This window comes from Corylus avellana, chromosome 7 (genome assembly GCF_965113065.1).
Source record: "Corylus avellana chromosome 7, dhCorAvel1.hap1.2, whole genome shotgun sequence".
Lineage (NCBI taxonomy): Eukaryota > Viridiplantae > Streptophyta > Magnoliopsida > Fagales > Betulaceae > Corylus > Corylus avellana.
Genome location: NC_142496.1, coordinates 27,446,704 through 27,516,601, shown reverse-complemented (window position 1 = coordinate 27,516,601; position 69,898 = coordinate 27,446,704). Strand labels below are relative to the sequence as shown.

The following is a 69,898-nucleotide window of genomic DNA, read 5'->3' as shown; positions in this document are numbered from 1 at the left end:
AGTCTTCGATACACAATTTCAACCGTAATTCCAGTCCGAGATATTCCAGGTTGGTTATTGTGTTTCATAAAATTCAAAAGTACTTTCGATTGCATAAAATTCACACTACTTTGATTGTTTGCAGTTTTCTTCGGGGCTTTCCAAGATTTTGGCAAAATTTTCGATGCCGCCATTCATTTCGACCACCTCGAAGGCGGTACGGTCCGTAACATCTCGTAAAAACGGCACCATAGATTTGATTAGGTCCGTCAAGAACACCAGGCAGATGCAGAAACTTGATCCCATTCGTTGCTTTAGCGGTATTGTCCCGTCGGCCCAATATTCGGACAAGGATCCTAAGCTTTGGTCCCGGAGGTTGTTTGATAATGGTCATACTGTTCAAACGAGGCGGTTTCTCGGTTGCGGAGATGGTGACGAGGGTGGAGTCCTGTCCAAGCTTTATGAGGAGAAGCGTGTGTTGGGGTAATTTCGTTGAATGCCTTTCTGTTTTGTTGGTTTTGTGCCAATATGATGCAATTTTAAGGATTTAAGCATCTTAGTAGCATCACATTTTGAATGGACGAGGTGGTCCATATTTTGTTTTGTTACACCCAACTTTGTGCATGATTGCTAGTTATTTTGTTTTATTGCAACATATACACCATTAGACCTATGAAATCTAATATGAATAATCATAAAATGTTCATCTACTTGAAATGTAGAGGATGGTGATTGGATGAGCTGTGCTGTTAGTTGCTAGTAAAAAGAAGCAAGTTCGATTGGCAAAAAATTTTAAGAGGGTGGTTTTTTTTTTTTTGTTTTGGATATGATATAAAGGTGAAATTTGTTTTGAGTATTTTGTGATTTGAGTTGTTTGTTAATGCTTTAGCTTTTTGGTCTAAAGCAAAAGGCGTTGCTAAACAAACTCGTAGTTTCTTGGTTAATCATAACTGCCATTCTTAGTTTACTATGTTACTAATTTTTTTGTTAGTTGAGATATGTTGGAGAATACATGTGTGAGTGTTAGATTTGAAGTTTCACATTGGATAATAGTCAAATAGCGTAAGTGATTAATAAAATATCACTAGACCCAAATTTCATATGCTTAAGCTTTTAGGTTAAGTGGTGATCAGCCTGTAATGTTAAGGTCTTAAGGGAAGGCTTCCCAGGTATTAATTTCCCCAACGAGATGCATAGTCACTCATGACATATTAACCCTTGATCCTTGGTCACATGAGCTCACTTCATTTGCAAGTTTCAGTGTTTCATAATGAATATTAGATTTTGGCTGGCTTATTATTTGAATTTCATCCTTGGTCATGGAGAAACATATTAATTGAATATGATGTCTCATGGTTGCATTAAATTGTTATTTGGACCCTTTTGATTTCTAGTGATGGAGACTTCAGCTGATTGAAATATTGTTCATTTAGGTATTCGCCAGAGCAATTGTTTGATGTAGTTGCAGCTGTTGACTTGTATCATGGTTTTGTCCCATGGTGTCAGCGATCTGAGATACTTAAACACTATCCAGATGGATCTTTTGATGCTGAACTGGAGATTGGTTTCAAATTTCTTGTTGAAAGTTACATTTCCCATGTAGAATTGAACAGGCCAAAGTTTCTAAAGGTAACCGACTTCCTTTCTGTTTTTGTGGTGGTTATAAAAATAGTCTTTGCCCTTTTCTTTCGATGGAAAATATATTGTATAACAAGTAGTATTATAGCTTTTTTATGATCCAAGAGTTTGTAAGAAAGAATATCTTTGGGACTTATAAGACTTTTATACTGTTGACTAATGTGATGGACACGATTGGGGGTAGACAAAATGGCTCTAAATGAGTATAAGAATTAGTCTTAGGTTGACTTGAGGCAGATTTGGATGAACTCTTGGTGTTGTGTAGAGAATCATACTAATCACAAATTAGAAAATGCTAGTAGAGCTCTATTTGTTTCGATTAAGTCATGACTTTTTGGCTTTTGGAGTCTATGAGCCAAAAGAAAAGCACCATATTTCTAGTTGACACAAATTAATTCAAGCAGCGACATGCAAATTTATGTGCTCACGCATCAACATCTTATGCGTTCTGTGCTTTGGGTTTACACTTCTAGTTGTTATGACCTGCTGACTACCTTAATACTTATTAGAGCTTTTGTTTACCCTTTGTATCAGTTATAAAAGGAGTAGTTGTTGGCTGCCATGCATGTCTGTGAGCCTTTAGGAGGTGTACTGGAGTGTTAAAAATGCATTGGTTAGTTCTTTTATATTTGCATCTGTTTAATTGGATGCTTATCATGATTTGGTTTCTTTACATCCTTGGTCGTCAAAATGGTTTTTATTTTCATATGGTGTTTTTCTTTTCTAGTGGGCCTGTTGATGAAATTTTCATTTATTTTATGTTTTTTCAGACTACTGCAAAGGATAGTACCCTGTTTGACCACCTGATAAACATATGGGAGTTCAATCCAGGACCAGTTCCTGGAACTTGCAACCTTCATTTTCTGGTGGATTTTAAGTTCCAGTCACCACTTTACCGACAGGTGATTTTCCTCTAGTCCATTCTTGAATATATCATCTTCCTAATTTTGTCAACATTAATATCATGTTTATTGAGGACTTTAGTTGTCGTTATATTTTTATGTACTCTTTGGAAATTGACATCTTCAGGGAGGAAATAACATTGAGATGATAGTTGTAGCTAACAACCTTCTCTTTTTCTTTTCCTTTTTTTATTGGGTGGGGGCTGGTTGTAGTTCAAAGATCCCCACACCCACTCGATCTGCTGATCTGACCATCAAATACCCATACCTCCAATCGCTCACCTGTCATAACCCACAACCTGACAACCAGAGTATCACCTCCTGTACTCAGCCTAAACTTTAAGTCCCTTTAGAATTCCCAATGACAATCTCACTTTTCATTCTCAATTGCCTCTTCTGGCCATGTATTTATCCAAAATGGCGTGTGCAGACTGTCACCTGTTGGACTGTCTCAGCCATACTAAAGAACGGCAACAGCAACAACTGTGAGTAGAGCTTTAATAATTCTTGAAGATGAACTTAACATGTGTGTTTGGTCTGTCTCCACCCACAACTTGGCCCAAGGTTTGGGTTCTTTTTTGTTTGTTTTTTTGGGTTTTTTTTCCCAATGTTCATGGGTTTAATTGATAACGATTTAGTGGATGTTTGTCAAAAGCTTCTATGGTTTGAGGAAGATGAGACCTAATATCAAGTTAGCAAAGGAAGTGTGGCCAGAGAGATTACTGAAAAACCCCATAACTACCTTTCTCCTCGATGGGGCAGGGAAAATCCATCTCATTTGGGGCAGATCAAGGCCGGAGGGGTGGGGAAAATTGCCACTTCCCTTTATTTGAGCCAAAAAAAAAGGGAAAAAGAAGCCCTACCTTTGCTGAAATTTCTTGAACTAACCTCTTTCTTACCATTACCTCTGTGGTCACCCTGCAGCAATGGGCAGCTTGGCATGCTCCACCAATGTGTGCTGCCACCGCTGTCTAAAGAAGATAAAATGAAAAAGAAAATATTACAATTGTTGGCGTCTCTCCAGTTCCATTTGAGCACCAAAATCTGTACCAAGTTCAATGGCCAACCTCTATATTATCATCTCATCCATCTTCAGTTGCCTTCGCTCTCTTCTTATGACCAATATTTGTGCAATAACCTTGAGGTGAATTCTACAATTTCCCTTCCTCCTCCCCCACCCCCAGCCCCCTCCCCCATTTCTTGGTCCTACCTGTCTGGCTTGACATGTGAGGATCTGTTTCTGATTGGCTATATGTCTAGGAAATTCTGATTCAGACACGGTCAAACAGCCATTTCTGAAATTCCATAACCTATACTCTTTATCTGGACATAGCACTCCCCTGCTCCAAAACTTAGAAAAGTTTTAGACATGATCCTGACATTGAAACCTGGGTTTGTCTGTTCCAAGGCTAGGTTCTTTCCAAGTCTGTTACTTACGTTCCAGTTGCTTGTACCAATTAGTTTCCTCTATCAACTATGAACTTCAACTATGGCTACTTCTTGCTCTTTCTTTCCTTTTTTTTTTTTTTTTTTTTTTGTGTGTTATTTGGCCATACTCTTTGTATGACTTGTTGCATGGTGGGTGCTATATTCATCTAAAAAGCTTCCCCTTTTAATTTTTTAGGTTTATATTTGGCCTGGAAAAATAGGAAAGCGGGAGTCCTCAGCTTTGCACTCTGTGACACAAGGTAGAATAGAGCACTAGGGCCGGGGTTTGTTTGTTGTGGGACAAGAAAAAAAAAAACAGGGAGGTAGGCGGTTATTTTTGGTGTGTGGAAGAGTGTCGTGTATGTGTTGTGCCACATGGGTAGTGTAGTGCCGTGTGGTGTGAAAACTTGTAATGGCTAGAGTGGGTTTAATGGGTGTTTGAGTGAGTAGGATGCTTTGGTTGTCTTGCATGTGGTGAGCTTGTTGGTTAGTGGGAAGTTTTTGTGGTTAGGAAACTAAGTCGTGGGGTGTAATGATTGTCTTTAAAAATAATGAGAGTTGGTCAGTGTGGGTGGAAGAAAATCAGTTCTCTTTGTACTGTGGTTCTGCTCTCCATCCTATGAGTTATTTTTCAATTTCAAATCAATCAAGAGTTTTTCATTTCTTTGTGGGCTCATCAGAATGCACCAATTGTATAATGTTTTAAATGCAATTCTCCACTTTATCTAGCATACTCAAATTCTTTTAGTTGTATTATTTCTGATGTATTCCTCCGTAACAAATAAGCCTATTCTTTGGAGTTGCTTTTTGGTATCTCTTGGTTGACATTTTTAACTGCTGATTTCTTACCTTAAACTTGCATAGGTGAGGCATCTTTTCATTAGTTTAACACTCTATTCTGTTAGTTCACATTTATCCCTTTTTATTTTTCTCTTTTTTTGGATAAGTCTACATTTAACCTAATAGTTATGAAAATGAAACACACGTGAAAACTCAGTTGAGTTGCATCATCTGATGGACCTAATGACAGTATAGGTGTTCCATTGCGTCCAAATATGCAGCTAAGAGTTTTTTGGAATTGTTATCATAATGGTCACAGAGAGCGAAAATTAGTTGTTTGTATTCTCTTATTGATACATTATGCGGTTTCTTTTGTTGCTTGCATTTACAATTTTGATTAGCAACTTCTGTATTTTAGATTCTGAACTAGGAATAGTTTACTGGAATCATGTGAAGTAGATTAATGCTAGAGAGAGGGAGAGTCTTTACATGTTTTGACATTACTTACCTGAAGTACATAATCATTATTCCCAACCAGTTTCTGAATCCTACTGTTTAAGTAATAACTGTACGTCTTGATTACGTTTTATTTCTTCTTATGTTTGCTACATAAAAATTGAAAGATTGTAACTCTCATCTTGGGCCTTATCTACATGGCTGTCAGTTGCGGTGATGCTGGATCAATACGGACCTCATTTCAATTGCAAACTTATGGTTCAGAATGGTCATATATATTATTTGTTTGTTTTTTTTTTTCTTGGACAGACTTTGAACAGGACTTCTGTATTGTGATGAAGACCATCTAGAAGCATTCTAATTCTGACAGACTTTCTGGTTGTTAGGTTGCATCCATGTTCTTCAAGGAGGTGGTCTCTCGCCTGGTGGGTTCGTTCAGTGAGCGCTGCCGTTTGATATATGGACCGGGGGTCCCAATTCTTGAAAATTCATTTGGTCAGAAGGCATAAGAGGTCAGTTTGCATTTAACCGGGTGTAGTGCCTAATGAAACATCCAAGGAGTGCAGTCAGTTAGAACACATTTAGAGATTTAAACTTACTGTTCCGCCAGCCACTGGGTGGTATTTTGTTCTGCCTGCTGCCTGGTGGGCTCTCATTGATCTTTGTTGATTACAATTCAACTCAAGCCGTATCTCAAATTAAATATCATTTAATTATATAAATATTCTTTTTTGTATTTCATTATGTCACTTAGATTTGCCTCTGATGACAGTTTAGATGTGGAAATTGAAAGACTGTTATTAGTATTACATGTCTTTTACAAATTAAGGTCACGGTTCATATGTCATTTGTCACATTATACTTCAGTCACTTAACAGTTAAATTTATTTATAAAATTTTGTTGCGTGATTTTTTCACTCATGTTGTCCCAAGTGTCATTTATGTGAAGTGTCACGTAAGTTTGTTGGAGATTGTATCAAATCACGATTATTATTATTATTATTATGTTCTTTGAGAATTGATGTACATTTACAACTTGCTGCTATCATTTGCCACCTAGTAATGAACCGAGCCTTGTGCTTCAAGGGACGGATCCACATCGCTTGTGTTGACGCTGATTGATTGTATATGGGCTTATGCTTGGATCCAAAAGCCCATGTTGTGTTTGTGTGGGTAACAGCGGTTTTTTTTTTTTTTTTTTTTTTTTTCTAGCAATTTTTTGTCAAATGTTTTGGCTCTTTCGGATGTAATTTCTGGGCCAAGTTTATCATTACGACAGGAATCCGGCTTAACAGCATGTATGATGTAGTTTAATTAATAGTTAAGATTGAATCTCTTAAATTTTTTTTTTATTTTCTCTTATTAAAAGTTTTTAAAATTAAGTCAACTTTGAGGTTCAACCTTGATCATTGATTAAACTAATGCCGTTATTAAGCTAGATCTTATGTACAGTTGTTGCTAATCATCACATATTAACTTTTAACACAAATACAAATAAAATAAAGTGACTTAATTAGTCATGCTTTAAATGCAAATAATTTTTTAGAGTCACGCCTGTGGGTCCAACTTGAGATCCAGAACTATTACTCATCATTTGGGCGCCCATACGCTAGCAGACAAGTTAAAGACACCAGCAAGGACAAGATTTCAAATGATTAAAACCCACCAAACAATGTCCGCGGGTTCCTGGGCTGAAGAGCTCTTCGGCTATGGACCCACATAACAACCTGGACCCATAACCAAAAAATAGAGGTCGAGGGAAAAGCTAGATCTACTCAATAAAAGGATGACAAGGTGTTACAATGTCTTTACCTGAAGTCACTCATGGGAATTGGAGGGCAATTGGAGTGCCTAGTTATCGAAGGGCCTAGTCAACGGTAAAGCCATTCCTTCAATTATCATCTGTTGACCCAAAGCCCATCGGGCTACAAAAGTTGACGGGGTTCGACGCATAATTAGCCCTGTCACGATGGGCTACACGTCCCCCACTAGGAACAGCCATTTGAAATCCCCTTCACACGATTCAATTGCTTTATATGGACTATGTTATATATTATCTTCTGATACCAGGGGGAGAAACCGCCCACATTTAAAACCAATAAGCGGGAAGATGGACCATACTTAGTGGAGCCTCATGGCCTTAAAAAAATTAAATTAAAAAAAAAAAAAAAAAAAGCACTTACTACCAAGGTGTGGTCTTTCAGCCATTTTTCTTTTATTATCTCACCGACTTAAGTATCGGAGATGGTTGTCGGTAGTTCTTCAGCGATTCTCTCTGACTTTTTTTTTTTATTCTTTTCTACGGTTCTTTTTAAATCGAACATTTAGCGTGCAGCCAATGAATGTATCAAGATTAATTATCGGTAGATTTTGACCGCCTACTATATAATCTATCCACCCATTGATGGGAATATAATGGTGGATGCAAGTAATGTGTCACCGTCTTGGCTTTTGTCTGTTTGTTAAATTAGATTCCAAAATACTTGAACACTAACCAATAATTCACACACTTTCGGAGATCCTCCAGCTGGAACGGTGAAATAGCAGATTGATCACTTGCATCGGTTCCTTTGAAGATCACCTCATTGGTTGATTGATACGGATATCACACTCTTTCTGCGCTCACAGCCACAATTTTTTGGCTACTAATGTGAAACAGCTATACCAACATCTTTTTCTCTTTATTGATTGGTCGAATTTAATGTCCTCTGAGCCTCACTTTCTGCTGCCGTATGTTACAAAATAATAAAAAATAAAGTAATCTTTCTTTTCTTATCCCTTCTTTTTCCCCTCCTTTTTCACCTCCTTTTCATAGTCAAATATCTTTCTTGATGTGAGAAATTTGGCTGTAAAACATGTGTTGTACATGAACTTTGATGTAATTAAATAAATAAATCAATTTAATGACTTAATTATTATTTATGGCTTAAAGTTTTGGATTAAGATATATATATATATCAACATCATGCACATTGAAGATTCCAAAGTATTTATTTCCCAGATATTTTTGGTATGCTTTTTAAAAAGCTTTGTTGAAAGAAAGAAAGTAAACCAAGTTGCAATGCAGCTGCAGCTGCTGCTGGGAAGCTGTGGGAGCTTTTATCATGAATAATGAGCATTCAATGGTGGCATGCTGATTGCTGCATGCCTGCACTGCATGTGCCATGTGTTGTTTAAAGCTACAGAAGATGAGGAGATTTTGGATAAAAGTTGTTAAGGCGATAAGCATATTGGAACATAAAGTAAGCATCAAATCATATGCATTACCAAAAACGTCAAAAAATCAAAGCTTTAATATTATTTATATTCGATTCTACTTTATTTTTGTTTCGTTTCGCTCCTCCTTACCGTGGTACGGCATCCATCGGCTACTCATACATACCCGTCTCTCTCTCTCTATTTCTCTATATGAGAATATGAGATGTGTTTGACATCATTTTTCGACATATTTCTTTTACTAAAATTAAGCAAGCAAGATTTTCTGCTTTAAAGATATTTTGCCTCATCTTCATGGCCATATAAGCAAGTTGGTCAATATTACAATTTTATTTTAGGAACACACCAAAATAGGAAAAAGCTCATGCGACTAGGAATGTTGTTCATGTCCATGTCTTTATATGCTCTTGTAATATGATGATGATTGATGGGCTCTGATCAAATTTGTTGGGCCTCAGGCCCAGCTAGGCTTCTCGACCCACTCCAATGGTTGCACCTAACAAGGACGATAGTTATGTAACACACGATTCCCCCCATTATCAAGTAAGGAAAAAAGCAACTATCACATCAGCATGATCTATAGAAGTTCATCACATTAATGTCATTCTTCATTATTCCCACTATCAATACAACATATTAAATATCTCCCTAATCATCTCTCCCGTCGAAGAAGTATGTTGAGACATTTAAGGCGTAAGAGCAAGGACACCCCTTAGTCGAGTACTCGGTAAGCAACCCCGCAAAATGACTGTTTCAAGATTGAGATATAACAAAAATTAAAGGTAAAACCCCTACCAATACACAACACATATATCTACAAAGTACTAACGACTCTGACTAAAAGAGCCTATCATATCTTAAGATTAATCTTACTAACGTAGGCATCAAAGATTTTTGGCCGGCTTACTCAGCAAAAACTCTTAGCCTTTTTCCTTTGAACTTGTTCACGAAGAAGCAGTTAATTAATTATGAATTTCCGCTTTATCAAAGATGATAAGAGTACTTTGTCTTAACCATGCACTCAGCCAAACTTACGACGGGATGTAGACGTTTTTGAAGTTTTGTGGTTACATGAAATATCCCTCCCCCAAGAATCCTATATACAATTTTTTGAGGCTTTGCATTGGTTTGTCGGTGTTTTAGTGTTTATATGGATGAAGTCATCATCTTTGTCGATCAAAGACGTAGTGTGTGACGATTATATTATATTAATAAAATCCAAAAAAAGAAAAAAGAAAGAGAAAATTCATGAGGGCGTCCTTGTTATATATCTTCTTTGCTGCATGCTGACTGGATCGATGTTGCAAACTATATATGCACCATGTGAGACACGATTTTTCTTTTTTTTGCCCTTTAGGTAATTATTAATAAGCAGTGCAAGTGCCACGTACATGTGTGCATGCATGGTCCTAGCTAGCTAGGGCTTCCAATTACACCACCACCACCATAGCGACGTCCTACCTAGCTCAGCCCTCTCTTTCTCTCGCTTTCTTCTCGTTTATGCATTTCATATATATATATATGTCGACATTTCTACACAAGGGAAGGGAGATGGGGATTCGAACTAGTGATCTCCGTTCCATGAAGCGTAGTTTACTGTTGATTAAGTTACCTCTTGGAGACTATATATATATATATAGATCTTGAACTTTGTTTCTTTTCTTTGGCGCCGTACAATATTATTGCAAATTTATAGCTTCAACTTTGCCCATAGACCATGCATAATTCTTGCTGTGAATTTCAAAAATAATATCGGTTGACGTGTTTGCTAATCCACTTTCTTTATTTTATTTTATTTTATTAAATAATAACATGTTAAATTCCTCTTATCAATTTAATCATTTAATCATTATTTTAACACTCCTCCTCACGTAAGGGCTCAAACTTTCAACTCTCTTTTAATAGGTGAGTCCCAGCATGTGAAATATTTAATTTAAATATGGGGTGATTTGACGGAGTCAATGTTTGATCTCACGACCTTTGACTTTGATACTATATTAAATTACTAGTTGAGAGTAATAATCACACGTTACTTGTGGACAAAACCTTGGGCATATTAATATATTGCAAATCTATATATAGCCTCAACTTTGCTCTTAGACCATGCATAATTCCTGATATTTGTTTCTTTTCTCTGTACAATATTGCAAATCTATAGCCTCAACTTTGCTCGTAGACCATGCATAATTCCTGTCATGAATTTCAGAAATAATATCGGTGACGTGTTTGCTAATCCACTTCTTTTTTTCTTTTCTTTTTTTAATATATAAAACAATAACAAACAATATTTAACATAAAAAAAATAAAAAAATAAAAAAATAAAAGGACTCAAAATATCTTTTATCTTTGTGTCACGTTAAAATACTTTTTCAACCAAAGAAAACACCTCTTAAAAAAAGTTATCATACAGACAAACACGCACCCATCGATGATCTTGTATATGTTTTCTATCTAGGCTTAAGTCCTAGTGGCCTACTCCGACCGACACATGATTGCCTAATTTTCTGGAAATTGGGAATGGGTGATGCATTTCTTTTCATTGTATGTAGTCCTTCTTGAAGACATGTTCGTAGAGCCGTGCATGAATATAGATTTCTGTGTGCCATTGCCGTTCGAGGAAGGTTTTTTACTCACGTCTATATATAGTGACTTATGAGCACTGTCCACCGACAATTATTATAATATATTTTTTATTTTGCCCAAATTGTCGGCATATGTGATCGAGAGAGCTTATAGAAAACTCTCATGCTTGAATAAGTGGCTGAGTAATTTAAAATTGATTTGGACAAGTGTGTTTCATATGGACTCTCTCACAATGTACTATATATCCAAATTACTAACGATTTGAAAAGCAAATAGCTGGAGATCAAAATTCAGTGTTTCGGGTAATTAATCAATAAATGGGCATTTCATTGTGCCTCTTGGCAAAATGTTTGAATCTAAAATATGTTACACATTATTAATTAACCACTATCTGACTGGCCTTTTTTATTGCACAAAATCAAGCATGCTTGATCCCATGATCGATCCAGTTTCCAATTTCTTCCTCTGATGAGAAAGATCAGATGAGTTTTATTCATACAATTTACTTGGATTCTATGGTTCAAAACTTTGTCACAGTCTTACAATTAATGTCCAAACATTAATACGTATGAATAAAGTTTTTCTTTAAATTAATCTGGAATAATTTCCTTAAGTTCAATCTATTGAACTAACATGTACATACATGTCAATTTCTCCAACTTAATATATATATATTCACTTCAAGAAAAGATAAAGTGAAGATAAGATTCTAATTCATATGATCGATGCAATGCATGTCATGATCATAATTAATAAATAATATAATTAGAATAAATTAATATATAATATAATATATTGAAAGGATCGATACATTATAAAATTGATGATTAACTTCATCGTACCCAAGAGCATGTAGGCAGCGACACCTGCCCCAAATAATTGAAAATCAGAGTATCTTTCAGAAGATCTCCTAGTGATAGATTGACACCTCCGAAGGAACTGATATGAGGGATGAGTCGAACATTGTGCGAGGAGGAACGTTGAATACTCGACACGTTGGCGTGGTCGCAGTACGTACTTTGCATTCCTCCCATGCATGATTTTGGACGTTGAAAGGATGCCATTTCCCAAAAATAAAGAGCAAAACAAAATCATACAAGTACGCTAAAAAGCCTCGTAGCGAGCAAGCTTTCTGGGATGGTAGCTACAGCATGCGATGGAGGAAAGTGGAAAAATGATGATGCAGACAATGACCAATTAAAACGTGTGGGATTCTCCTTCTTGGCCCTTGCAAATTCAGGACAGCTAATCTTGTCATTTTGACACAGACCTTTTGGCCTGTATTCATGTGCTTCTTCTGGGACCGGATTTTCATCATGTTTTCTCGTCCGGGTAAATGCTTCCTGGACGTGTAACACATGCTTGGGTTTATAACGTACATATACAACATGTTATGAGAGAACATTCCAAAGCATTGAAATATATATACACAAGAGAGAGATCTATGGAGAGTCTTTTGTTTAAATAACGTTAAATATTTAATTGAAATGGTAAGATATAGCGCATGAGTTTCATTGTTTTTTCTTTTTTGAACTCTCCAATTTCTTTGATTAACATTACTTTCATGCATGGCCACGGAAATCACAAAAATTAATAGGGGAAAATGATGTTATAATATTTCCTTGGTTTTTAATTATAGCATGAATCTTATATTTGATGTTTCATTTCATTCACTTAATTGGTTGATTAATTAATAAAAGGGTGGTGAATATATATATATATAAGTGATCGAATGGAATTCGCGGGGCTCCGAGAAGAGTCTGGAAATGAATGGGTTAACAGGATATTAATTGACAAGTAAAAAAAATCCAGCCAGCCTTAAAGGCTGAGGTGGACCATCAGGATCTTGACAAGTTTTAAATCCAGCGAACCTGAATGGTGACAGTCTGTCTCTGAGGTGGGGTCCCCAGGCTCGGGAAAGTTCCGAGTGTGCCTTGATTCTTCCGTACGTATCAGAGACAGATGGGACCTGCAAAGAATCGAGCCCTAATTCGATCCGGAATATTGGTCACAGATCTTAAAAAGAATATCCACCACTGAGCTGGACGCCACTGCCCGCTCCTACCCTACCGTCCCCCCAGCCAAGGGCCCCAACCCTAGATTCCTCATTTTCTTTTTTTTCTTTTTTCTAATAATAATAATAATAAAAAATTTATTTAATACAGAAAAAAGAAATGCAAGAATAGGGGGTTGTGGCCCTCCTTGTGGGTGCATATATAAATAAAGCTAAAAAATCGATAACGAACATATGACCGGACCCAATACCTGAATTGACAGTTTCTGAGACACAACCATGAATGAAAGACACCTATTGTAATTGCAGGAAGAGAGAGAATAGCACTATAGATGGTCGGACCAAAGCCACCGAAGAAGATCACCGCCACCATGATATTTGTCGTATCTGCATGTGCCCAGTGGTGGACGCATATATATATATAGTGGACATTGAATTTGAAAATCTTCATGTTAAATCATCAGTTGTCCTAAAAGTTTAAACTGATAGGAAGAGGTAAATTTAATCACTTAATCATTAATTAGATTAACATTTTTTCTCACATGTGGGCTCAAACTCCCCTTTAATAGGTGAGGTCTAACACGTGGAATATTTAATTTAAATGGAGGGTGAATTGACAGAGTTAAGGTTCGATTTCAGGACCTTTGACTCTGATACCATGTTAAAATATTGATGATGCAGAAATGATAGCGGAAGCAATATAGAAAAATGAACATAAAGAACTTTATGGGTGGTTCGGTGTTAAACACCTACGTCCACCACTCAGAATACCCCTAAAGATTACATTGTACTCATTGACTTGATTTGTCTACAATACAAAAGTGATCCCTATTTATAGGGTAGTGTGTACCATATATTCTAACACCCCATAAGTCAACAGGGACACCTGTTCTAGAGATTCAGTATTAGAGCAAGGGAAGAACAAATCTACCGATGAAGACCAAAAGAGGCGACGACGCGTGTAGCCTATATCATTATTTTGCAATAAAGTCAAAAACTTTAGAGTTCTATTTCTACACCCAAATCATACCGAAACATAACAAATTTTATATATATATATATATATATATATATATATATATATATTGTTAATTATAGTCATTCGTAACAATTAGTGTAAAAATTGCATAGTTTCACACAAAAAATGAGCCATTTGAGTTGAGGAAAAGTAAAGGTTCTGAATTATTTTTGTTAAGAACTTGCTTCAACCACGCTTTGATCTATACGTCTAGTTTTTGGACTTAAAAAAGTTGTTTTAGTAATTAAGCCCAAATCATTTTGAAGAAAATGAGTTTAACCAAACCGTTTTCATGCATGCATGGTTAAGGATTTTAATTTCTTCCTAAATAAGCATTTCCGCACACCCCTTTTTGTTTCATTTTCAGGTTATGAGTACTGTGAAGTCATAGAAAGTTGGGATGGGACATAAGAGTTTAGCAGAGTTCAACATTAGACTCTTATGAATCTTTAATATATATTGTCAAACGATTTAGAACTATTTTTGACTAAGTGTTTCCGCACGTATTCAATGACATTTCTCAATTAATGTTATTTTCTTATCATCCTTTTATTTTTGAATTTAGTTAATTGCTTTGATAGACCTCTTGCAATAATGCTTTACTTCTCTGAAAAACTAAGATGATGAACCGTGTCATATAATCGGCGCCGATTATATGAATCAACATCCATGAGCGAAAATATTTCAATTGCTTCGACAATTTTTGCATAAAATGATGAGATTAATTCCCCATACCCTGCGGGGAATATAAATATACCAATGAAACTCTATTCATTTTAAGGATCAAGAGAAACCGAAACAAATTATTTAAAAAAAAAATAAAAAACAAACATATGCATGAGACAGGCGCGCCCGGCTTGGCCAGATGCTAATTATGCATAAAATCACTCTATCCAAACTATGCAATTAATATCTTCCTTCGTTGCATTTGAAACTCTTGCCTTTTTTTTTTTTTTTCAAAGACGATGTTGTGTTTGTGGAGTTTGGCAATTGTTTAATAGTTTTCGAACTAGAGTACCACTAGTGGTGCTACAATTTTTACTATAAGTTTCTTACAAACTAACATGTCAGTTCAAGTAACTCTTATTACACTAGTCATTAAAATGTAAAATGCCATGCAATATTTTACATGAGTCTTATCTAATTTAGAAATTGATGGGACAATTCACATGACACTTAATTATTACGTCAAGTCGCCAATTACTAAAATATGAACAATCATATACAAAAATTTATAAGAGATATGTAGACTGTTGTACCCTAAATATTTTCCATCAGAGTGAGAGGCTCAAAGGCCGGCCATAGGCCCTAGAGGAGGAAAGGAGACTGTTTTCTTTTGTGTTAATGCTACGTGTGTGATTGAGAAAGGATTCAAATGGAGATATCTGCTTTCAATGAAATTGCTTCTACAGGTAATTTTTAGCTCTAAAAGCTTCACGTTTGTCCCACGCCTCTCAAAGGCCGGCCATAGGCCCTAGAGGAGGAAAGGAGACTGTTTTCTTTTGTGTTAATGCTACGTGTGTGATTGAGAAAGGATTTTCTCTTACAGATGAAGATATCTGCTTTCAATGAAATTGCTTCTACAGGTAATTTTTAGCTCTAAAAGCTTCTCGTTTGTCCCATCCCCACCCCCACCACCACCCCCCCCCCCCCCCCCCCCCCTCCCCAAATCGTTTTCTTGCATTAAATTTTGTCAAACATAAGCCACAATGACTAAATCTAGAAGCAATCTTATGATGTAACATAAACAAAAACAAAAAAAATGTGGAGCATTTAGCAGTCAACGACAATTAATGATGCATGCCGACTTCATTGATCTTCGTTCTCGATCTTTCTAGCCTCGTACGTGTTTTATGCTAATTAAGTTACTATTAATATGCATGTCAAAGTCAATAGAAATCACTAGTTATATTTGAAAGACATTTTTATCCTCTTAAAAAGTGAAAAAATAAAAATATTCATCAAATATAACTAACTTAATATTCTCTAGTTTCATTGAACCGGAGAAGATTCTAGCTAATTCCTAGTTGTTTCTTGGTAATAAATTAATTAAGGATGCCCGTGTTGTCTTTTCAGTTACTTGTCCCAATTACAACAACAAATATCATTTTCACTCCTAGCTAGAAATGTCCATCTTTTTGAGGCAGGAAATTTCTAGTTCCTTTAACAATATGCAGTGTACAGATTTGTCCCTTTTCATCTCTCGTAAAATCAAGATCATGCACAAAGTTTATTTCACTTCGAAGAGATTCTCATTAAGGACATAAACCCCATATTAAGCATGCAAATGCACCAAACCATTGTAGGACCTCTTAAATGTACACCACCTAAATATACTCAACAACAAATAATTAGTCCACGTGTCGTGACAAATGCATATATATATATATATATATATATATATATATATATAAGATTTTGCTTAGTTACATTTAATAGTATACATGATATTATATCATTTAAATTTTTAAATAGCATAACAACATATACATCATGTCATCATGTGGTAATGTATACATCATCATTAAATGGATCCTCTAGAAAATCCTGCTCCAACTAAAAATGTTTAAATATGTTGGGGACTAGCTAGGACATAAAATTAGGTTAAATGGTATGCTATACTATGTTTTAGATGCAACATACGTATATTTTTGCGTGGAATACAATGAGACATGCCACTTGGCAAGGTAGATTAAACCCTAATTACTTGTACTCATGCCTATTGTACGAGGTTCTTTTATTTTATTTTAACCAAAATTGTAGGAGGTTTATTAATGCTTTTTAGACTGTATATAATGTTTTATTTTATTTTTTTATTTGAAAAGTGTTTTAATATGATATAAATGTGAAAGTGATTTTCAATATTTTTTGTTAATATTTTTGTTTTGAAAAGATAAAACCAAAGAAAAAAAAAAAGAAAAAGTGTTATCAGACAACTGAATTTCCAAAACACAAGAGTGAGCTATGAATGAATTAAAAATGTTCTTGCATATCCCATGAAGATAATTTTGGATCAGAATGTTTTAGATTTTTTAAGATAATTTCATAAATTATAATAATATATATTTTTTGGTTGGAAATTATAATAAATTTTATTAGCTTATCATTAATCTGAAATAATAATTTTATGAAAAATCTAGAGTCTGATAGTCCACATACAAATTGATGTGCTTGGCATCCCAATAATTTTTCCTTTTCCTTTCCCAATTTGAAACGAAAAAAAAAAATGTAATTATTATGCATAGGATCGACATAATAGGAAAGTCAATCTGCCATTAATCTGGACTAGACTAGGGTGTTTGTGTGTCATTGGACATGTGTGGTACTCATTAATGGAAAATCTTGAACAAATATGTGAGGAAATAAAAAGGACACCTGCTAGGCCACTCTTCTTCCATCTGTCATCCATATCTCATCTATTTCTTTTTCGAATCTACCCTTGAAGTTGAAGATCTAATGGTGAATTAGAACGAAAAAAAAAATGATGAAGATGAATTCAATAAAAAGAGATCAATACTAAAAAAAAAAAAAAAAATGATACAAATGATGATGTTGTTGTCCATCCAATGTACAATTATTAAATTTATAAGACGAGTAATGATATAAAGAGGACTAGAGTCTTCTCAGAATCATCTCAAATGCGATGTGGCATTTAAAATTATCATTTAATTTAAGATGATCATTATTGAATTTTAATCTATTGGTGATTTTAAATGCCATGTCATATTTATGATACTCTATGAGGACTTTAATCCTTCTTATATCATTACTTTTGTAAGACTCATCTATTATACATTTTCTTACCATAAATTTGCAGAAGTGTTAGATAAGTATAACTCAAAAATTCCTAGTAACTATATATATTTGTGAAAGCTAAATATTTCAGGTTTTGCCATCTTAATATATACTTAAATGAAATATAATGAATGAAGAAAAAAAAATTAAAAATTAAAATGGGATAAATATTGAGATGACAAAATATAATTTATTCACTTCAAAAATAACTTTTAGGATTCCCTTAAAAAACCTATAAATATCTTACTCCAAAATTACTTCCTTAGAGGATGAAAATTTGTCAGCATATATATATATTACATAGACAATCATCATGGTGCTACAAAATAAGGAGCATAATGGGAGTAGGTATGATCAACTAATAGAGGATGCAAAATTGATTTTGAATTCTCTATCTAATTGGAAACCTAACCATGTACGATGGAATATAAATGATGTAACACATCTATTAGCAAGGTTAGCTACTAGAAGTGTCATAAATCAAATTTGGAGGGATAAGATACCCGATTGTATCTGTGATATTGTTCAAGCAGAGCAAATTGCTTTAGCTTGATTTTGATTAATGAAGAAGTGAATTTTATTCCAAAAAAAAAAAATTGTCATGCAACATATATATATTACACCCCATCCCACTCGGTTGAATTGGCATTGTCTATCAATTTTGTTTTTTTTTTAGACATGTCTACACAATGAGTGAGGAGGGGATGTCTATCGGTTCTTAAATCAACCATTGTTAAATATATATATTCAAAGATTGATGGGTACTATCACGTTAACTCAATGTAACAGGAATGATATTTATATATCATTACTCATACCATTATCAATCCATTACTCTTAGATAAGCTCTCGTGGAAAAAAAAGAAAAAGAAAAAAAGATTAATAATGTCACGTACGTTAGCATATTAGAATAGTGTGAGATTTAATTATGGCATATACTATATAGTATTGCTCTAAGGATAAATATGTCTCATGGTCTCTTGTGGCTAACCGCTAATAGAATGAGTATGAGTTTTGTAGAGTAAGAATCGAACATTACAATTAGTTGTTTATGTAATTAATTAGTGTGAAAAGGTAAATAGGTTTTTTTGTGCGGACATGTTAAAAAAAAAAAAAAAGTTTTCATTTGCTCATAAAGGTGTTCACCTAGCCAGAGTAGGTGGAGGGCCCACCTCCCAATCCAATTTCACCATACATACGTAGGACAAATCTTGGGGGTATTTGGCCATGTCTGTCTCTTACCTTCTATATAAACGTCCTCGTTCTCCCTCTCCGAGTGACTCAAAGATAACCAGATCATCATCATATTCTGCACTTAGTGAGACGAGTTAACTCATCTGGCTTATTGCTCATATAGAGAGAGAGAGAGATGGGTGGAGTTTTTCTCTATGTTTTCATCTTTCTCCTTACTCTAATACTCACATATACTTTTCTAGGAAGGGGCAAGAAAGAACCCCAGAAAAGAGCTACCCTTCCACCTGGTTCAATGGGTTGGCCTTACGTAGGAGAGACTCTTCAACTCTACTCCCAAGACCCAAGTGTTTTCTTTGCAGCCAAACAGAAAAGGTCTCTTTTTTTTTTTTATTATTATTATTTTATAAAAAATATAGATATATTTTTTTAAACAAAAGTCTGAGTTTAAACGTGGTGGAGATGATGGTGTTTCAGGTATGGAGAAATTTTCAAGACCCATATTCTTGGCTGCCCGTGTGTCATGCTGGCTAGCCCCGAGGCGTCACGGTTTGTGTTGGTGACACAGGCTCACTTGTTCAAACCCACCTACCCGAAAAGCAAAGAGCGCCTGATTGGACCGTCAGCGCTGTTTTTTCACCAAGGGGAATACCATACTCGTCTCAGAAAACTTGTTCAAGGATCCTTGTCCCTTGAGGCTCTCCGTAACTTGGTGAAGGGAATCGACGCCATTGCAGCATCTACCTTTGACTCATGGGGAGGCGGCCATGTCGTCAACACTTTCCACGAACTGAAAAAGGTTATTAATTAAGTCCATTAATTAACTTCAATGTTTTGTATATATAATTTAATAATTTTTAATTTATATTTTAACCGTTTGAAACCCATTGCAGCTTTCTTTTGAGGTTGGTATACTTGCAATTTTTGGCCATTTGGACGCCCGCTACAGCGAGGAGCTAAAGAAAAATTACTCTTTAGTCGACAATGGCTACAATTCCTTTCCCACGAACATTCCAGGAACTCCCTACAAAATGGCGCTACTGGTAAGAAAAATGGTAAAAATATTCGGGTCCCCTGTTATTAGGCCGTCAGAGAAAATTCCGACAGTTTTAAGAGACAGGGAGGTTGTTGGGTCCTGACAAGTGGGTCAATTGTATTTTTTAAATTGCTTGAGACAGGTGGACTCAGCTGCCCTCTCTCTCTCTCTCTATCTCTCTCTTAAGCTTCTAAAATTTCACATGAAAAAATTCAGACAGCCGTATAACAGAGAGAATCCTTTACCCAGCATTTGCAAGGTGACATTCCAATTGAGTACTGTCTTCTGATCTCATATATTCTCTGTTTTGTTGGGTACTCTGCAGGCAAGAAAAAGGCTCACTATGATTCTGAGTGCTATTATTTGTGAGAGGAAGGAGAAGAAATTAGAAGACAAAGATCTTTTGGGTTGTCTATTGAACTCCAAAGACGGAAGGGGAGACACCTTAAGCGAAGATCAAATCGCAGACAACATTATTGGAGTGCTGTTTGCAGCTCAAGATACTACAGCTAGTGTCATGACATGGATTGTCAAGTACCTCCATGATAACCCGAAACTTCTAGAGCTTGTAAAGGTATATATGATAATCAATAAGCATCTAATTTATTTATGAAAATGCCCTCTTTTCTTTTCTTTTCTTTTCTTTTTCTTTTTCTTTTTCTTTTTCTTTTTAATTTATTTATTTATGAAAATGCCCTCTTTGCAGGCTGAACAGAAGGCTGTTCGTAAATCAAATGATGATGAAGGTAATCAGCCATTGAGCTGGAGTCAGACAAGAAACATGCCAACAAGTTACAAGGTATGCAGTGGAGTTTAATCCCCCGTTGTTCTAAAAGTTCAAGTATAAAATATCCGGTGGTGAATATTAATGAGACATGGTTTGAATTCAGAACATTTACTTTGATGTCAAAAAGCATAATAAGAAAAGGTGAATTCAATCATTTAATTATATTATAAAAGTTTATTGCTTGCATTAAAATTTTTATATCTATTCTGTTATTCAGGTAGTACTGGAAAGCTTGAGAATGGCAAGCATTATATCTTTCACCTTCAGAGAAGCAGTGGCTGATGTGGAATATAAAGGTAAGAGAAGTAGCTAAATCTATGTATGAAACTAAAGAACAAAATAAAAGAAAAGAGCCAATGGAAATGCAATTCAGATGGGGTGGTCAATATTGTACTTCACTGGCCCGGCCTGAAAGTGAACTTTGGAAGAATAAACAAATGAAAGATCATCTCTTACCTTTTATTATTATTATTATTATTTTTTATGGTCAATGATCGAGAGATTATAGGCCCTGAAAGTGAACTTTGAAAGAAAAATAAAATAATAATTTTTTACGTTTTTAAGATTACAGGAACTTTGTCAAACCAAGTACGAAGAAAACTTTGTTCTTCTAGAATAGTGAATGACTGACACCAGAATATGTCACAGGGTACCTAATCCCAAAAGGTTGGAAAGTGATGCCTTTGTTCAGGAACATTCACCACAACCCAGACTTCTTCTCTGATCCTCAAAGATTTGATCCTTCAAGATTTGAGGTATAGTACTAATGCCACGCGTTATAAGGTTGCTCTCTCTCGTTTGTTGTCTAGATTGCTAGAGATCCTGATCCCGACATAAGGCAAAAGCTGCTTAAGTTTCAAGATGGATTAGTCACTTGATGTTTTTTGTTCATTGTTTTTCTAGGTTGCCCCGAAGCCCAATACATTTATGCCTTTCGGCAGTGGAGTGCATGCCTGCCCCGGAAATGAGCTCGCAAAACTGGAGGTGCTGATTATGATCCACCATTTGGTCACCAAATTCAGGTATTGTTACAAAGGGAAAAGTACATAAATTAAAATAATAAACAGATAGGCTTGCTTATATGATCCCCTCCAACATGCACTAAATAATCCTAACGAACGTTTCAAAGATACGAACAATTATGATTTTTTAATCTAATCCATAAGTATGGCGTAAGAGCCACGCTGTATTGAATCAGAATCTCCTACAATTTGAGTGTCTAAAATGCAGTGTAATTTCAGAACAACTCACAAAGTAGGAGACTATAAAGCCCATGTGTCCCGAACAAATTGCTCTAAAGCAAATGTAATAAAGAAATACGATAGTGGTCGAAGATATTTGGTCAACTTGATTGGATCTTGATGAGTGGTTAACATACAGAATTATCTGACAAGGGCATTTTGTTGGCTATTTGCAGGTGGGAACTGGTGGAATCCCAAAGTGGGATTCAGAATTCCCCATTCCCAGTGCCCATGCATGGACTCCCAGCCAGATTTTGGAAAGAATCTACCAGCTAGATGCCACCTCCTTTCCAAATTAACTTTTTTTTTTTCATTCATACTTTTACTGTCTATTTTTTGCTTTCATTTTTGCTCTCCCTGGCCCATTCCCCCCAATCTCATGTGGGAATGTTAAGATGCTTCCTTTTCCCTGAATCGCGTCTTGTTCTCATTGTCAATGAAGAAATTTTCCTATCACCCTCATATCTTGGAACAGTATGCATTTTGTACTTCCAAAACTTATTACATCATAGCTAAAACAGTTATAATAGGGCAAAAGGTAACGGCCCAAAATAATAATCTATATATGAACAAAGTTTTTCTCAAATTTGGTTTGAGAAATTTTTTTCAACTTAATCTATTAAACTGACACATATTTAAACAAAAAAAAAAACTATATGAACATGCATTTTCAAATGCACTATTAAAAATGAATGTGATTCTAATTGGGTTTGAAACATTTCTTTTAACTCAATCTACTAAATTGACGCGTATTCAAAGTGCGTATGATTTGCACATGATATGTGTTAGAGGCTACCAAAAAGCCACGTGTTGCTACAGTGATTGACCAATTAAAAGTTGGACAATAGGCCAGGCTGGAGGATAGCCTTTAATTATACAAAGGTGTCTTTCTCATGGGACTTACATGTGGCTACTAGAACGAGATAGCCTTAAAGCTGCTTTACTTTCTCCACTGCTCATGTTTATGATATTTTGTTTCAAATGACCCACTGTTTAAATCGGTCAAATTGATCAGGGTACTTGAGCCTTGTAAAAGGATCGCAAATAACATTATGGGCATAGATTAAAAGCAACTTCTACAATTTTTCCTACCTTTTGACAAGTTAAGCTTGATCTTAGAATGCCCAGATGCATTCCTTCACTTTATCTATTTCTAAATTCAAATGGAAAAATTTTGCTTCAGTCAGATCATCTTTAAGAATAATATATAGGATGATCACTGAAATTATAATTTATACTTGAAAGATAACCCATGGATCATGTTAGAAATGGGTCTTGGACCTAACTCAACCCAAAAGCTAACTCTAGAATTGAGGTTTCCCCTCACCTTATAAATGGACAATTTCCTTAATACCCAGGTAATGTGGGACTTCCAACATGCCCCCTTACGTGTGGCGGGAGGACATCCAAGCCAACACGTGCGACAATAGGTGACGGTGGGCCACAACCAATTAATTGGGTTAGGCTCTGATACCATATTAGAAATGGGTCTTGGGCCTAACTCAACCCAAAAGCTAGCTCTAGAGTTGAGGTTTCTCCTCACCTTATAAATGGACAATCTCCTTAATACCCAGGTAATGTGGGACTTCTAACAGATCAAATCATCTAGAAGCCACATCTGCTTCAATTTAACTTTTAACATAAATACATTACATAATGTATAGTAGAAAATGAATCAACATTTAATGGTATTAAACAAATAACAAATGAGCACCAGTAATATACAACATTACAACTTGAATAGCACATTGATAGATTTCAGAATGTTCTATAACACTTGATTATATCTGCCTCCAGTCGAAGTTCCCCGTCATTAATTATCCTAGAGGTGCAAGGACTAGAATCATAATCAGATCAGTTTAAGCACCTTAGGATGAAGGAGATGTGTACTTAAGAATGGCTGCATCAATCCTCTCTTTGTCTCTGGTTGGGAATGCTTCCAACAGGACCCCATCTTTATAGAAGTGGAAGAGAGGCACTGTCTGCATCAGTTCATGTCCATTTTTACCATCAATGGATTAGGGAAAGGTTATAAGTTAATCATGGTAGGCCATGATACATGATAGAAAAAATTATATTAAATTGCATTTGAATTAGGATCCTTAGAACACCCATCCTACATTTAAACCTGAGAATAGCATAGGCCACAGAAAGTTAAGAACTACCAGATTTTTGGAGAAAACCATGTTCTAAATTGGTGATCTCTGCATCAAGTTCTGAAAATTCACTCAACTTTAAAATAAGATTGGACTGAAAATTTATTACCAAGAAATTACCTTGATTCTAAGTCGTTCAGCAACCTCAGATTGTTCATCATACTCATCAATTACCTGCAATAAATAGTATTACAAGTTCTTATTCAGAGTTGATAAAAGATAATTACCGTGCTAAATTTGATGATCGAGATTAGCCAAGACAAGTTCAACTAGTATAATGCTCACATTGTGCTTTAAGAAGATTACTGCAGCATCTTGATCGCCAGATCCCCTGCATAATTTTGCAAACCCTTGCTCTATGTACTTGCAGCTTCCACAAGAAGTGCGATAAAAATCTACCACAACTAAAGAATCTGTTTCTTTGGCCTTTTCAAGAAGTTTGGAGAATTCCTCATCGGTCTTAAATTCTCTAACACATTCAACAGGACAGAGATCTTCATCTTCATCAGACAATTCTCCCTGATTCTCATCAGCCACTCTGATTCTTTCAGCTCGGAAAGTGTCCAAATTTCTAATGGTAGAAGGGACTTTTGCCCTAAGAAGACATAATCTAACATGACTTCTCTCATGAAGAAAGCTGGGAACTATACAGGGAACTCTAGAATCAAGCTGTCCATTTGGGTTCTTTCCAAAATCAAAATATGCCTTGCAATTAAGAATATTCTGCTTTTGCATGACAGCATAGAGCAAACTCCAAATAGCAATCTATATGCCAATTAAACTGAAGATCTTTACAAGATAAATCTTCGAAATAGGTCAGCTAGTGCAAATATAGATGCTTCAATAGATCTTCAATCCAATCCTTATTTTTACTTTAATCCATTGCCTGTATAATGTGAAAGAAGATAAGCATCAGAATAAGAGACAAATCTCATGAACATTATAGCATTTTCCTACTTCAAAATTAGGGTAAACTACAAATTACCTCCATGTCTTTTAGAAACCGTCACTAAATCTGCCTGTGGTTCAGAGCGAAATGAAATGATCATATTTTCCATTTCAATTGATGGAATCTTCCGTGTGATTCATACATGTTCAAATACAAAATTTAGCCATCAATTGGCCTTTGATGGGACTAAAAGTTTTATGGAAAAGACAAGAGAACAACTTTGTTCCTAAACTTGGAGGCATAACAGCAGCTCTGTTCTTACTCATTCAGAGATCAACAAAGGGCTAAATTTTGTGTTTCATGCAATACGTGCATGCTACATGGAAAAATCCAATCAATTGGGATTGAAAATATGACAATTCCTTCAACTACAGAACACAAGGAGATTCAGCGACAATTTCCAAAAGACAAGGAATTTGTAATGAGGGCTGCTAGGTGTCCCAAAATCCTTCCCAAATGATGTGGAAAGCACTATTTTGGGAAGGAGTGGGAGACAAAGGAGAGAGAATGAGAATTTTTTAAGGAAAAAAATGCTTGCTACATCATTTGGGAAGCATTTTGGGAAGAATTCCTTGGGATGTCTAGCATTATCCATTTGTAATTATTATCCCTAACCATAAGGAGGCATATTATACCTAACTTCACCCTATAAATTATACAGCATTTGTAAACAAAGACAAAGGAATTCGGACTATTCTAGGGTGTTCACTGAATTTAGAAGGTCTTCGAACAATATGACAATGCAGTCTATAAATATGGATGTTTCTATAATATTCATGTGACCACTGAATCCAAATGAACTCTCGCAGCTAGCAAAGATGGACTACCAAATCTCACAAATCGTTATAAAAAATTGGCAAAAATCTGCCCTTTTTTTTCCTTTTCTCTACTGCAGGCCCCCCAAAAGCATTGGATGCAAGAAAACATATAAAGAGAATGGTAGATTTTGGTGGAAAATCCTGCATATCTTCACTTCAAATAAAAGAAGGAAAATAAAATTTCCGTGAACCACAAAAATTTTGGATCATATCCAACCACTTCAAATTATATAATTGCTCACTTTACTCACTCCAGAAGCTTTTGATCATATCCAACAACTAAAAAGATTGAAACTTTGTGGGTGACAAACACAAACCCAGTAATCATTCTCAATTCCCAGAAAGCCTGGCCAAGGACACATACATTCCCATTCACTTTCAACAAGCATTTTTCAAAGTAGCAAGAATAACCACCATACTTTCAAGCTGCCATAGATACCCAGACGGTTTTTATGTGTGCATAATCAGAATCAGAACTGCAAGATAGCATTCGTAGAGGGGTTCTGTGGTGCTTACCTCTGGCAGTTGGGGAAGCGCGCGCTTTGCAATAGGTGCTGAAGAAGCCTCCAATGAGAGGACACAGTACCACCATATCCTGACCACATACCATCTAGTTGCTTTTCTATTTCTACTTAGACTTTTCCATCGGTGTACTTGACTTGGTACTGTTCAATCAATTACTGCTACATCTTCTACAGTTTTTAGACTATTCTGAATTTAATTATTTTTTAAAATATTAAGTCACTGTTGGATTTGTTACTTCAACTTTTTTAATATTAAGTTTCTTAACATTTAATGCATCAACCATTAAATTATAATTTATGTAACACTTATTTGCATAAAATGTGAATTAGGACGAAAATTGTTTTGAAAGTTGTTGTACTCAAATATTTTTTTGTTATTTTCAGATAAACAAATTTTATTGCTAATGCTAAAGCTAAAAAAAAATAAAAATAGAAGAGCCTATATTTCCCCATTTAACTACTACTCTATTTGTGATCTACCCCAATCTACCTTTGGGATTGATATGTCCTCCCTCTGGGATCTAAAATGACAAAAATACCTTCAATCTACCATTTTCTCAACTCTAGCTTCTTCTTTCTTTCTTTTTTTTAAATTTTTTTTCCTGAATTTTGTTGTCTTTTTTATATTTTTGTTTTTATATTTGCAAAAATTAAAATATTTAGAAGATATTGCAAATAATATGGTAGTTACTAGTTAGACAGAAATCAATATAATTTTCTTAAAAAAAAAAAAAAAAACTAGAAGAAAAGTGGATACATAGCCGCTTGTTTTGGGCCAGAGATATACAAATTCTTAATTTGGAGTTGACACTTTTTGATCCAAGATTCAGGATGACTGAGCAAGACAAACTCTAGCCCATTTCATAATGATGTTATGGGCTGGGCTGGGCTGGTCCTGATACCAAAATCAGCTAACAAACCACGTACTACACAACCCAAGTTGACGAACAAAGTATACAAGAGCCAACAAAATAAAAACATAAATTATTTGACTAGAATATGTTTCATCAGTTATTGTTTAGTAGCAAATTTCTTATAATTAATAGATAAATGAAAAGCCTTAACTACATCATGGGCAAGTCAAAATCATATTGTGGCCAAAAGAAATATTTAAGAAAGAGGAAATAAAAAGTTTTTTTGTTTTTTAGTAAAATAACGGTAAGAAAAACAAAAATATTATCATATATTTAAGATAACATTTTTGGTTGCCTTGATTTAGGGATCACTTAAAGAGTGTGTTGTAATAAGGAGCATTTTAGAAATTTATTCTTTACTTAAAAAAAAAAAAAATTGAAAAATCTGTTGCTAATATTCTATTGGGAAATGTTAGGTGTTTTTCTAATGTTTTTCTGGTATCCTCCCAACTGTGATGTAGCTTTTAAAATTTTCGTTAAATTTAAAATTATCATTATTAACTTTTAATCTATTGATGATTTTAAAAATTATATCACAGTTGAAAGAATACGAGAAAAACACTAAAAGAACATCTAGCATTTTCCTATTCTAAACCACACAAATTTACTTGAGAGAAATCAAAACATAAAGATTAATTAATTTGACAAATTAAATAAAATAAAAGGCGAATTACACTACATTTGGCACTTAACAAAAGCTACACGTCATCTCATCTCCTAAAACTACCATAAAAATCTGGTTGGAAAGCGTGCCGAATCCTTCATCAATGCGTCAGCTCAACCAACTCCTCACCCTCATTCACACGGCAATAAAACGCCGTAGTACGGATCGTTACAAATCTCATCACATGGTTTCCGAGTCAAGAAGAATTACACGTCCCGAAGAGCGAGCTAGCGAGAGACTAAGCTATGGCGGATTCCACCAACCAGCTCAAGTCCGACGCCTTGCTGGAGCAGATGAAGCAACACCTGGCCTCCGATGCCGGCAAGGAGCTCACCAAGAAGATCAACCTCGTCTATCAGTTCAACATCGCTCCTAAGGTACACCATTTCTCGCTCACACGCAATTTTACGTGTATTCTCTCATAGACACCCAATCTGATCCAGGCTGACTTTTGAATTGTAGAAAATCGGATTCGATGAGGTAATCTACACCGTTGATCTGAAGAAGGGGGAGGTCTGCAAAGGTTAGGGCCTCAGGCTTCTAATTTTCTCATCTTGCTTCGTTTTTGTTCTAATTCTATTCATTTAGTAATAGAAATTATCGATTCATTACCAAATTGTGACGAGTACGAATCGCATTGAAAGTTGAATCACTTCCCTGTGTAATTAGTTGTTGTAATTGCTCCAAATTCAGTAGTTAGCGGGCAAATTCAAATGTTATGCGTCTAAGAAAGAACGGAATTGTTGAATTTCTAAGGTGTTTGACCTTTTTTGTCGCTATGATGGTTCGTAAAATAGCTGGAGGATTCGAGGTTAGGAATCGAATGCTGTAATCGTTTAAGTATGTATTGCATTCTACTCTGATTTGCACACAATCTGTCATGGAACCTCGTTGGTTTAATTGGGAAATTTTCTGTGCCTTAGTCCATAGAGTGGAGGCTATTGAGAGGGTGTGCGAACTCTGTAATCTTCATATTTGATCGTGGATTTCTTATTGTCGTGCTCATTGTTAAAGTATTAGTCAAATTATTAAATTTACCTTTTCTATCGGTTTAAGCTTTTGGAATAATTAATGATTTAATATAGTATAAGAGCAGAAGTCTTGAGTTCGACAATTTACCTTAGTTTTAGTTAATTATTTCACATGTTGAAGCATGTAAATTTTGGTGTTTTTGTATTTTTTTATGTTTTCTCAATTTTATTTTGTTTAAGATTCTATGCAAAAAAATAATTATTAATCGTTGGTGTCATTTTTGCTCATTATTTGCCCGCAAACTGTATATTGAACTGTAATTCATAAAAAACGTGTGCATATTTCATTTTGTTAGAACAATTCAAAAATCATGTAAATACTATGCTTTTGGGTTATATGTCGTTCCGTCTTTGAAGTTTTGTTGAATTATAGGGCCATACGAGGGAGGAAAGCCCGATGCCACGTTTTCCTTCAAGGATGAGGATTTTGTTAAGGTTGCCTTGGGGAAGATGAATCCTCAAATTGCTTTCATGAGGTGCAAACTTGCTGCTGCATTCTAAATCTATTTGCTATCACTTCCCCATCGTTTTTGTTTACATGTTGACATTCTTTTTGTGATATCTAATGAGTGCAGGGGTGCAATGAAGATTAAGGGCAGTCTGAGTGCAGCACAGAAATTCACTCCCGACATTTTCCCAAAGCCTTCAAAGATGTGAGCTGATATGTTGGGGGGTTAATTACATTAGGCTTCCATCCATTATCTCTATGAAACGGTAGAGCTTAGACTGAAGTATTTTATCAATATCTGTCTTCAATATATTGCATAATCTTTCTTGTGTAGCAGTAGCATGGTGTGAATCAGGAAGCTTTTCATTCCTGGTGGACCTTGAAATATAAAGATGCAAAATCTTCTTTGCCAGCCAATTTGGACGTGCTTGTTTCTTAAATTCAATCCATGTGTGAATTGTTGATTTGTCTTCTTTGACGCATAATTAGCAATGGGGTTTTATAAGTTTCAATCATTGCACCCCAAAATAACTTATTGTGCGATTCATGGTTTTGTCAAGTTCACCATCGGATTAGATTCCTATTACTGCCTGGCATGATTGCTAGTTATTGTGCGATTCATAGTTTTTTTTTTTTCTTCAGACCCTATATATCCGCTTGCACTGTCTTTCTGAATAAAGTGTATTGCACTCGTTAATGCCCTTTTGGATTTTAACTTTGTCATGTTGTCAACTGCCTAAATGTTACCTGTGCCAGGCCACCTTAATTAGGGATTCTGCAGAAATCTCCAATGTTGTACGTGCAGGTGTCACATGTATAGTTATACACGTGCGCACACTGGTGTTCGCCATGTGTTTGAGAGGAATCTTTACCTTGCTTTCTTGGTCTAGAGGTTGGTAGTGAATTAGGCTCATTTGCTAATGTTTTTTACTACTACGTAAAAGTATCAAATATATATATGAAAGGTAAGTGATATATAATATCATATCTATTGTCTGATGATAACTATTAACTGATAAGTGATGCTGTGAGTTTGTGATATATTCGTTTTAAAAACGAGTGTACATTTTTACTTTAGGCTGTAAACGCTCCTAAATCTATTTTACTTTAGCGTTTTCATATATATATATATATATATATATATATATATATATATTGTTTTGTTTAGGTTTGTAGTAGTAAATATTTAGTGTTTAATATCATAAGGATGAGATTTGTAGTAGATATATATGTAGATGAAGTTGTTTAATCTCATGTATTATGACAGCTTTTAAAATGAATTTTTAGGGCACTTTTAAAATATATTATTATTATTATTATTTTGTTTTAAAGGACTTTTAAAATATATTATGAAAGCTTTTGAACAACCACAACAAAGCTTAGCTTATTGGACCAAAAAAACTCTAATTGTTTTTTTAAAAGGGCAAAAAAAGGCTAAATTAAGCCCAAAAAGTAGGCTTAGTGCCCAAAATAGGTCCAAAATGTACAAATTTTAAAAACTCGGTTACCGGTCCAAATTATTGAGTACCAACCGGTAACTAAGGAGTTATTACATAATTGGGTAACTGATAGCTGGTTTTCTAAATTCAACAATCGAGTACTTTTGTTTCGGTTAGCGATTTTGGCCAATAATTGATAACCGGAATTGAGTTAACACCACTACTATGAATGGCTGGACAAGACGCGACGTTGATGAATGCCAAGTGAAGAGCCGGTGGAGCTAGGCTGTAGATCTGCCGTGAAGGACCTAGACAGAGCCATGGAAGGCGACTGGGAAGCTCCTGTGAAAGGCTAGAGGAGGTCGTGGTGTTGGGCCATGGAAGGCCGGAGGTGGCGTGGCGGGGCTGTGAGTGGGAACGATAGTTGGTGGCTGACAATGTTCTCCCCGGTAGTGGCAAAGGCTGGAAGCGGCGGTGGTTAGATTTGGGAAGCAGTTGTTGGTGCTGCAAATTTGTTCCTTTCTTATTTTTTTATTTTTTTCTCAATAAACAAAACAAAAAATTGAAGAAAAAAGAAAAAAGAAAGAAATACACAAGACCATTGGATCGTACTGGTGTTAGCCTATTGGCTATTGCTATGATATCATGAAGAAATTTATAATTAAATAAAAAAATAAGATAAAAGCAAAAATAATACAATAACACAAAATTTCACGTGATTCAGTCAATAACCTACGTCTACGATTATATTCTTATTCCTTGTTATCGTATATAATATAAAATGCTGTATTTATTTATAGAGTTCACACACACACACACACATATAATCTTAATCAAATTTCATAATTTAAGTTGATCAAATCATTAACATATTCTTAAAATCAAGCTAATTTAATTTTCATCAAATTTAATTTTTTTTTTCTCAATAAACAAAACAATAAATTGAAGAAGAAAGAAAAAAAGAAAGAAATACACAAGACCATTGGATCGTACTGGTGTTAGCCTATTGGCTATTGTTATGATACCATGAAGAAATTTATAATTAAATAAAAAAAATAAGATAAAAGCGAAAATAATACAATAACACAAAATTTCACGTGGTTCAGTCAATGACTTACGTCTACGATTATATTCTTATTCCTTGTTATCATTTATAATATAAAATGCTGTATTTATCTATAGAGTTTACACACACACACACACACACACACACACACATATATATATATATATATATATATATAATCTTAATCAAATCCCATAATTTAAGATGATAAAATCATTAATATATTCTTAAAATTAAGCTAATTTAATTTTCATCAAATTTTTAACTTTAAAATCATTCAAATATACTTTAACATTCAAAGCATTCTTTTGACCCGCAAATTGAGGTGACATAAAATGTAAAACCATATGTATCTTTAGCGGCGACCTCAAATGGATGACTTCGGCCATTTGTGGCTTAAAATTGACGCCATATTTTCGTTTCGTTTTCATTCCCATTCATTTTATCTTATTGTGGGATTTCACTATTGTTGAGGATAAGGTGAACAGTGGATTATCCACTTATTAGGTTTCTCATTTGTTCTTCCAATTATGGAAGAAATAAAATAATAAAAGAGACTATGAGTGATATACTCCACTATCTCATTTGTTCCTTACGAAAGAAGTAAAGAAAAATGTTTAGTTTCCTCATTCTACACACTTTGTTCATTTCTGTGCCATTGAATATGTAGGACAAGATATATAGAAAAAATTGACACTAAACACATTTCATAAATAAAAGGATAAAGTTCACTTAATTTCCTTAAATTACCACCTTAATGACAATTTACCTTTCAAACTATCAATTGCAACAATTTATGTCTTCAATGGGTAGCTCAATCGGCTGTGAACCACGCCTAATGAAGCGAAGGTCATTAGTTCGAATCCTCTCTCTCCCTTCCCTTATGTAGACATGTCAAAAAAAAAAAAAAAAAAAAATTGCAACAATTTATCTCCTAAACTATCAAAACAATGACAATGTACCCCAAATTTTAACAAAATGACAAAATTACCCTTACTAAAATAAAAATAAAAATACTCAAATTTATTTATTATTTTCAAAATTGTAAGGGTATTTTTGTCTTATTGAAAATTTTATAGGGGTAATTTTATTATTTTGCTAGCATTGGAGAGTACATTATCATTTTTTTGATAGTTTGGAGGGTAAATTGTTGTAATTGATAGTTTGAGAGGTAGATTGTCATTTAAGTAGTAGTTTGGGGGGGGGGTTAAGTGGGAGGTGAGATCGTGACATATAGCATTTTGGCATTCTGAGCTGGCTATAGTTATAGAGAAATAAATGGAACAAAAAAATACACTCTTTTTTTTTTTTTCTTTTGGTAAGTAAAAAATAGACACTGTTATTTGGTAAAAGAAATGAATAAAAAATAGCAAGAGTGTTTTTATTTTGTTATTTTTGTTGTTTGTTAATATTTTTAATCAGTGAACAGGAAATAAAAGACCAAAAAAAAAAAAAAAGTCGTTAACAAACGCGGCCTAGTCTCCTTTTGGCTTTTGGTTTTTCCTTCGTCAATGCATCTCCCATTCCGAGTATTTTACGCTTGGATTTTTCTCCTACTTTCTAGATTGTCTTGATCTTTTTCCCATTTGATTTTTCTTGACCGTCCATTTTCTTCCGAATATGTGACAATCTATTTTCTTTCTTTTACGTCTAGAGCGTCAAACACGCACCGTGCGAAACTTCAAACCAGACAACGATGCCAATAAATGGGGGCGGAGCCAGAGGGTGTCCCTAAAATTTTTTTTTTGGCATTTTAAAAAATTTTTTTACCTTAAAAATTTGATAATTCACACAATATATACATCATAAAAAATATTTATAAAAGTTCATAAATATGTGCTCAAATTGATATATTAGAAATGTAACATGTCGGCATTATATCAAAAAGATAAAAATACAAAAAAAAAAAAAAAAAAAGTCTAGAATTGCATTTTACAGTCTCTTAAAAGTACAAAATCATTAACTATCGAATCTAAATCGAAGCTCTTAACAATTTTCCTTTCAATATAGAAAACTAAATTATTTGCAAAAAAATCATCTTCCATTTTATTATGAAGTCATGAAACTGATAAAATAAATCTCCACTAGACAATGTAAAGAAACTGATAAAATAAATCGAAAAATTCAAAATTAAAATTATGTAAAAGAAAGAAATTAAAACAAAAATCTAACACAAAACTGTCTAAGAGTTAGAAAGGAAGAGTTACTTTGAGCATAAAATCCGACTCATTTGAGACAGAAAGAACGAAACAGAACAGAGAGAGCGTCTTAGACTCTGGACAATAGGGGTGCCGTGTCTTAGGTACTGGATAGGTAAAAAAAAAAATTTTCCCACCCAAAAAAAAAAAAAGAAATTAAAAGCTTCACGGCACCCCAATGCATCAAGTGGCGGAGCCGCTGCCTATAAAGGGAGACAGAAGTACCCAGTCCCAAAACCATCAACGCCATGAATCTTCTAACAGGGCTCTGCTTCCTCGGCTTCTTCATTTCTCTCTCACCCTCCATGGTGGCCCCGGCCATACTATTTCAGGCATGTCTCGCAACCCATTTACTCTCTCTCTCTCTCTCTCGTATATGCATAATGGAACTAATTGTTCAAGATGATGATGATGATATGACAGGGGTTCAATTGGGAATCAAGCAGTAAAGGTCGATGGTACAACATACTGAAGGGCTCTGTTCCTGATCTCGCTAATGCCGGAATCACTCATGTCTGGCTTCCTCCCGCTTCTCAATCTGCTGATGAGCACGGTATTTCTAATTTCTTGTTCCACAGACGAATTTCGTATTCAATCACATATTTTATAACAGTTACCCATGATGGCAGTTTTCTTTATCTGTTTTTTAGCTAGATCTCGAGTTAGTTCTGGCAATTGCTCCCCAGACTGTAGCCTTTTTATAGGAATAAGCTTTTGATTGGTTTTAGTGAAAATGCTTGGTGGGAAAAAGTGAAAAAATATATTTTATATGAAAAATTGTAAAAAATTTGTTTTGTAGTGATTTTTTTATTTAAATAATAATAATAAAAATGATTGATGTGGTATAAAAAGTAGAGATATTGTGATTAATTTTGAGGTAAAAAGTTTTTTTTTTTTGGATTGAGGGAGGCGCTGGAACAATACCGTTCTAGGGCCATTGGCAAACACACCCTCTAATTCCTTGTTCTTCTTCATGCTCATTTCGTATTCTCTTTACCCATGGGCTATCCATCTATTTTCCTACCAATGTTTAAAAAATGACACTTTTATCTCCACAAAATATTTGACATCGACAGAAAAAACTCATGTTTACACTTTGCCCCTGAAGTAATTTATATTTTACACTTTACTCCCAATTTTACACTTTACCCCCCGAAGCCTAGATATTTTGTAGGGGTAAATAATAAACATAAATTACTTTGGGGTTAAAGTCTAAACATCGGGAGTTTTGTGTTAAGGTTTGAAACTTTCGGGAGTCTTATGTCACTTTTTAAACATTGGGAGTAAAATTGCAAATCCATAGATACTTTAAGGGGTAAAAGGGATTTTTCCCTATTATATAACATTTGAACCACGATCTAGTTTTCTAGCTACTATATGGATATAGCATCATAATGTGAATCTAAAATGAAACCAATATCAAATTAACTGGTTAGGATTGATGGATTGACCTGTTTAATTAAATTGATAGGGTTACGGTTGACCAATATAGGCTTATAGATATAGTTCGGCTCGACTCGAATATGGCATTTAGTGTTGTCAATTTTTGATACGATCCGCTAACTCGACATGAACCCAACATGAAATTTGTAGGTTAGTATTGAGGAGTTTGACTTATTTAACTAAACGTGTTAGGTTAGGGTGATCGATATATTCTTATATCAATGCTTCAATACAATATAAACCCAACATGCAAACACGAATTACAAACCCTATCTTGAGTAGGTCTTCTAAATTCAACTTGGCTAGTTGTGTTAATTGCATTTTAATATACTTTTTGTTCCAAGATACTCTACTGGAATGAAGCCGATTGAGGGCCAATTTGGGTCAATACATGAAGAAAGTGTTAATAAATAATTAAATTTATTATTTTTTGTTAAGCTTTTACGATAATCGATGATTTAAGGTTAATGTATGTCTCTCCTTGTTTTATTCCAGGATACTTGCCTGGAAGGCTATATGATCTGGATGCCTCAAAATATGGTTCAAAGGATGAACTGAAGTCACTAATTGCCGCTCTCCATGAGAAGGGAATTAAAGCCGTTGCTGACATAGTGATAAACCACAGAACTGCTGAGAAGCAAGATGAGAGAGGAAAATGGAACATCTTTGAAGGTGGAACTTCGGATGGAAAACTCGACTGGGGACCCTCCTTCATTTGCAGGGATGACACTAACTTCTCTGGCACTGGGAATCTTGACAGCGGAGAGCACTATGAACCTGCGCCTGACATTGATCATCTCAATCCACAGGTACAGAAAGAGTTGTCTGAATGGATGAATTGGATGAAGACTGAGATTGGATTTGATGGGTGGCGATTTGATTTTGTGAAGGGGTACGCCCCAAGTATTACAAAAATTTATATGGAACAAACTAAGCCAGATTTTGCAGTTGGAGAGAAATGGGATGATTTGATAGATGGTAATGGACACCGTGGTGCTCTAGCTGAATGGGTACAAGATGCTGGTGGTGCTGTCAATGCATTTGATTTCACAACCAAAGGGATTCTTCAAGCAGCTGTGGACGGGGAGCTCGGGCAATTAAAAGACTCTAATGGAAAGCCACCAGGGTTGATTGGAATTAAGCCAGAAAATGCAGTGACATTTATTGACAATCATGACACTGGGTCTACTCGAAAGCCTTGGACATTCCCCTCCGATAAAGTCATGCAGGGATATGCTTACATTCTCACTCATCCTGGGACCCCAAGCATAGTATGTCATTTCTGTCCTCCATCTTATTTGTTTACATAGTTTTAATCCTAATTGCCTCACGTGGCTTAACTACAATCTTAATCATGTGTATATATAGCGGGTTTTCAAGAGTTTATATCATTTGGTATCAGAATTGACACATCTTTAAATCTTTAAGTATAATCTTAACCGTATGTATATATAAGTCATTGGATTTTCAAGAATGAGTTGTACCTTAGGTTTATATTAAATTTTCATTCTAAATATGGCAAATAATCCGTCAGTCATATTATACTATTATTGTTGACTGGAAGAGATGGTGGTTGTATATGTTGTGCAGTTCTACGATCACTTCATTGAATGGGGTCTAAAGGAGGAGATAAGCAAGTTGACAGCAATTAGGAGCCGGAATGGGATCAATGCCAGGAGCACAGTGAATATTATAGCGGCTGATGCTGACTTATACGTAGCTAAGATTGACGACGCGATCTTTATGAAGATTGGGCCAAGGTTTGAAGTTGGAAACCTTGTTCCCTCAAACTTCCACGTTGCCACCTCTGGCCAAGACTACGCTGTGTGGGAGAAAAACTGATTTTGTATGGAATGAATGCCACAATGGTTCAAGTGGCCTGTTGCTGATTCTAAGAGATTTCTGTCTATGTTGACTACAATAAATTTGTCAGTGAAAAACAATAATTGGGATCTCTTTACAAATACAAAAATGAAAGAAACAGTCCAAATGGGAGATTAGTGAAGCTTTTATTTTGTCCATTGGTTCCTACGATTCCATTGAATTTTGAATTTCTCTTGCTTGATTGAAAATTCAGTTATTTTAACAACATAAAATATTTTACAATGTAAATTTTCCATGACCAAGGAGAATGACATTTTTTTTTTAAAAAAAAAAATTTGTTTTTTTTTATAATAATCACAAGTGTTGTCTAGGAAAAATTATTCTGTGAAAAAAAATATATTGTATTAGCTTACAACCGGTTGCCCATAAAAGCGCAGTTTACAAGTTCAAATCTTCCCTCTACGTGGACATGCCAAAAATATATAAATAAATAAAACAGTTGGACATAGAAATAATTTTAAAACTACATAGAGATGCGTAAGTGCGCTCTGCGTGTAGTACAGATAGCAGCCGGACGTCTCAACGGTCAAATCTCGCGCCAAAGGGCAGAGTATGAGCTTGTCCCGTACTGTGGGTCTCTCTCCAAGCCCTTCTCTTTCTTTCTTCAACACCGTGTTTAAGTCTTACATTGAAAGCAAAAACTCTGGCCGGGCTTTGGTCCTCTTTCGCCAATTGTTGCAATCCAATGTGAGACCCAAAGACCTCACTTTCTCTTTACTCCTTATGGCCTGTGGATCGTCTTCGTCTTCCTCTGCTTTGAATTCAATGAAGGAAAGACTAGGAGCAAATCAGATTCAGACCTATTTGGTGAAATCAGGCGGGGACCAATTTGTGTATTTAAGTACCGCCCTTCTTAATTTATATATGAAATTGGGATGTATAAAACATGCACAGCTGATGTTTGATGATATGCGTGATCGAGATGTTGTCTCTTGGAATGCATTGATTTGTGGGTATTCGCGAAATGGGTTTGATTTTGGTACGTTGGAACTCTTTGTTCAAATGCTTAGAGAGGGTTTTATCCCTAGTCACACGACTACGGTTAGTTTTGTTCCATCTTGGTCGGCAAGGGAAATCTATTCATGGTTTTGGAGTTAAGGCTGGCCTTGATTTGGGTTCTCAAGCTAAGAATGCGCTTACCTCTATGTATGCTAAATGTGTGGATTTGGAAGCTGCGGAACTTTTGTTTGGGGAAATGGTCGAGAGAAGTGTGGTTTCTTGGAATACCATGATTGGTGCCTATGGCCAGAATGGTTATTTTGATGAGGCAATGCTTGTTTTCAATCGAATGTGGGAGGAAGGTGTGGAAGCCAATTCAGTAACCATTATGAGCCTTCTGTCAGCCAATGCTCATCCTGAATCTTGCCATTTTTATGGACTGAAAACTGGTGTGGTCAATGATGCTTCTGTGATCACTGCACTAGTTTGTGTTTATGCAAGGTATGTGAACACAGAATTAGCAAAACTGCTTTACGAGTCATTTCCCCAGACCAACTTGGTTTCCCTTGCTGCAATTATTTCAAGCTATGCTGAGAAGGGAAATATGGGTATGGTGGTGGAGTGTTTTTCTCAAATGCTGCGTTTAAACCTGAAGATTGATGCAGTTGCTATGGTTAGCATCCTCCATGGGATCAAACATCCTGCTCACTTTGGCTCTGGACTTGCATTCTATGGTTATGGACTAAAGAGTGGGTTGAGTGTCGATTGTTTGGTTGCAAATGGCCCGATAAGCATGTACTCCAACTTTGACGAGATAGAAGCTGCTTTTTCTTTGTTTTTTGAGATGCATGAAAAACCATTGATCAGCTGGAATTCTGTGATATCTGGCTGTGTACAGGCTGGAAGGTCAAGTGATGCCATGGAACTGTTCTGTCCAATGAAGATGTTTGGTCACAGTCCAGATGCCATTACCATTGCTAGTTTACTTTCTGGGTGCTGCCAACTTAGGTACCTGCAATTTGGGAATAAACTTCATAATTATGTCCTAAGAAACAATCTAGAAGTGAAAGATTTTGTTGGGACTGCTCTTATAGATACGTACACCAAATGCGGAAGAATAGAGTGTGCTGAAAGGGTGTTTAAGAGCATCAAAGAGCCATGTTTGGCAACATGGAATGCAATAATCTCAGGCTATAGTTTGTATGGGCTTGAGCATAAAGCTCTTGGTTGTTTTTCTCAAATGCGAGTACAAGGGCTAAAACCTGATAAAATCACTTTCTTGGGTGTTTTGGCTGCTGGTACCCATGGAGGTCTTGTTCAAGAAGGACGAAGGTACTTCCAAATTATGAGGGAAGAGTTTGGTATGGTGCCAGGTTTGAAACACTTTGCATGCATGGTTGGTCTCCTTGGTCGTGCAGGCTTGTTTGAAGAAGCAATGGATTTTATCAAGAATATGGAGATTGAGCCAGATTCTGCCGTGTGGGGAGCTTTGCTCAGCGCTTGTTGCATCCATCAAGAGGTCAGGCTTGGGGAATCTCTGGCCAAGAAGTTATTTTTCTTGGATTGCAACAATGGTGGGTTTTATGTGTTAATGTCCAATCTTTATGCTGTAAAAGGGAGGTGGGATGATGTAGCAAGGTTGAGGGAGATGATTAGAGACACTGGAGGGGATGGCTGTTCAGGAGTTAGCATTATTGAGGTGACCTCAATTGAAGGCATGAAAAGAAACTTGTTTATGAGTAAAGTGAATTTGAATACAAAATTTTGGCAGCCTCAGTCTTTATAGTGATTTTCAAATGCTAATATCCCGTACCATGTATTTCTGGTAAAACACTCTTACATGCCTTTAGGATCTGATACAGTTCTGTTGACACTTGATACCCTCTGAGCTTTTAATTATAATGTCTAATTGTTCTAATCAAGTGCTCTGTCCACTTCCCATTAAAATCATTAATGAAAATTGGTCACACAATAATAATTGGATCTTACAGGAGGTGGGATTAGAAAGAGACGTGAGATCACATACATCTCATGTGGCTAATTTTTGTTAATGCTGTGAATAAGAAGTGGGTGTGAATATTTGATACCACATTGGCATGTGATTAGAAAAAATTGAAAAAAAAAAAAAAAAAAAAAAAAACCCAAAAAGAGTCGATAGAATCACATTAAATGACACGCGTGCTATTCTTTGGCCATGAATTCTATTATGAGTAATGTTAAAAACCACATTTTTAGATGATCATTATCTCACTTATCTCTGTAGCAATGACAATTAGTCATTACTCTAAAAAAAATAAAAAAATAGAGGTGAATTAACATCACCACATCAACAAGTTGAGATAATAGTAAAATAAAAATGCAAAATGTAATTTTTAGCATTATTCACGCTAAGAATTCAGTTGAAATATCAAATTACATATAGCAAAGTTGTAATCCTTACACTCTTGCCTAATTTTTCTACAGAAGGATCCGAATAAACGCACCATTGGTCCATCACACCAATACAACCTAAACCGATAAGCCTGATACCCAGTGGTCCCATTGGATAACCCGGAAGCCATATTCTTCCATTTTTTTAATCAATCATAAACCCTAACTGGTCCCAATTTCAAATTTTGAACTTGGCGCTCTTCGTTTCCACATTTCCCATTTTCTCAGATCCCCAAGGCCTTCTATCTATTTCTCTCTCTCTCTCTCTCTTTGTGCCTCTCTACAAAGCAATGGGTGCCAATCACAGCCACGAAGATCTGGAACTGACCGACTCCGAAGCCAAAGAACACAAAGAATAATCGGAACAAGAAGAAGAAGACGAAGAAGAAGAGGAAAACTATCACGATGCCAATGATCGATCCTCGGATTGTCGATCAAAAACCCCGTCTTCCTTGGACAAAGTGGAGGCCAAGCTCAAGGCCCTCCAGCTCAAATACTTGTTTAGACTCCAGTAGCCGCGCTCAGCCTCTTCCACCACTTTGGCCACCTACTCCACCTCGTCGTTCGTCGTCCTCCCGAATTTTTTGGCTTTGTCTGTTTTTGCAAGGGTTCTTAGATAGGCATTTTCCAAAGCAGATCTACGTTTTCATTTCCCATTCTTCCCCGACGCCAACGAGTCCTGTAGACAATAGACATTTTCTCTCCGGTCGGCACGTGACAGTTGTGGTTCAAACACGCCGGAGTGTGGATGGTGTGAATCTCAAGCGCTTTTGTGTGAGCCTGCCATTGTTGTTTTTGGTTTTTTGTTTTTGTTTGTTTATGTTCTGGCTTTCGAGTTGGGGACGGATAATTTTCTGTGTGAGGGCTTATCTCTCACGGCCAATTAAATAAAAACTTTTGTTTTAGGGATATGATCAACCCATGTCTTAGATCTAGTCTGCCAAGAGCAGATTTATGCCATAAATGAAGTTTGTACATGGGTGAGATTGGGGGTCATGAATAAGATTTGATTGTTAGATTTTTTGATGTATCGATGACTTTGTAATCACATGGCTTCTGCCTATGTTCTTAAGAGCTTTATACTTTGTGATGCAAGAGCTTTATGCTCTGAATCTTTTATGGAATGAGAAGATGTTTACCTATTCAAAATATATATATATACTATGAGTCTATGATATATATTCTTTTTAAAAACAAGCGTTTTCATTTTTACTTTAGGTTGTAAACGCTCCTAAATCTATTTTACTTTAGCGTTTACATGCATTTTTATTGTTTTGTTTAGGTTTGTAATAGTAAATATTTATTGTTTAATCTCATAACGATGAGATTTGTAGTTGATATATATATAGATGTAGTTGTTTAATCTCATGTATTATGAAAGTTTTTTAATTGAATTTTTAGGGCACTTTTAAAATGTATTTTGAACAGCCACAACAAAGCCTAGATTACTTGACCAAAAAAACCATAATTTTTTTTAAAGGGCAAAAAATGGCTAAATTAAGCCCAAAAAGTAGATCTAATACCTAAAATAGGTCCAAAATGTTCAAATTTTAAAAAACCAGGGATCCGGTTTTCTAAATTCAATAATCAGGTACCTTGGTTTCGGTTACTGATTTTAGCTAATAACTAGTAATTTGAATCGGGTTGACACCCATACTATGAATGGCTGGACAAGACGCAATGTTGATGTATGCCAGGTGAAGAGCTGGTGGAGCTAGACCATAGATCTGTCGTGAAAGATCTAGACACAGCCATGGATGGCACCTGGGAAGCTCCTATGAAAGGCCAGAGGAGACAATGGCGTTGGGTTGGGTTGTGGAAGGCCAGAGGTGGCGTGTCAAGGCTGTGAGTGGGAACGATAGTTGGTGGCTGACAACGTTCTCCCCGATAGTGGCAAAGGCTAGAAGTGGCGGTGGTTGGAGTTGTTGGTGCTGCAAATCTGTTTTTTTTTTTTTTTTTTTCTTAAGAAACAAAACAATAAATTGAAGAAAAAGAAGAAGAAATATGCATGACCATTGGATCGTACTGGTGTCAGCCTATTGCTATGATACCATGAATAAATTCATAATTAAATAAAAAAAAAAAAAGATAAAAGCAAAAATAATAAAATGACACAAAAGATTTCACGGGTTCAGTCAATGACCTGCGTTTACAAGATAAAGCCCAAATGACTAAATTATACTCTTTTTCCTTGTTATCGTTTATAATATAAAATGCTATATTTATTTATAGAGCTCACACACACACACACACACACACACACACACACACACATATATATATATATATATATATATATATATATAATCTTAATCAAATCCCATAATTTAAGATGATCAAATCATTAACATATTCTTAAAATTAAACTAATTTAATTTTCATCAAATTTCTAACTTTAAAATCATTCAAATATATTCTAACATTACAGCATTCTTTTGACATTCGGAAAAGCAGTTACCGCAAATTGAGGTGACATGAAATGTGTAAGCATATATATCTTTCGCGGCGAGTTCAAATGGATGACATCGGCCATTTGTCTGCTTTTCCAAATTATTTGGATTAGGGATATCTAATGTTATGGTGGCTTAAAATAGACGCCATATTTTTGTTTCATTTTCATTACCATTCATTTTATCTTATTGTGGGATTTCACTATTGTTGAGGATAAGGTGAAAATGAAATAGACAGTGGATTATCCACTTATTAGGTTTCTCATTTGTTCTTCCATTTATGGAAGAAATAAAATAATTAAATAGACTGTGAGTGATATACTCCACTATCTCATTTGTTCTTTACGAAAGCAGTAAAGAAAAATGTTTAGTTTCATTATTCTATGCACTTTGTTCATCTCTGTACCATAGAATATGTAGGACGACATATATAGAAATTGACACTAAATACATTTCATAAATAAAAGGGTAAAGTCCACTTAATCTCCTTAAACTACCACTTTAATGACAATCTATCCTTCAAACTCTCAATTCCGATAATTTATCCCCAAAACGATCAAAACAATGACAATGTATTCCAAATTTTAACAAAATGACAAAATTACCCTTACTAAAATAAAAACAAAAATACTAAAATTTAATTTTTTTTTTCAAAATCGTAAGGGTATTTTTGTCTTATTGAAAATTTGATAGGGGTAATTTCATCATTTTGCTAGCATTGGAAAGTACATTATCATTTTTTTGGTAGTTTGGGGGTAAATTGTTGTAATTGATAGTTTATGGGTACATTGTCATTTGAGTGGTAGTTTGAGGGGGTTAAGTGAATTTTACCCTAAATAAAATAATGTTAAAATGTTATAAAATAACCTCTTTTATCGACAAGATAAGGATAAGTAAATTGAGGTAGGATAAATTTTCTTTCTTTTGATTTGTATTCTCACAATAAAAAATATTGACAAATAACTCAAAACACATTAACACAAAAGGAGAGGAATAAGATAATAATTTAGGTGGACTACTTGTGTCCTACTTAAAATGATGTGGCCATTAAAATTACCATTGAGCTTGTAATTGATCATTATTGAATTTTGATCAAATGATGATTTTAATAGCTACATCATTCTTAGTAGGGCACAAATATGACACAAGTATGTCTTCTAGAATTACTCGGAATAAGATGATGGATTTGATTCATTTATGTTGAGAGTAATGTTATCATAATTAAAAATTAATTTTTATACACTCCACTAAATATTATAAGAATCATGCCACGTATGCCTTGAAGAATGAAGTTCTTAAAGAATACTGGGAGGTGAGAACGTGACATATAGCATTGGGACGTGATTCAGCGCACGCGGCGTGCCTATTTTACACTACCCTATTTTAGGCATTCTGAGCTGGCTATAGTGATAGAGAAATACATGGAACAAAAAAATACACTGTTTTTTTTTTTTTTGTAAGTAAAAAATAGACACTGTTATTTGGTAAAAGAAATGAATAAAAAATAGCAAGAGTGTTTTTATTTTTTTTTTTAATTTTTATTGTTTGTTAATATTTTTAATCAGTGAACAGGAAATAAAAGACCCAAAAAAGAAAAAGAAAAAAAAAAGTCGTTAACAAACGCGGCCTAGTTTCCTTTTGCTTTTTCCTTCGTCAATGCATCTCCCATTCCGTGCATTTTACGCTTAGATTTTTCCCCTAGTTACTTGATTGCCTGGATCTTTTTCCCATTTGATTTTTCTTGACCGTCCATTTTCTTCCGAATATGTGACAATCTATTTTCTCTAGAGTGTCACACACGCACCGTGCGAAACTTCAAACCAGACAACGATGCCTATAAAGGGAGATAGAAGTACCCAGTCCCAAAACCATCAACGCCATGAATCTTCTAACAGGGCTCTGCTTCCTCGGCTTCTTCATTTCTCTCTCACCCTCCATGGTGGCCCCGGCCATACTATTTCAGGCATGGCTCGCAACCCATTTACTCTCTCTCTCTCTCTCTCTCTCTCTCTCTCTCTCGTATATGCATAATGGAACTAATTGTTCAAGATGATGATGATGATATGACAGGGGTTCAATTGGGAATCAAGCAGTAAAGGTGGATGGTACAACATACTGAAGGGCTCTGTTCCTGATCTCGCTAATGCCGGAATCACTCATGTCTGGCTACCTCCCGCTTCTCAATCTGCTGATGACCACGGTATTTCTAATTTCTTGTTCCGTAGGCGAATTTCGTATTCAGTCACATATTTTATAACAAGTTACCCATGATGGCAGTTTTCTCTATCTGTTTTTTAGCTAGATCTTGAGTTAGTTCCGGCAATTGCTCCCCAGGGTATCTCTAATTCCTTGTTCTTCTGCATGCTCATTTCGTATTCTCTTTACCCCGGACTATCCATCTATTTTACTCTCAATCACTTTACACCCACAAAATATTTGACATTGACAAAAAAAATTAGAAGTCATGTTTACACTTTGCCCCGGAAGTAATTTATGTTTTACACTTACTCCCGACCAACCCCCCCAGCCTAGATATTTTGTGGGGGTAAATAATAAACATAAATTACTCTGGGGTAAAGTCTAAACATCGGGAGTTTTGTGTTAAGGTTTGAAACTTTCGGGGGTCATATGCCACTTTTTAAATATTGGGAGTAAAATTGCAAATCCATAGATAGTTTAGGAGGTAAAATGTATTTTTCCCTATTATATAACATCTGAACCATGATCTAGTTTTTGAGCTACTATGTGGATATAGCATCATAACGTGAATCTAAAACGAAACCAACACGAAATTAACTGGTTAGGATTGACAGATTAACCTGTTTAATTAAATTGAAGGGTTAAGGTTGACCTATATAGGCTTATAGGTTTATACAAAAGGTTCGACACAACTCGAATATGACATTTAATGTTGTCAATTTTTGACACAATCCGCTAACTCAACTTGAACTCAACATGAAATTAGTAGGTTAGCGTTGAGGGGTTTGACTTATTTAACTAAATGTGTTAAGTTAGGGTGATCGATATATTCTTATATCAATGCCTCAATACAATATAAACCCAACATGCGAACACGAATTACAACTCCTATCTTGAGTAGGTCTTCCAAATTTGACTTGGAAGGTTGTGTTAATTGCGTTTTAATATACTTTTTGTTCCATGATACTCTACTGGAATGAAGTCGATTGAGGGCCAATTTGATTCAATATATGAAGAAAGTGTTAATAAATAATTAAATTTATTATTTTCTGTTAAGCTTTTAAGATAATCGGTGATTAAGGTCAATGTATGTTTCTCCTTGTTTTATTCCAGGATACTTGCCTGGAAGGCTATATGATCTGGATGCCTCAAAATATGGTTCAAAGGATGAACTGAAGTCACTGATTGCCGCTCTCCATGAGAATGGAATTAAAGCCGTTGCTGACATAGTGATAAACCACAGAACTGCTGAGAAGAAAGATGGGAGAGGAATTTGGAGCATCTTTGAAGGTGGAACTTCGGATGGAAAACTCGACTGGGGGCCCCACTTCATTTGCAGGGATGATACTACCTACTCTGATGGCACTGGGAATCTTGACAGCGGAGAGGCCTATGAACCTGCGCCTGACATTGATCATCTTAATCCACAGGTACAGAAAGAGTTGTCTGAATGGATGAATTGGCTGAAGACTGAGATTGGATTTGATGGGTGGCGATTTGATTTTGTGAAGGGGTACGCCCCAAGTATTACAAAAATTTATTTGGAACAAACTAAGCCAGATTTTGTAGTTGGGGAGAAATGGGATACTCTTAATTTGACAGATGGTAATGGACACCGTGGTGCTCTAGCTGATTGGGTACAGGCTGGTGGTGGTGCTGTCAATGCATTTGATTTCACTACCAAAGGGATTCTTCAAGCAGCTGTGGACGGGGAGCTTTGGCGATTAAAAGATTCTAATGGAAAGCCACCAGGGTTGATTGGAATTAAGCCAAAAAATGCAGTGACATTTATTGACAATCATGACACTGGGTCTACTCAAAAGCTTTGGCCATTCCCCTCCGGTAAAGTCATGCAAGGATATGCTTACATTCTCACCCATCCTGGGACCCCAAACATAGTACGTAATTTCTGTCCTCCATCTTATTTGTTTATATAGTTTTAATTGTGATCCTAACCGCCTCACGTGGCTTAACTGCAATCTTAATCATGTGTATATAAAGTCGGTTTTCAAGGGTATATATCATTTGGTATTAGAATTGCCACAACATCTTTAAGGACAATCTTAACCGTGTGTATATATAAGTCCTTGGATTTTCAAAAATGAGTTGTACATGAGGTTTATATCAAATTTTCATTCTAAATATGGCTAATAATCCGTCAGTCATATTATACTATTATTGTTGACTGGAAGAGATGGTGGTTGTATATGTTGTGCAGTTCTACGATCACTTCATTGAATGGGGTCTAAAGGCGGAGATAAGCAATTTGACAGCAATTAGGAGCCGGAATGGGATCAATGCCAGGAGCACAGTGAATATTATAGCGGCTGATGCTGACTTATATGTAGCTAAGATTGACGACGCGATCTTTATGAAGATTGGGCCAAGGTATGATGTTGGAAACCTTGTTCCCTCAAACTTCCACGTTGCCACCTCTGGCCAAGACTACGCTGTGTGGGAGAAAAACAGATTTTGTATGGAATGAATGCCACAATGGTTCAAGCGGCCTGTTGCTGATTCTAAGAGATTTCTGTGTATGTTGACTACAATAAATTTGTCAGTGAAAAACATTCATTGGGATCTCTTTACAAATACAAAAATGAAAGAAACAGTTCAAATGGGAGATTAGTGAAACTTTTATTTTGTCCATTGGTTCCTACGATTCCTTTGAATTTTGAATTTCTCTTGCTTGATTGAAAATTCAGTTATTTTAACTACATAAAATATTTTACCATGTAAATTTTCCACCAACCTCCCTCCATGACACAGGAGAAAGACATTTTTTTTTAAAGACAATTTTCCACCAATTTCTCTTGCTCATACTTACGCATTTTTTTTTATAATAATCACAAGTGTTGTCTGGGAAAAATTATTCTGAGAAAAAAAAAATTGTATTAGCTTACAACTGGTTGCACGTAGAAGCACAGTTCACTACTTCGAATCCCTCTCTCTTTCTTGTGCGGACATGTCATAAATAAATAAATAAATAAATAAAATGGTTGGACATAGAAATAGTTTTAAAACTACACCGGAATGCGTAAGTGCGCTCTGCATGTAGTAAAGATAGCAGCCGGACGTCTCAACGGTCAAATCTTGCGCCAAAGGGCAGAGTATGAGCTTGTCCCGTGCTGTGGTCTCTCTCCAAGCCCTTCTCTTTCTTTCTTCCACACCGTGTTTAAATCTTACATTGAAAGCAAAAACTCTGGCCGGGCTTTGGTCCTCTTTCGCCAATTGTTGCAATCCAATGTGAGACCCAATGACCTCACTTTCTCTTTACTCCTTATGGCCTGTGGATCGTCTTCGTCTTCCTCAGCTTTGAATTCAATGAAGGAAAGACTAGAAGGAAATCAGATTCGGACCCATTTCGTGAAATCAGGCGGGGACGAATTTGTGTATGTAAGTACCGCCCTTCTTAATTTATATATGAAATTGGGATGTATAAAACATGCACAGCTGATGTTTGATGATATGCGTGATCGAGATGTTGTCTCTTGGAATGCATTGATTTGTGGGTATTCGCGAAATGGGTATGATTTTGGTGCGTTGGAACTTTTCGTTCAAATGCTTAGAGAGGGTTTTATCCCAAGTCACACGACTATGGTTAGTTTAGTTCCATCTTGTGGTCTGCGTGAGCGTGGATCACGTGAATCTCAAGCGCTTTTGTGTGTGGTTGCTGCTGCTGTTTTTGGTTTTTTGTTTTTGTTTGTTTATGTTCTAGCTTTTGAGTCGAGGACGGATAATTTTCGGTGTGAGAACTTATCTCTCATGGCCGGTTAAATAAAAACTTTTGTTGTAGAGACATAATCAACCCATCTCTTAGATCTAGTTTACCAGGAGCAGATCTATGCCATAAATGAAGTTTGTACATGGGTGAGATTGGAGATCATAGATACGATTTGATTGTTAGATTTTTCGATGTATCTACAACTTTGAAATCACATGGCTTCTGCCTATTTTCTTAAGAGCTTGATACTCTGTGATGCAAGAGCTTTATGCTCTGAATCTTTTATGGAATGAGAGGATGTTTACTTATTCAATATATATATACACACACTATGAGTCTGTGATATATTCTTATCTATTTTAATTTAGCGTTTACATGTATTTTATATATGCATTTTTATTGTTTTGTTTAGGTTTGTAGTTGTAAATATTTAGTGTTTAATCTCATAACGATGAGATTTGTAGTTGAAATATATGTAGATGTAGTTGTTTAATCTCATGTATTATGAAAGTTTTTAAAATGAATTTTTATGGTACTTTTAAAATGTATTTTGAACAACCACAACAAAGCCTAAATTATTGGACCAAAAAAACCCTAATTTTTTTAAAGTGCAAAAAATGGCTAAATTGAGCCCAAAAAGTAGGTCTAATACCTAAAATAGGTCAAAAATGTTCAAATTTTAAAAAACCTGGGATTCGATTTTCTAAATTCAATAATTAGGTACCCTGGTTTCGGTTAGCAATTTTAGTCAATAACTAGTATTTGGAATTGGGTTGACACCCATACTATGAATGGCTGGACAAGACGCAATGTTGATGAATGCCGGGTGAAGAGCTGGTGGAGCTAAACCGTAGATCTGTCGTGAAAGACCTAGACAAAGCCATGGAAGGCGGCTGGGAAGCTCCTGTGAAGGGCCAAAGGAGACAGTGGTGTTGGGCTGGGTTGTGGAAGGCCAGAGGTGGCGTGGCATGGCTGTGAGTGGGAACGATACTTCTCCCCGATAATGGCAAAGGCTGGAAGCGGCCGTGGTTAGACCTAGGAAGCAATTGTTGGTGCTGCAAATCTGTTTTTATTTATTTATTTTTATTTTCTCAAGAAACAAGACAATAAATTGAAGAAAAAGAAGAAGAAATACACATGACTATTGGATCATACTGGGGTTAGCCGTTAGCCTATTGTTATGATACATTGAAGAAATTCATAATTAAATTACAAAAAAAAAAAGAAGAAGAAGATAAAAGCGAAAATAATAAAATGACACAAAAGATTTCACGGGTTCAATTAATAACCTACATTTACAAGATAAGCCAAAATAGCTACATTATATTCTTTTTCCTTGTTATGGTTTATAATATAAAATGCTCTATTTATTTATAGAGCTTACACATACATATAATCTTAATCAAATCTCATAATTTAAGGTGATTAAATCATTAACATATTCTTAAAATCAAGCTAATTTAATTTCCACCAAATTTCTAACTTTAAAATCATTCAAATATACTCTAACATTACAACATTCTTTTGACGTTCGGAAAAGTTGTTACTACAAATTGAGGTGACATGAAATGTGTAAGGATATATATCTTTCGCTGCGAGTTCAAATGGATGACATCGGCCATTTGTCTGCTTTTCCAGATTATTTGGATTAGGGATATCTAATGTTATGGTGGCTTAAAATAGACGCCATATTTTCGTTTCATTTTCATTACCATTCATTTTATCTTATTGTGGGATTTCACTATTGTTGGGGATAAGGTGAAAATAAAATAGACAGTGGATTATCCACTTATTAGGTTTCTCATTTATGGAAGAAATAAAATAATAAAATAGACTATGAGTGATATACTCTACTATCTCATTTGTTCTTTACGAAAGAAATAAAGAAAAATGTTTAGTTTCATTATTCTATACACTTTGTTCATCTATATACCATTGAATATGCAGGACGTCATATATAGAAAATGACACAAAACACATTTCATAAATTAAAGGGTAAAATTCACTTAACTCATTAAATTACTACTCCAATAACAATTTAACCTATAAATTACCAAAACAATGATAATGTACCCCCCCCCTCCCCCCCAATTTTAACAAAATGGTGAAATTACCCTTACTAAAATAAAAACAAAAATACTAAAATTTAATGTAATTTTTTTTTTTTCAAAATTTTAAGGGCATTTTTGTCTTATTGAAAATTCTATATGGATAATTTCATCATTTTGCTAGCATTGGGGAGTACATTGTCACTTTTTTTTTTGTAATTTGGGGGGTAAATTGTCGTAATTGATATTTAAGTGGACTTTACCCTAAATTGTCATTTGAGTGATAGTTTGAGGGAGTTAAGTGAACTTTACCCTAAATAAAATAATGTTAAAATGTTATAAAGTAACCTCTTTTATCGACAAGATAAGGATAAGTAAATTGAGGTGGGATAAATTTTCTTTCTTTCGATTTCTATTCTCACAATAAAAATACTGACAAATAACTCAAAACACATTGACACAAAAGGAGAGGAATAGGAGAATAATTTTAGGCAGCCTACTTGTATCATACTTAGAATGATGTGTCTATTAAAATTATCATTGAGATTGTGATTGATCATTATTGATTTTGATTAAATGGTGATTTTAATAGCCACATAATTCCTAGTAGGATACAAGTAGGCCTTTTAGAATTACTCGAAATACGATGATGGATTTGTTTCATTTATGTTGAGAGTAATGTTATCATAATTAAAAATTAATTTTATACACTCCACTAAATATTATAAGAATCATGCCACGTATGCCTTGAAGAATGAAGTTCTTAAAGAATACTGGGAGGTCAGAACGTGACATATAGCATTTAGGCATTCTGAGCTGGCTATAGTGATAGAGAAATAAATGGAACAAAAAAATAGACACTGTTTTTTTCTTTAAAAAAAAATATATATATATGTAAAAAATAGACACTGTTATTTGGTAAAAGAAATGAATAAAAAATAGCAAGAGTGTTTTTATTTATTTTTATTTTTTTATTGTTTGTTACAGGAAATAAAAGACCCAAAAAAAAAAAAAAAAAAAAATCGTTAACAAACGCGGCCTAGTCTCCTTCTGGTTTTTCCTTCGTCAATGCATCTCTCATTCCGTGTATTTTACGCTTAAATTTTTCTCCGGGTAAAACAAAAGAGCACTCGGCGTGCCCTTCTTCTCCTACTTTCTTGAATGTCTTGATCGTTTTCCCATTTGATTTTTCTTGACCGTCCATTTTCTTCCGAATATTTGACAATCTATTTTCTTTCTTTTACGTCTAGAGTGTCACACACGCACCGTGCGAAACTTCAAACCAGACAACGATGCCTATAAAGGGAGACAGAAGTACCCAGTCCCAAAACCATCAACGCCATGAAGCTTCTAACAGGGCTCTGCTTCCTCGGCTTCTTCATTTCTCTCTCACCCTCCATGGTGGCCCCGGCCATACTATTTCAGGCATGTCTCGCAACCCATTTACTCTCTCTCTCTCTCTCGTATATGCATAATGGAACTAATTGTTCAAGATGATGATGATGATATGACAGGGGTTCAATTGGGAATCAAGCAGTAAAGGTGGATGGTACAACATACTGAAGGGCTCTGTTCCTGATCTCGCTAATGCCGGAATCACTCATGTCTGGCTTCCTCCCGCTTCTCAATCTGCTGATGAGCACGGTATTTCTAATTTCTTGTTCCGCAGACGAATTTCGTATTCAAACACATATTTTATAACAGTTACCCATGATGGCAGTTTTCTTTATCTGTTTTTTAGCTAGATCTCGAGTTAGTTCCGGCAATTGCTCCCCAGGGTATCTCTAATTCCATGTTCTTCTGCATGCTTATTTTGCATTCTCTTTACTCCCGGACTATCCATCTATTTTATTATGAGATGTTTAAAAAATGACATTTTACTCCCACAAAATATTTGACATTGACAAAAAAATTCATTTTTACATTTTGCCCCTGAAGTAATTTATATTTTACACTTTATTTCCGATTTTACACTTTACCCCCCACCCCCCAAGCCTTGATATTTTGTGGGGGTAAATAATAAACATAAATTACTTTAGGGGTAAAGTCTAAACATCGAGAGTTTTATATTAAGGTTTGAAACTTTTGGAGATCTTATGTCACTTTTTAAATATTGGGTGTAAAATTGCAAATTCATAAATACTTTAGGGGGTAAAAGGTATTTTTTCCTATTATATAACATCTCAATCATGATCTAGTTTTCGAGCTACTATATGGATATAGCATCATAACGTGAATCTAAAAAGAAATCAATACGAAATTAACTGATTAGAATTGATGGATTGACTTGTTTAATTAAATTGATAGGGTTAAGGTTGACCGATATAGGCTTATATATATGGTTCGACACGACTCGAATATGACATTTAATGTGGTCAATTTTTGACACGTTTCGTTAACTCGACTTGAACTTAACATGAAATTAGTAGGTTAGTGTTGAGAAGTTTGACTTATTTAACTAAAGTGTTAGGTTAGGGTGATCGATATATTCTTATATCAATGCCTCAATGCAATATAAACCCAACATGTGAACACAAATTACAACCCCTATCTTGAGTAGGTCTTCCAAATTCGACTTGGCTGGTTGTGTTAATTGCGTTTTAATATAGTTTTTGTTCCATGATACTCTACTGGAATGAAATCGATTGAGGGCCAATTTGAGTTAATACCTGAAGAAAGTGTTAATAAATGATTAAATTTATTATTTTCTGTTAAGCTTTTAAGATAATCGATGATTTAAGGTCAATGTATGTCTCTCCGTGTTTTATTCCAGGATACTTGCCTGGAAGGCTATATGATCTGGATGCCTCAAAATATGGTTCAAAGGATGAACTGAAGTCACTGATTGCCGCTCTCCATGAGAAGGGAATTAAAGCCGTTGCTGACATAGTGATAAACCACAGAAGTGCTGAGAAGAAAGATGGGAGAGGAATTTGGAGCATCTTTGAAGGCGGAACTTCTGATGGAAAACTTGACTGGGGGCCCTCCTTCATTTGCAGGGATGACACTACCTACTCTGATGGCACTGGGAATCTTGACAGTGGAGAGGCCTATGAACCTGCGCCTGACATTGATCATCTTAATCTACAGGTACAAAAAGAGTTGTCTGAATGGATGAATTGGCTGAAGACTGAGATTGGATTTGATGGGTGGCGATTTGATTTTGTGAAGGGGTACGCCCCAAGTATTACAAAAATTTATATGGAACAAACTAAGCCAAATTTTGCAGTTGGGGAGAAATGGGATTCTCTTAATTTGACAGATGGTAATGGACATCGTGGTGGTCTAGCTGATTGGGTACAGGCTGCTGGTGGTGCTGTAAATGCATTTGATTTCACAACCAAAGGGATTCTTCAAGCAGCTGTGGATGGAGAGCTTTGGCGATTAAAAGACTCTAATGGAAAGCCACCAGGGTTGATTGGAATTAAGCCAGAAAATGCAGTGACATTTATTGACAATCATGACACTGGGTCTACTCAAAAGATTTGGCCATTCCCCTCCGGTAAAGTCATGCAGGGATATGCTTACATTCTCACCCATCCTGGGACCCCAAACATAGTACGTAATTTCTGTCCTCCATCTTATTTGTTTACATAGTTTTAATTATGATCCTAACTGTCTCACATGGTTTAACTGCAATCTTAATCATTCAGCATTAGAATTGCCACCACATCTTTATGTACAATCTTAACCATGTGTATATATATGTTATTGGATTTTCAAAAATGAGTTGTAGCTGAGGTTTATATCAAATTTTCATTCTAAATATGGCTAATAATCCGTCAGTCATATTATACTATTATTGTTGACTGGAAGAGATGGTCGTTGTATATGTTGTGCAGTTCTACGATCACTTCATTGAATGGGGTCTAAAGGCGGAGATAAGCAATTTGACAGCAATTAGGAGCCGGAATGGGATCAATGCCAGGAGCACAGTGAATATTATAGCGGCTGATGCTGACTTATATGTAGCTAAGATTGATGACGCGATCTTTATGAAGATTGGGCCAAGGTTTGAAGTTGGAAACCTTGTTCCCTCAAACTTCCACGTTGCCACCTCTGGCCAAGACTACGCTGTGTGGGAGAAAAACTGATTTTGTATGGAATGAATGCCACAATGGTTCAAGAGGCCTCTTGCTGATTGATTCTAAGAGATTTCTGTCTATGTTGACTACAATAAATTTCTCAGTGAAAAATAATCATTGGAATCTCTTTACAAATATAAAAATGAAAGAAACAGTCCAAATGGGAGATTAGTGAAGCTTTTATTTTGTCCATTGGTTCCTACGATTCCATTGAATTTTGAATTTCTCTTGCTTGATTGAAAATTCAGTTATTTTAACTACATAAAATATTTTACCATGTAAATTTTCCACTTACCTCCCTCCATGACCGTGGAGAAAGACATTTTTTTTTAAAAAAAAAAATTGTTTTTTTTTATAATGTTAAGAATATTACTTGTTATTTACTTCTTTAGGTATTATTAGTCTATTAGGTTTACCTTTTCTTATTCTACTAGGTTTACCTTTCCTTAATCTATTAGGTTACTTGCCTCTCTATAAATAGAGGCCTCTGTATTCATTATTAAAATAAGAGTCAATACAATGTAGTCCATTGTATGCTTTCGCTCTCTCTCTCTTCTCTCTCTTTCTTCTGCTTCTAATATATTATCCAATATATTTAACATGGTATCAGAGCCACCTTTTTGTGGCCTCCAATAAACGTCTTTGACGTTTTCCGGCGCCGCCAGTATTATCCGGCGAATCCTTCTCTCTGATCCTCACGGTTCTCTATCTTCTCCTCGAGGTTTTCAGCGTATCACTATACCGCTTGAAAGCCCGTAAGACAACCGTCCCAGAGCCGCCGCACACAGCCATATCGGAGCCCACACGCGCCCTCACGCGCCGCCCAAAGGTTCGGCAATTCCGCCACTGCCGTCCAGCCACCGGCCGCCACGGTGGTCCGATTGCATCACTCAGGCCACCGATCGATAGATCTGCTCTCCAGGATTCCAGAACAGGCCTCAGATCCTCCATACGACCCTCCACGCGCTCCCACGCGCCCCCAAAAGTTCCGCGCGTCAGATCCACGCGCCAGGACACGCCTCCTCTGTTCGTGCGTGTACCACACGCGCCATCGCACCCACGTGCCACACGCCATCCTTGCCACGTCAGCCCTAATTGACACGTCATCATATCCACGGCAGCCCTGCGTGCCACGTCATCAGCGCTACGTCAGCCTTGTGCCACGTCAGCCCTATCTGCCACGTCAGCGGCTATGCCATGTCAGCACCTTGACATGGTTGACTTTTGTAACGTTGACTTTGACTGTTGACCGTTGACTTTGACCACTGAAAAAAAGTTGACCAGGTGTTTTCTACTCAATTTTTCGTCCTGATTTCAAATTTGTGGTCTATTTTTGCTTTTGGCATCTCTATATGGCAGAAAACAATATTATTCTCCAAATTTAGGCGTTTGTTTTATGCGGTTCAAGTTGGTTCATGCTTGTTCAATTCGGTTCTATAGCTTGTTCTTTGGCACAGTTCAATCCGGTTCATTCTTCTTGCGGAAGGCACTCTCAGGTCAGACCAATCTTTCCTCAGGTCCATGGGTTTTCGGGCCAAAGAAGCCCATTTCAACCGGCCCACTTATGCCTTGTCAAATGCCGCCATCACCGGTCACTGCAGCCTCTCCTAGGCCATTGATCCATTACTAGTGAGAATTTTTTTTTGGTCAGACCTTTTAACGGTCCAAGGGTTTCAGGCATGATTAGCCTCTTCAACCGGCCATTTTTCTCCTTACTTAGCTCAGCCAACCAAGCGAGACGGTCTACTAGTTAGATGGGTCAGACTTTCGTTCAGCCGACAAGGCGAGATGGTCCAAGGGTTTCAGGCATGATTAGCCTCTTCAACCGGCTCTGCTTATCTCAGCCGACCAGGTGAGACGATCTACTAGTTAGATGGGTCAGACTTTCGTTCAGCCGACAAGGCGAGACGGTCCAAGGGTTACGGGCCAAACAAGCCCCTTTTAACCGGCCTTGCTTTTCTCAGCCGACTAGGCAAGCTTCTTCATTACTAGTATATAGTTTTCAAGTCAAATTACCACCAAGTGAACCAAGCTCCAGCTTAAATGCATTGCTCAAATTCAGGCAGAATCCACCGGTCTCTAACAACTTTTATGGTGTTACTTCGGCAATTGTTTCGGCACAAGCAGTTTTTTCAGCGAATTCCTTTTTCTTTCCCTTTTCGTTTATCCAAACTCAAGTTTACACATTGAGTTTGAGGGAGGATGTTAAGAATATTACTTGTTATTTACTTCTTTAGGTATTATTAGTCTATTAGGTTTACCTTTTCTTATTCTACTAGGTTTACCTTTCCTTCATCTATTAGGTTACTTGCCTTCTTATTCATTATTAAAATAAGAGTCAATACAATGTAGTCCATTGTATGCTTTCGCTCTCTCTCTCTTCTCTCTCTTTCTTCTGCTTCTAATATATTATCCAATATATTTAACATATAATAATCACAAGTGTTGTCTAGGAAAAATTATTCTGAGAAAAAAAATATTGTATTAGCTTACAACCGGCTGCACGTAGAAGTGCAATTTACTACTTCGAATCCTCCTCTCTTTCTTGTGCAAGCATATCAAAAATAAATAAATAAAATGGTTGGACGTAGAAATAGTTTTAAAACTATACAGGGATGCGTAAGTGCGCTCTGCGTGTAGTAAAGATAGCAGCCGGACGTCTCAACGGTCAAATCTTGCGCCAAAGGGCAGTGTATGAGTTTGTCCCGTACTGTGGGTCTCTCTCCAAGCCCTTCTCTTTCTTTCTTCCACACCGTGTTTAAATCTTACATTGAAAGCAAAAACTCTTGCCGGGCTTTGGTCCTCTTTCGCCAATTGTTGCAATCCAATGTGAGACCCAATGACCTCACTTTCTCTTTACTCCTTATGGTCTGTGGATCGTCTTCGTCTTCCTCTGCTTTGAATTCAATGAAGGAAAGACTAGAAGCAAATCAGATTCAGACCCATTTGGTGAAATCAGGCGGGGACCAATTTGTGTATGTAAGTACCGCCCTTCTTAATTTATATATGAAATTGGGATGTATAAAACATGCACAGCTGATGTTTGATGATATGCGTGATCGAGATGTTGTCTCTTGGAATGCATTGATTTGTGGGTATTCGTGAAATGGGTATGATTTTGGTGCGTTGGAACTCTTCGTTCAAATGCTTAGAGAGGGTTTTATCCCTAGTCACACGACTATGGTTAGTTTAGTTCCATCTTGTGGTCCGCGTGATCGTGGATGACGTGAATCTCAAGCGCTTTTGTTTGAGGTTGCCGCTGCTGTTTTTGGTTTTTTGTTTTTGTTTGTTTATGTTCTGGCTTTCAAGTCAAGGACGGATAATTTTCGGTGTGAGGGCTTATCTCTCATGGCCGGTTAAATAAAAACTTTTGTTGTAGAGACATAATCAACCCATCTCTTAGATCTAGTTTACCAGGAGCAGATCTATGCCATAAATGAAGTTTGTACATGGGTGAGATTGGAGGTCATAGATACAATTTGATTGTTAGATATTTTGATGTATCTACAACTTGGAAATCACATGGCTTCTGCCTATTTTCGTAAGAGCTTTATACTTTGTGATGCAAGAGCTTTATGCTCTAAATCTTTTATGGAATGAGAGGATGTTTTACTTATTCAATATATATATATACACACTATGAGTCTGTGATATATTCTTATCTATTTTACTTTAGCGTTTACATGTATTTTATATATGCATTTTTATTGTTTTGTTTAGGTTTGTAGTAGTAAATATTTATTGTTTAATCTCATGTATTATGAAAGTTTTTAAAATGAATTTTTAGGCACTTTTAAAATGTATTTTGAACAACCACAACAAAGCCTAAATTATTGGACCCAAAAAAACCCAATTTTTTTAAAGTGCAAAAGATGGCTGAATTAAGCCCAAAAAGTAGGTCTAACACCTAAAATAGGTCCAAAATGTTCAAATTTTAAAAAACCCGGGATCCGATTTTCTAAATTCAATAATCAGGTACCCTGATTTCGGTTAGCGATTTTAGCCAATAACTAGTAATTGGAATTGGGTTGACACCCATACTATGAATGGCTGGACAAGACACAATGTTGATAAATGTTGGGTGAAGAGCTAGTGGAGTTAAGCCGTAGATCTGTCGTGAAAGACCTAGACAGAGCCATGGAAGGCGGCTGGGAAGCTCTTGTGAAGGGCTGGGTTGTGGAAGGCCAGAGGTGGCGTGGCAAGGCTGTGAGTGGGAACGATACTTCTCCCCGATAGTGGCAAAGGCTGGAAGCGGCGGTGGTTAGACCTAGGAAGCAATTGTTGGTCCTGCAAATTTGTTTTTATTTTTTATTTTCTCAAGAAACAAAACAATAAATTGAAGAAAAAGAAGTAGAAATACATATGACCATTGGATCGTACTGGGGTTAGCCTATTGTTATGATACCATGAAGAAATTCATAATTAAATTAAATTAAAAAAAAAAAGATAAAAAAAAAAAGATAAAAAAAAAGAAAAGATAAAAGCAGAAATAATAAAATGACACAAAAGATTTCATGGGTTCAGTCAATAACCTACGTTTACAGGATAAAGCCCAAATAGCTACATTATATTCTTTTTCCTTGTTATGGTTTATAATATAAAATGCTCTATTTATTTATAGAGCTTACACATACATATAATCTTAATAAAATCTTATAATTTAAGGTGATCAGATCATTAACATATTCTTAAAATTAAGCTAATTTAATTTTCATCAAATTTCTAACTTTAAGATCATTCAAATATACTCTAACATTACAACATTCTTTTGACATTCGGAAAAGTTGTTACTACAAATTGAGGTGACATGAAATGTGTAAGGATATATATATATCTTTCGCGGCGAGTTCAAATGGATGACATCGGCCATTTGTCTGCTTTTCCAGATTATTTGGATTAGGGATATCTAATGTTATGGTGGCTTAAAATAGACGCCATATTTTCGTTTCATTTTCATTACCATTCATTTTATCTTATTGTGGGATTTCACTATTGTTGGGGATAAGGTGAAAATAAAATAGACAGTGGATTATCCACTTATTAGGTTTCTCATTTATGGAAGAAATAAAATAATAAAATAGACTATGAGTGATATACTCTGCTATCTCATTTGTTCTTTACGAAAGAAATAAAGAAACATGTTTAGTTTCATTATTCTATACACTTTGTTCATCTATATACCATTCAATATGCGGGAAGACATATATAGAAAATGACACTAAACACATTTCATAAATAAAAGGGTAAAATCCACTTAACTCCTTAAACTACTACCCCAATGACAATTTACCCTCCAAACTACCAAAACAATGACAGTGTACCTCCCAATTTTAACAAAATGGTGAAATTACCCTTACTAAAATAAAAACAAAAATACTAAAATTTAATTTAATTTTTTTAAAAAAAAAAAATTTAAGGGCATTTTTGTCTTATTGAAAATTCTACATGAATAATTTCATCATTTTGCTAGCATTGGGGAGTACATTGTCACTTTTTTTTTGTAATTTGGGAGGTAAATTGTCGTAATTGATATTTAAGTGGACTTTATCCTAAATTGTCATTTGAGTGGTAGTTTGAGGGAGTTAAGTGGACTTTACCCTAAATAAAATAATGTTAAAATATTATAAAGTAACCTCTTTTATCGACAAGATAAGGATAAGTAAATTGAGGTAGGATAAATTTTCTTTCTTTTGATTTCTATTCTCACAATAAAAATATTGACAAATAACTCAAAACACATTGACACAAAAGGAGAGGAATAGAAGAATAATTTTAGGTGGTCTACTTGTGTCATATTTAGGATGATGTGGCTATTAAAATTACCATTGAGATTGTGATTGATCATTATTGAATTTTGGTCAAATGATGATTTTAATAGCCACATAATTCTTAGTAGGATATAAGTAGGCCTTCTATAATTACTCGGAATATGATGACGGACTTGATTCATTTATGTTGAGAGTAATGTTATCATAATTAAAAATTAATTTTATACACTCCACTAAATATTATAAGAATCATGCCACGTATGCCTTGAAGAATGAAGTTCTTAAAGAATACTGGGAGGTCAGAACGTGACATATAGGCCGCGTTTGTTAACGACTTTTTTTTTTTTTTTTTTTTGGTCTTTTATTTCCTGTAACAAACAATAAAAATGAATAAAAAAATAAAAACACTCTTGCTATTTTTTATTCATTTCTTTTACCAAATAACAGAGTCTATTTTTTACATAATTTTTTTTTTTTTTTTTTTTAAGAAAAAAACAGTGTCAAATTTGACACTCTCGACGTACGTCAAAGAAAGAAAACAGATTGTCACATATTCGGAAGAAAATGGACGGTCAAGAAAAATCAAATGGGAAAACGATCAAGACATTCAAGAAAGTAGGAGAAGAAGGGCACGCCGCGTGCTCTTTTGTTTTACCCGGAGAAAAATCTAAGCGTAAAATACACGGAATGAGAGATGCATCTCCTTTTGGTTTTTCCTTCGTCAATGCATCTCTCATTCCGTGTATTTTACGCTTAGATTTTTCTCCGGGTAAAACAAAAGAGCACGCGGCGTGCCCTTCTTCTCCTACTTTCTTGAATGTCTTGATCGTTTTCCCATTTGATTTTTCTTGACCGTCCATTTTCTTCCGAATATGTGACAATCTATTTTCTTTCTTTTACGTCTAGAGTGTCACACACGCACCGTGCGAAACTTCAAACCAGACAACGATGCCTATAAAGGGAGACAGAAGTACCCAGTCCCAAAACCATCAACGCCATGAAGCTTCTAACAGGGCTCTGCTTCCTCGGCTTCTTCATTTCTCTCTCACCCTCCATGGTGGCCCCGGCCATACTATTTCAGGCATGTCTCGCAACCCATTTACTCTCTCTCTCTCTCTCTCTCTCGTATATGCATAATGGAACTAATTGTTCAAGATGATGATGATATGACAGGGGTTCAATTGGGAATCAAGCAGTAAAGGTGGATGGTACAACATACTGAAGGGCTCTGTTCCTGATCTCGCTAATGCCGGAATCACTCATGTCTGGCTTCCTCCCGCTTCTCAATCTGCTGCTGACCAGGGTATTTCTAATTTCTTGTTCCGCAGGCGAATTTCGTATTCAATCACATATTTTATAACAAGTTACCCATGATGGCAGTTTTCTCTATCTGTTTTTTAGCTAGATCTTGAGTTAGTTCCGGCAATTGCTCCCCAGGGTATCTCTAATTCCATGTTCTTCTGCATGCTTATTTTGTATTCTCTTTACTCCTGAACTATTCATCTATTTTACTCTCAGATGTTTAAAAAATGACATTTTACTCCCACAAAATATTTGACATTGACAAAAAAACTCATGTTTACATTTTGCCCCTGAAGTAATTTATATTTTACACTTTATTCCCGATTTTACACTTTACCCCCCACCCCCCAAGCCTTGATATTTTGTGGGGGTAAATAATAAACATAAATTACTTTGGGGGTAAAGTCTAAACATCGAGAGTTTTGTGTTAAGGTTTGAAACTTTTGGAGATCTTATGTCACTTTTTAAATATTGGGAGTAAAATTGCAAATTCATAAATACTTTAGGGGGGGAAAAGGTATTTTTCCCTATTATATAACATCTGAACCATGATCTAGTTTTCGAGCTACTATATGGATATAACATCATAACGTGAATCTAAAATGAAATCATTACGAAATTAACTGATTGGAATTGATGGATTGACTTGTTTAATTAAATTGATAGGATTAAGGTTGACCTATATAGGCTTATACATATGGTTCAACACGACTCGAATATGACATTTAATGTGGTCAATTTTTTACATGACCCGTTAACTCGACTTGAACTCAACATGAAATTAGTAGATTAGTGTTGAGGAGTTTGACTTATTTAACTAAATGTGCTAGGTTAGGGTGATCGATATATTCTTATATCAATGCCTCAATGCAATATAAACCCAACATGCGAACACGAATTACAACCCCTATTTTGAGTAGGTCTTCCAAATTCGACTTGGCCGGATGTGTTAATTGTGTTTTAATATACTTTTTGTTCCATGATACTCTACTGGAATGAAGTCGATCGAGGGTCAATTTGAGTCAATACATGAAGAAAGTGTTGATAAATAATTAAATTTATTATTTTCTGTTAAGCTTTTAAGACAATCGGTGATTTAAGGTCAATGTATGTCTCTCCTTGTTTTATTCCAGGATACTTGCCTGGAAGGCTATATGATCTGGATGCCTCAAAATATGGTTCAAAGGATGAACTGAAATCACTGATTGCCGCTCTCCATGAGAAGGGAATTAAAGTTGTTGCTGACATAGTGATAAACCACAGAACTGCTGAGAAGAAAGATGGGAGAGGAATTTGGAGCATCTTTGAAGGTGGAACTTCGGATGGAAAACTCGACTGGAGGCCCTCCTTCATTTGCAGGGATGACACTACCTACTCTGATGGCACTGGGAATCTTGACAGCGGAGAGGCCTATGAACCTGCGCCTGACATTGATCATCTTAATCTACAGGTACAAAAAGAGTTGTCTGAATGGATGAATTGGCTAAAGACTGAGATTGGATTTGATGGGTGGCGATTTGATTTTGTGAAGGGGTACGCCCCAAGTATTACAAAAATTTATATGGAACAAACTAAGCCAGATTTTGCAGTTGGGGAGAAATGGGATTCTCTTAATTTGACAGATGGTAATGGACACCGTGGTGCTCTAGCTGATTGGGTACAGGCTGCTGGTGGTGCTGTAAATGCATTTGATTTCACAACCAAAGGGATTCTTCAAGCAGCTGTGAACGGAGAGCTCTGGCGATTAAAAGACTCTAATGGAAAGCCACCAGGGTTGATTGGAATTAAGCCAGAAAATGCAGTGACATTTATTGACAATCATGACACTGGGTCTACTCAAAAGATTTGGCCATTCCCCTCCGATAAAGTCATGCAAGGATATGCTTACATTCTCACCCATCCTGGGACCCCAAACATAGTACGTAATTTCTGTCCTCCATCTTATTTGTTTACATAGTTTTAATTATGATCCTAACTGCCTCACGTGGCTTAACTGCAATCTTAATCATTCAGCATTAGAATTGCCACCACATCTTTATGTACAATCTTAACCATGTGTATATATATGTCTTTGGATTTTCAAAAATGAGTTGTACATGAGGTTTATATCAAATTTTCATTCTAAATATGGCTAATAATCCGTCAGTCATATTATACTATTATTGTTGACTGGAAGAGACGGTCGTCGTATATGTTGTGCAGTTCTACGATCACTTCATTGAATGGGGTCTAAAGGCGGAGATAAGCAATTTGACAGCAATTAGGAGCCGGAATGGGATCAATGCCAGGAGCACAGTGAATATTATAGCGGCTGATGCTGACTTATATGTAGCTAAGATTGACGACGCGATCTTTATGAAGATTGGACCAAGGTTTGATGTTGGAAACCTTGTTCCCTCAAACTTCCACGTTGCCACCTCTGGCCAAGACTACGCTGTGTGGGAGAAAAACTGATTTTGTATGGAATGAATGCCACAATGGTTCAAGAGGCCTGTTGCTGATTCTAAGAGATTTCTGTCTATGTTGACTACAATAAATTTGTCAGTGAAAAATAATCATTGGGATCTCTTTACAAATACAAAAATGAAAGAAACAGTTCAAATGGGAGATTAGTGAAGCTTTTATTTTGTCCATTGGTTCCTACGATTCCATTGAATTTTGAATTTCTCTTGCTTGATTGAAAATTCAGTTATTTTAACTACATAAAATATTTACCATGTAAATTTTCCACTTAACTCCCTCCATCACCGAGGAGAAAGACATTTTTTTTAAAAAAAAAATTGTTTTTTTATAATAATCACAAGTGCTGTCTTGGAAAAATTATTCTTAACTTCTAAGAAAAAAAATATTGTATTAGCTTACAAACCGGTTGCACGTAGAAGCGCAGTTCACTACTTTGAATCTCCCTCTCCTTTTTGTGTGAACATGTTAAAAATAAATAAATAAATAAAACGGTTGGACGTACAAATAGTTTTAAAACTACACCGGAATGCGTAAGTGCGCTCTGCGTGTAGTAAAGATAGCAGCCGGACGTCTCAACTGTCAAATCTCGCGCCAAAGGGCAGAGTATGAGCTTGTCCCGTACTGTGGGTCTCTCTCCAAGCCCTTCTCTTTCTTTCTTCCACACCGTGTTTAAATCTTACATTGAAAGCAAAAACTCTGGCCGGGCTTTGGTCCTCTTTCGCCAATTGTTGCAATCCAATGTGAGACCCAATGACCTCACTTTCTCTTTACTCCTTATGGCCCGTGGATCGTCTTCGTCTTCCTCTGCTTTGAATTCAATGAAGGAAAGACTAGAAGCAAATCAGATTCAGACCCATTTGGTGAAATCAGGCGGGGACCAATTTGTGTATGTAAGTACCGCCCTTCTTAATTTATATATGAAATTGGGATGTATAAAACATGCACAGCTAATGTTTGATGATATGCGTGATGGAGATGTTGTCTCTTGGAATGCATTGATTTGTGGGTATTCGCGAAATGGGTATGATTTTGGTGCGTTGGAACTCTTCGTTCAAATGCTTAGAGAGGATTTTATCCCTAGTCACACGACTATGGTTAGTTTAGTTCCATCTTATGGTCCGCGTGAGCGTGGATGACGTGAATCTCAAGCGCTTTTGTGTGAGGTTGCTGCTGCTGTTTTTAGTTTTTGTTTGTTTATGTTCTGGCTTTCGAGTTGAGGACGGATAATTTTCGGTGTGAGGGCTTATCTCTCATGGCCAGTTAAATAAAAACTTTTGTTGTAGAGATATAATCAACTCATCTCTTAGATTTAGTTTGCCAAGAGCAGATCTATGCCATGAATGAAGTTTGTACATGGGTCAGATTGGAGGTCATAGATACGATTTGATTGTTAGATTTTTCGATGTATCTACGACTTTGAAATCACATGGCTTCTGCCTATTTTCTTAAGAGTTTTATACTCTTGTGATGCAAAAGCTTTATGCTCTGAATCTTATATGGAATGAGATGATGTTTACTTATTCAAAATATATATATATATATATATATATATATATATATATATATATATATATATATCAATTGTATTTATATACTACGAGTCTGTGATATATTCTTATCTATTTTACTTTAGCGTTTACATGTATTTTATATATGCATTTTTATTGTTTTGTTTAGGTTTGTAGTAGTAAATATTTAGTGTTTAATCTCATAACAATGAGATTTGTAGTTGGAATATATGTAGATGTAGTTGTTTAATCTCATGTATTATAAAAGTTTTTAAAATGAACTTTTAAGGCACTTTTAAAATGTATTTTGAACAACCACAACAAAGCCTAAATTATTGGACCAAAAAAACCCTAATTTTTTTATAGTGCAAAAATGGCTAAATTAAGCCCAAAGAGTAGGTCTAATACCTAAAATAGGTCCAAAATGTTCAAATTTTAAAAAACTTGAGATCCGGTTTTCTAAATTCAATAATCAGGTACTCTGGTTTCGGTTAGCGATTTTAGCCAATAGCTAATAATTGGAATCGGGTTGACACCCATACTATGAATGGCTGGACAAGACGCAATGTTGATGAATGCGGGGTGAAGAGCAGGTGGAGCGAAGCCGTAGATCTGTTGTGAAAGACCTAGATAAAGCCATGGAAGGCGGGCTGGGAAGCTCCTGTGAAGGGCCAAAGGAGATAGTGGTGTTGGGCTGGGTTGTAGAAGGCCAGAGGTGGCATGGCAAGGCTGTGAGTGGGAACGATAGTTCTCCCCGATAGCGGCAAAGGCTGGAAGCGGCGGTGGTTAAACCTAGGAAGCAGTTGTTGGTGCTGCAAATCTGTTTTTATTTTTTTTTTCTCAAGAAACAAAACAATAAATTGAAGAAAAAGAAGAAGAAATACACATGACCATTGGATCATACTGGGGTTAGCCTATTGCTATGATACCATGAAGAAATTCATAATTAAATAAAAAAGAAGAAGATAAAAGCGGAAATAATAAAATGACACAAAAGGTTTCACGGGTTCTGTCAATAACCTACGTTTATAGGATAAAGCCCAAATAGTTACATATATTCTTTTTCCTTGTTATAGTTTATAATATAAAATGCTCTATTTATTTATAGGGCTTACACATACATATAATCTTAATCAAATCCCATAATTTAAGGTGATCAAATTTTTAACATATTCTTAAAATTAAGCTAATTTAATTTCCATCAAATTTCTAACTTTAAGTTAGGGTTTTCTCGCTTTCTCTCTAGTGTCGCAGCCTCAGGTAAGCCCCCTCCCCCATGGTGAGGGGAGGAGGGATGGTCGTTTGCTACCTCCCTCCTCCCCCTCGCCTGCCCTTGCACCGTGTGCCAATAGTTTACTTGATGTCCCTGGCCCGGGTTGCCTCCTCCCTACCTGTTCTCGACCGCCCCTTCCTCTTTGTTCCGCTTTTGTCTCTGGCGGGGCTCTATGGTTGTTTTCTGTTTCTTTCCCTTTTGTTTCTTTGCTGTGTTTTTGGTATGTTGTTCTTGTAGCTTTGCATGTGTGCCACTTAGTGTGGGTGCTGATTTTGGAGTTTCTTTCAAACTCCCCCTTGTTTTGTTTTGTGTTCGTCGCCGATCTCCTCTGCCCGCTCTGCCGCCCACCGTCCGCTGCTGGGTTTTTCCTCGCGCCCCTCCAACGAAGAGCCTCAACGCCCCCTGCTGCGATGGTTTTCCGGCCAACTGGCGATCGGCTTCGCCTCCCTCCGTCCACTGTTTTGGGCCTTTTTCCGCGTCCCCGCCGCGTCGAGCTTCCAGCGTTCCCTTCCGGTGTCGGTCTTTGGCGAGTGCACTATCGGCATCCACGCTGTGTGTGCATGTTCCCGTTTTGTTTTACTTTCCTTGTATTGTCTTTGTTTCTGTTTTTCCCATGTATGCATTTCATTCATGTTATTTGCTTGTAATAAAGCTCTGCCTCTTTGGTTCGCCCACGTTTTATTTCGATTTTCTTGCTTCTGTTTGTAATAAGGCTTTGGCCCCTCGATTTGCCTGCTTGGATGTGAACTGAACTTTGGTCCAGACTTTTGGGTCGTGAATGTGATTTTTGGTCCAGGCCTTTGAGTTGTGGACGTGAACTTTATCCTGGCTTTTGGATCGAGGAGGAATTTGAGCTACCTATGCATTGGATTGCGTTTGTCTTATGCAGATCTGTTATCTCAACTGAAAACTAGTCATAGGTTAGCGAAGGTTTTAGGTGATGATTGTATCTTTGTAGCTTCGGCTAAAATTTGCATTTTCAGGGCTTTGTGCTCCTGCGATGTAAGAGCTTTATGCTCGTGATTATTATCAATGAAATTGAAATATTTTTCTTTCAAAAAAAAAAAAAATCATTCAAATGTACTCTAACATTACAACATTCTTTTGACATTCGGAAAAGTTGTTACCGCAAATTGAGGTGACATGAAATGTGTAAGGATATATATCTTTCGCAGCAAGTTCAAATGGATGACATCGACCATTTGTCTGCTTTTCGAGATTATTTGGATTTGGGATATCTAATATTATGGTGGCTTAAAATAGACGCCATATTTTCGTTTCATTTTCATTACCATTCATTTTATCTTATTGTGGGATTTCGCTATTGTTGGGGATAAGGTGAAAATAAAATAGACAGTGGATTATCCACTTATTAGGTTTCTCATTTATGGAAGAAATAAAATAATAAAATAGACTATGAGTGATATACTCTACTATCTCATTTGTTCTTTACGAAAGAAATAAAGAAAAATGTTTAGTTTCATTATTCTACACACTTTGTTCATCTATGTACCATTGAATATGTAGGACGACATATATAGAAAATGACACTAAACACATTTCATAAATAAAAAGGTAAAATCTACTTAACCCCTTAAACTACTACTCCAATGACAATTTACCCTTCAAACTACCAAAACAATGACAATGTACCCCCCAATTTTAACAAAATGACGAAAATAAAAACAAAAATACTAAAATTTAATTTATTTTTATTTTTTCAAAATTTTAAGGGCATTTTTGTCTTATTGAAAATTCTATAAGGGTAATTTCATCATTTTGCTAGCATTGAGGAGTACATTGTCATTTTTTTGGTAGTTTAGGGGGTAAATTGTCTTATTTAATAGTTTGGAGGGTAGATTGTCATTTGAGTAGTAGTTTGAGGGGGATAAGTGGACTTTACCCTAAATAAAATAATGTTAAAATGTTATAAAGTAACCTCTTTTATTAACAAGAGAAGGATAAGTAAATTGAGGTAGGATAAATTTTCTTTCGTTTGATTTGTATTCTTGCAATAAAAATATTGACAAATAACTCAAAACACATTAACACAAAAGGAGAGGAATAGAAGAGTAATTCTAGGTGGCCTACTTAGAATGATGTGGCTATTA

The 69,898-nt window shown here is 35.8% G+C and overlaps 8 protein-coding genes and 1 pseudogene across 11 annotated transcripts in view; 8 read left to right on the top strand and 1 right to left on the bottom strand.

The window, feature by feature from the left end:
- LOC132184325 (uncharacterized) overlaps positions 1-5,992 on the top strand; it is a 6,075-nt gene extending 83 nt beyond the window's left edge. Inside the window, exons 1-6 of one of the 3 annotated variants that reach the window (XM_059597915.2) lie at positions 1-49; positions 125-462; positions 1,413-1,608; positions 2,388-2,519; positions 2,950-3,004; positions 5,570-5,992. The exon at positions 1-49 is cut by the window's left edge and continues 83 nt beyond it. In XM_059597915.2, the coding sequence (XP_059453898.1) occupies positions 164-462; positions 1,413-1,608; positions 2,388-2,519; positions 2,950-3,004; positions 5,570-5,625 (738 nt within the window). In that variant the 5' untranslated portion in view covers positions 1-49; positions 125-163 and the 3' untranslated portion in view covers positions 5,626-5,992. The other 2 variants (XM_059597914.2, XM_059597916.2) reach the window with 2 other exon arrangements.
- A 13,150-nt stretch (positions 5,993-19,142) lies between these two features.
- On the top strand, positions 19,143-22,416 carry LOC132185947 (abscisic acid 8'-hydroxylase CYP707A1). The gene is made up of 9 exons (XM_059599765.2): positions 19,143-19,375; positions 19,478-19,799; positions 19,894-20,043; positions 20,362-20,610; positions 20,743-20,835; positions 21,041-21,119; positions 21,472-21,578; positions 21,727-21,845; positions 22,241-22,416. Exons 1-9 carry the CDS (start codon positions 19,179-19,181, stop codon positions 22,338-22,340), a joined length of 1,416 nt encoding a protein of 471 aa, XP_059455748.1. The 5' UTR covers positions 19,143-19,178; the 3' UTR covers positions 22,341-22,416.
- A 1,246-nt stretch (positions 22,417-23,662) lies between these two features.
- On the bottom strand, positions 23,663-26,585 carry LOC132185949 (Thioredoxin superfamily protein). 2 transcript variants are annotated; one of them, XM_059599768.2, is made up of 4 exons: positions 26,504-26,585; positions 24,506-25,106; positions 24,341-24,394; positions 23,663-24,046 (listed from the first exon to the last, which is right to left on the bottom strand). In XM_059599768.2, exons 2-4 carry the CDS (start codon positions 24,953-24,955, stop codon positions 23,933-23,935), a joined length of 618 nt encoding a protein of 205 aa, XP_059455751.2. In that variant the 5' UTR covers positions 24,956-25,106; positions 26,504-26,585; the 3' UTR covers positions 23,663-23,932. The 2 variants fall into 2 exon arrangements, with proteins under 2 accessions (XP_059455751.2, XP_059455753.2); XM_059599770.2 differs by lacking the exon at positions 26,504-26,585 and adding an exon at positions 25,206-26,221.
- Positions 26,586-28,198: 1,613 nt separating this feature from the next.
- On the top strand, positions 28,199-30,032 carry SCP2 (sterol carrier protein 2). The gene is made up of 4 exons (XM_059599771.2): positions 28,199-28,466; positions 28,552-28,612; positions 29,494-29,596; positions 29,696-30,032. The coding sequence occupies exons 1-4, from the start codon at positions 28,335-28,337 to the stop codon at positions 29,775-29,777; spliced, it is 378 nt and encodes a 125-aa protein (XP_059455754.1). The 5' UTR covers positions 28,199-28,334; the 3' UTR covers positions 29,778-30,032.
- A 4,422-nt stretch (positions 30,033-34,454) lies between these two features.
- Positions 34,455-37,704, top strand: LOC148584745 (alpha-amylase-like). Its single transcript, XM_088518685.1, has 4 exons — positions 34,455-34,603; positions 34,695-34,824; positions 36,210-36,985; positions 37,305-37,704. Exons 1-4 carry the CDS (start codon positions 34,520-34,522, stop codon positions 37,554-37,556), a joined length of 1,242 nt encoding a protein of 413 aa, XP_088374811.1. The 5' UTR covers positions 34,455-34,519; the 3' UTR covers positions 37,557-37,704.
- A 381-nt stretch (positions 37,705-38,085) lies between these two features.
- On the top strand, positions 38,086-40,414 carry LOC148584744 (pentatricopeptide repeat-containing protein At2g04860 pseudogene; annotated as a pseudogene).
- A 4,786-nt stretch (positions 40,415-45,200) lies between these two features.
- On the top strand, positions 45,201-48,262 carry LOC148584743 (alpha-amylase-like). Its single transcript, XM_088518674.1, has 4 exons — positions 45,201-45,380; positions 45,488-45,617; positions 46,730-47,514; positions 47,835-48,262. The coding sequence occupies exons 1-4, from the start codon at positions 45,297-45,299 to the stop codon at positions 48,099-48,101; spliced, it is 1,266 nt and encodes a 421-aa protein (XP_088374800.1). The 5' UTR covers positions 45,201-45,296; the 3' UTR covers positions 48,102-48,262.
- Positions 48,263-52,655: 4,393 nt separating this feature from the next.
- Positions 52,656-55,637, top strand: LOC132185948 (alpha-amylase). Its single transcript, XM_059599766.2, has 4 exons — positions 52,656-52,813; positions 52,903-53,032; positions 54,162-54,946; positions 55,231-55,637. Exons 1-4 carry the CDS (start codon positions 52,730-52,732, stop codon positions 55,480-55,482), a joined length of 1,251 nt encoding a protein of 416 aa, XP_059455749.2. The 5' UTR covers positions 52,656-52,729; the 3' UTR covers positions 55,483-55,637.
- A 6,556-nt stretch (positions 55,638-62,193) lies between these two features.
- LOC132184237 (alpha-amylase) lies at positions 62,194-65,080 on the top strand. Its single transcript, XM_059597792.2, has 4 exons — positions 62,194-62,322; positions 62,415-62,544; positions 63,677-64,461; positions 64,746-65,080. The coding sequence occupies exons 1-4, from the start codon at positions 62,239-62,241 to the stop codon at positions 64,995-64,997; spliced, it is 1,251 nt and encodes a 416-aa protein (XP_059453775.2). The 5' UTR covers positions 62,194-62,238; the 3' UTR covers positions 64,998-65,080.
- The last annotated feature ends 4,818 nt before the right edge of the window (positions 65,081-69,898 follow it).

Bases quoted from the DNA above. Each gene is read 5' to 3' on its own strand.
- LOC132185949 (XM_059599768.2), bottom strand. From the start codon at position 24,955: ATGCAAAAGCAGAATATTCTTAATTGCAAGGCATATTTTGATTTTGGA. The intron at 24,395-24,505 runs GTGAGCATTATA...TATTTATTGCAG, and splicing joins TAATCTTCTTAAAGCACAAT to GTAATTGATGAGTATGATGA. The intron at 24,047-24,340 runs GTAATTTCTTGG...GAACTGATGCAG, and splicing joins CTGAACGACTTAGAATCAAG to ACAGTGCCTCTCTTCCACTT.
- LOC132184237 (XM_059597792.2), top strand. From the start codon at position 62,239: ATGAAGCTTCTAACAGGGCTCTGCTTCCTCGGCTTCTTCATTTCTCTC. The intron at 62,323-62,414 runs GCATGTCTCGCA...ATGATATGACAG, and splicing joins CCCCGGCCATACTATTTCAG to GGGTTCAATTGGGAATCAAG. The intron at 62,545-63,676 runs GTATTTCTAATT...GTTTTATTCCAG, and splicing joins TCAATCTGCTGCTGACCAGG to GATACTTGCCTGGAAGGCTA.
- LOC132185948 (XM_059599766.2), top strand. From the start codon at position 52,730: ATGAAGCTTCTAACAGGGCTCTGCTTCCTCGGCTTCTTCATTTCTCTC. The intron at 52,814-52,902 runs GCATGTCTCGCA...ATGATATGACAG, and splicing joins CCCCGGCCATACTATTTCAG to GGGTTCAATTGGGAATCAAG. The intron at 53,033-54,161 runs GTATTTCTAATT...GTTTTATTCCAG, and splicing joins TCAATCTGCTGATGAGCACG to GATACTTGCCTGGAAGGCTA.
- LOC148584745 (XM_088518685.1), top strand. From the start codon at position 34,520: ATGAATCTTCTAACAGGGCTCTGCTTCCTCGGCTTCTTCATTTCTCTC. The intron at 34,604-34,694 runs GCATGTCTCGCA...ATGATATGACAG, and splicing joins CCCCGGCCATACTATTTCAG to GGGTTCAATTGGGAATCAAG. The intron at 36,986-37,304 runs GTATGTCATTTC...TATGTTGTGCAG, and splicing joins ATCCTGGGACCCCAAGCATA to TTCTACGATCACTTCATTGA.
- LOC148584743 (XM_088518674.1), top strand. From the start codon at position 45,297: ATGAATCTTCTAACAGGGCTCTGCTTCCTCGGCTTCTTCATTTCTCTC. The intron at 45,381-45,487 runs GCATGGCTCGCA...ATGATATGACAG, and splicing joins CCCCGGCCATACTATTTCAG to GGGTTCAATTGGGAATCAAG. The intron at 47,515-47,834 runs GTACGTAATTTC...TATGTTGTGCAG, and splicing joins ATCCTGGGACCCCAAACATA to TTCTACGATCACTTCATTGA.
- LOC132185947 (XM_059599765.2), top strand. From the start codon at position 19,179: ATGGGTGGAGTTTTTCTCTATGTTTTCATCTTTCTCCTTACTCTAATA. The intron at 20,836-21,040 runs GTATGCAGTGGA...TCTGTTATTCAG, and splicing joins ACATGCCAACAAGTTACAAG to GTAGTACTGGAAAGCTTGAG. The intron at 21,579-21,726 runs GTATAGTACTAA...TTGTTTTTCTAG, and splicing joins TTGATCCTTCAAGATTTGAG to GTTGCCCCGAAGCCCAATAC.
- SCP2 (XM_059599771.2), top strand. From the start codon at position 28,335: ATGGCGGATTCCACCAACCAGCTCAAGTCCGACGCCTTGCTGGAGCAG. The intron at 28,613-29,493 runs GTTAGGGCCTCA...GTTGAATTATAG, and splicing joins GAAGGGGGAGGTCTGCAAAG to GGCCATACGAGGGAGGAAAG. The intron at 29,597-29,695 runs GTGCAAACTTGC...TAATGAGTGCAG, and splicing joins CCTCAAATTGCTTTCATGAG to GGGTGCAATGAAGATTAAGG.